At 39.0% G+C, this 72089-nt stretch overlaps 1 protein-coding gene across 1 annotated transcript; it reads right to left on the reverse strand.

Annotated features, from left to right (window-relative positions):
- Nucleotides 1-10327: 10327 nt before the first annotated feature.
- Nucleotides 10328-37601, reverse strand: TSPAN8 (tetraspanin 8; the record flags this gene model as incomplete). Its single annotated transcript, XM_079714962.1, has 8 exons — nt 10328-10381; nt 16095-16178; nt 18306-18404; nt 22192-22299; nt 22398-22472; nt 23913-24050; nt 29870-29932; nt 37542-37601. The coding sequence occupies 8 exons, from the start codon at nt 37599-37601 to the stop codon at nt 10328-10330; spliced, it is 681 nt and encodes a 226-aa protein (XP_079571088.1).
- Between the last annotated feature and the right edge of the window lie 34488 nt (nt 37602-72089).

Consider the following 72089-nt stretch of genomic DNA (forward strand, 5'->3'; position numbering starts at 1 on the left):
ATGGAGACCTCTGGGAGAGCTCTTGCTGACTGATATTATGAGGGCCTGGGAGGTCTCTGGTGGTCCAATGTCTTGAACTCAGCTCTCCCATGTCAGAGGCTCAGGCCTAACACCAAGCCGGAGCACCAAGACCCTGTCAGCCACATGGCTCAGAAGAAAAGGGAGAAAGAAAGAAAGAGAAAGAAAGATAAAAAAAAAATTTTAATAAATAAATAAAATTAAAAAAATTTTTAAATAATAATAATAAAGAAGAGAGTAACCAAACCAATGAACAAATCCACCAATGATAACAAGCACTAAAACCTAAACTAAGATAAACATAAAAATCAGAGGGACTTCCCTGGCGGTCCAGCGGTTGAGAGTTCGCCTTCCAATGCAGGGGGTGCGGGTTAGATCCCTGGTAGGGGAGCTAAGATCCCACATGCCTCATGGCCAAAAGAACAAAACATAAAACAGAAGCAATATTGTAACAAGTTCAGTGAAGACTTAAAACAAAAAAATTCAGAAACTAATCAGTCACAGGCAGCAAACCCTAAGTCTACAGTTTCTCCCAAAGTCCACCTCCTCAATTTGGAATGACTCGTTGTCTATTCAGGTATTCCACAGATGCAGGTACATCAAGTTGATTGTGGGGATTTAATCCGCTGCTCCTGTGGCTGCACAGAGAAATTTCCCTTTCTTTTCTTTGTTCACACAGTTCCTGGGGTTCAGCTTTGGTTTTGGCCTCACCTCTGAGTATAGGTCGCCTTCAGGCATCTGTTCCTGTCCAGACAGGATGGGGTTAAAGCTACGGCTGATTAGGGTGCTCTTGCTTGCTCAGGCGTGGTGGTGTGGGGGGAGGGTATGATAGTCATAACTGGAATGCGGGGCGAGCCTGCGGTGGCAGAGGCCCACGTGACATTGCAACAGCCTGAGGCGTGCCGTGTGTTCTCCCAGGGAAGTTGTCCCTGGATTACGGGGCCCTGGCAGTGGCAGGCTGCACAGGCTCCTGGGAGGGGAGGTGTGGATAGTGACTTGTGCTCGCACACAGGCTTCTTGGTGGCGGAAGCAGCAGCCTTAGCGTCTCATGCCCGCCTGTGGGGTCCGCGCTGATAGCCGCGGCTCGCTCCCATCTCTGGAGCTCCTTTAAGCGGCGCTTTTAATCCCCTCTCCTCGCACACCAGGAAACAAAGAGGTAAGAAAAAGTCTCTTGCCTCTTCGGCAGCTCCAGACATTTTCCCGGACTCCCTCCCGGCCAGCCGTGGTGCACTAACCCCTTCAGGCTGTGTTCACGCCACCAACCCCAGTCCTCTCCCTGGGATCCGACCTCCGAGGCCCGAGCCTCAGCTCCCAGCCCCTGCCCACCCCGGCGGGTGAGCAGACAAGCCTCTGGGGCTGGTGAGTGCCGGTCGGCACCGATCCTCTGTGCGGGAATCTCCCTACTTTGCCCTCCACACCCCTGTTGCTGTGCTCTCCTCCACGGCTCTGAAGCTTTCCCCCTCCGCCACCCGCAGTCTCCGCCCGCGAAGGGGCTTCCTAGTGTGTGGGAACCTTGCCTTCTTCACGGATCCCTCCCACTGGTGCAGGTCCCGTCCCTATCATTTTGTCTCTGTTTTTTGTTTTCTTCTTTTGCCCTACCCAGGTACGTGGGGAGTGTCTTACCTTTTGGGAGGTCTGAGGTCTTCTGCCAGCGTTCAGTAGGTGTTCTGTAGGAGTTGTTCCACATGTAGACGTATTTCTGATGTATTTGTGCGGAGGAAGGTGATCTCCAGGTCTTACTCTTCCGCCATCTTGAAGGTCCCCCTATCAAATAATGCAAATTTAAAATAAATATTCTTTCAACTTATACAGTGCTGTATGTCAATTATATCTTTAATAAAACTGGAAATGAATCTAAGCCTAAAAAAATAAAAATTAAAAATAAATATTCTTTCAAATGGGCATTGTTAGGGAGCTCTTCTTCCCCATATCTGATATTTCTTCCATATTCAGGGAGGTCTGTTAGTTTAACTCTGGAAGGCTCTCTTCATGCCCTTCTCAGCCCCTCTTCAACACCAAACTGTCCTAGGGGCCTCCCCTCCCCAGGGGAGGTACAGGGATTCATCTGATGGTAAATTGGAGATGAATAAACTGGGCTTAATTCCTCCTTTTCCCCTTTGGAAGCCAGCAAGTGTCTCAGCTCACTTCATGGCCGAATTTTATAGTTTGTGAAGTGTTATCTCAAGCCCAACTTTTGGTGTATGTGCTTTGACACAGAAATAAAACTGAGAGTAGAATTTATAAACCCAAATAACACGTTGAGTATTCTTGCAGGGCTTGGATTCATGGACAATGGACTTGAATGTGTGGGGAGGGAATGACCCTTTGGCAGATCATAAAGCCTGACTTACACTGTGCCAAGAGGGGGTTTACCATGGTGTGATTGGAATTTAACTGCTGCAACTTGACCTTGGCAGGTGATTCCTACTTTTGGCAATTTTGTCCACAGGCTAGTGGCTGTTTCATAGAGGCAGAACTGTGCACATGGGTGGATTCATGCAAGTCTTTGGACCATGTAGGCCACAGCAAAGGCATGGGGGTGGGAGACCTGGGGTGGGTTGAAGAGGTGCAGTTCTAATCTCAGGAAAAATGTGTGCCATTAGCCCACCCTAAGCCAAATGCTGGAGGGTTTATAACACAGGCTGTTGCATTTTACTCCACAGGCACACCTGAGGCAGAGACTGAAGTCTAAAAGACAGTCATTCCACATTAGACAGTAGAAGAAAGAATAATGTTTGCTGCTTTCAATGCAAGACTCTTGAGTCCCTCCCATGCTCCAGAACACTGGGGAGATAATAGCTATGAATTCTCAGAGCCAGTCTTTACAAAGGCAGAACTTGATCAGTTGCCCCAAATTCACTCTGAAATAAGGATGAGATGGAATCTATGGAAGGCCTAATATTGAATTTATGAAGTTTGTCCATAGGCTCAAAAGTAGAAAATATTTAAGAATTTTTGGGTGTGTTTCAAGATGATCCCGTTATTGTAGGTGGCATGCAGGTGCTCTGAGGGAACATGTTTGAGAACATTTATGAAGTTCAACACACCAAAAATAGGTACTGTGGAGCAGAAACTGGTTCTCACTGGACTCCTCTAAGCACATGGTTCTCAACTGCACAGCACATATAATCATCAATTAATTCAAAATCTCTAGGGATAGGAACCAGGCATTGGTATTGAGATATCAACTTGGAATAAAGTATGTAAAGTGCCTAGCCTTGAACCTGGCAAATAGCTGGCATCTTCTAAATAGATATTGGTGCCTGCCCCAATTTCCTCCTCTACACAATGTGGTCTTTCCTTTTCCTAGGATGACTGGGTAAATTACCCAAAGAATTTAAATGGTCTTACCAACATTTTTTTCACAACAGGTAATCCAACACTGCAGTTTAAATCCAGCCATCTCAGAAAAGCTTATTTGAACAGTTATTTTTCTTTGGAGACTTAGTAGTCTCATAATCCCAACATTGTTCCTTCTTTTTCCTCTTCCTTGAACTAAAAAATACAAGTTTCTCAGTTCTCTAACCAGGACACACATTACTACCAACCATAAAGATATAGGATAATTACATATAAGAGTAATCTGAGCAGCAGGGAAATAGAATTTCTGCTTTATATGTTTCAAATATATGCTGTTTCCAAGATATTTTTAGACTTTTTATGGCTGGATTCTTCCCAGGAAAATTGGTTCTTCCATCAGAAATTTGCTCTATCTAAGGATTTTCAGATCTTTGGAAAGTACTTTCCAAAGTCCAGAATTTTAAACCACTGAGGGATAATTAATGAGGATAAAAAAGGTATTGGGGGTTTAGCCAGCATCGCACAAAGCCAGGCCCACAGCCTGACAGCTCCAGCTGCCAGACCCATGAGACTTTGCTTTTCCCAGGTCAACAAGGATTCACCGCATCCTAATGCTCATTATACACATTTGATATTCATTTTATTTCTGAGTACTTATTGGGCTTAGTTTTCTTGACTTGACTGTCTCTAGGTTAAGATTTTTTTTTTTTTTGGTTATTAGAAAAAAGAGGTCCGATTGCCAGTTATGATGGCTTCCAGTTATGAACTTATTAATGATTTCTTGCATGTCTATAACATTCCTGACCATTTCCATTTCAAATTTTGCCATGACCCTTAACCTGTTTTCCAAAATCACAATTTCTGCAGAGAACAACATGTTTTGTTGGAATCACTTGAAATAATGTCACAAATTACTCTTGGAGATATCGTGAGCCAGGTTCAATGTCATGTTTGCCTCATTTAGTTATTGCTCTTGGCTTTGCCGCAACTGATGCTCAGATTGTATTAAATAGACATGACTTATTCGGGTCTCACCTTACCGGCAAAGCTGACGGAGCTTTCTCTCCACTTGATGTGTGCTGTTTAACATCACGATGATTCCTGGATTACATCCCTTTTCATTTACTGTCTGTCATTCCATGCGGCTCACTTCCTGGCTCATTATTCCTTCTCTTTTTGTTCCATAACTTAACATGATCGCTGGATAGCAGTCTTGGAAAGAGAGTCTGAGCAGATTTATCATTCTGTGGAGGAGCTGGTGTCAAAATCCATTTCAAAAATTCAGATCTTTGAAGATGAATTCCTTGATGGCCCCAAACTTTCTTTGAAGTATAAAGAAGCTGCATAATCAAAACCAAAACTCGATAAGTGAGTATTGAAATGCTAATGCTAGGTCTACTTATTCTTATAATGATGGTGATATTACAGCTACTAACATTTATTATGTACTAATTGTAGTATATGTTCTAAATATTTTGCATGCATTGATTGCCTCATTTAATCTCACAACAGCCCTATAGAGATTTCTTTTCATCCTTGGTTTTCAGATGAGGTACAGAGAAAGTAAGTAATAGGTCCAAGATCACTCAATGACTAGATAGTGAAGCCATGATTGGAACTTGAACAAATCTGATTCCAGATTCTATAGCTCTTAACCACCACCTAGTGTAATAGAAAGAGGAGATCAAAGTGGTACTAAACAAACTCTTCTCAGGAAAAAGGACAGGATATTTTCATCTTCAGGTATCTTTTGGAGTCAAGTTAATTGGTTGTAAGTCATAGGACCTGTCAACTTTCATTTATGGATATGGCAATTTTAATGTCTTTAAAAATGCAAGCACTATTTCTTATTCTTTCATTTAATAAACATTGGTTGGATAAGCATCTGTCAGAAGTTACCATACTATGTGTGGGTAGTACATAAAGTTAAAAAAGACACATTTCTTGCCTCAATTGTTCCCAAAAAGACAAAAGCAGCAGGCATGAAAACAAAGGCTTGAAATACAGAGTGACACATGTTATGATGGGGGTTTGCATAAAGCATAAGGCTGAAGGAAAGGAGACCACTCAATTTGGGTTTATGGCAATATGTCAACATACTCTGATGTTCAGGTATTACCCTCAGCTATTTAGCTACTCTGGAAAGAATCTAAAACTGTTTCTTTAACAAATCAGTTTTTTCCAAGAGATATACTACAGTGTTGTGTTTTAAGAATGTAAGCTGTGGAGTCAGGGTAGTTGAATTTGAATCCTGGTTCCATGAATTTTGGGCAACTTACTAAACCTCCCTGTGGCTCAGTTTCCTTATCTATAAAATGAGGATAATAATTTTAATAATGGAATTGTTGTGAGAATTGAATGAGTTAATACATGTGAATTCCTTAGAGCATTACCTGACATATAATACATATACTACTATATGTATTAAATATTTTTACTATAAATAAAAATATTGGTAATCTATGAAAAATCTTTATAAACTAAGAATGGATAACTTTCTTCAAATGGACCAGGTATTATTATTATTTTTTTTTTTTTTGCGGTACACGGGCCTCTCACCGTTGTGGCCTCTCCCGTTGCGGAGCACAGGCTCCTGACGCGCAGGCTCAGTGGCCATGGGCCCAGGCTCACGGGCCCAGCTGCTCCATGGCATGTGGGATCTTCCTGGACCGGGGCACGAACCCGTGTCCCCTGCATCGGCAGGCGGACTCTCAACCACTGCGCCACCAGGGAAGCCCCTGGACCAGGTATTATTAATGAGCCTCTAATATATTCTAGGTACCTTGCCAGGGTCTGGGGAACAAATTCAATTTAGGGGCTCAGGAATACTCAAGAAGCTTATAATAAAATGGAGGCTACAAAAAAACTAGGCAAAATACATTAGAATAAGTGATATTTGAATATAAAGTGCTATGGGAAAATGCAGATGAATGGAAAAAATTAATTCAGTCCTGATGGATCCAGAAAAGCTTCACTGACTTTTGAGCCAGACCTTGAAGGAATCCAACCAAATGATTACCAAGGTCATTCGTGGCATAGGGAGCAGCATGGAAAAGATATGAAGAGATAACAGAAGAAAAGAAAGTTGAAGGCTCATGAGGTGCTACTGGAGCAGTGTCTGGAGTTGAGCCGGAAGAGGGGGATTAGTTCTTACTAAGAGCCTTGTAGTCAATTCCAAACTTGTGAGCGAGTAATATAAAATGATAACATCTGCATTTTAGAAATATCATTCCTCTGGCACAACGGGCAATGGATTTGAAGACAGTATAAAGTAGAAAAACTCATCAAGAGATTGTTGCAATGAGCTTAGAGAAAAGTGATGATGACCTGAACCAGGGCCATGGCTAAGGGAAGAGGAGGAAAGAAGATACAATAGAAGTATCAACAAGGCAGAGTGACAAACTAGACATGGTAGATAAAGAGATGTACTGTAGGATGTTTAGCAGCATCCCTGGCTTCCGCCCACTAGATACCAGTACCACTTCCCCTCTACCCCAGCTGTGACCACCCTTCAGACATTGTCAAATATCCCCTGAGGGGCAAATGGCCTCAGGTAAGAACAACTGCTCTAAAGTCCTCTCTATCTCTAAATTGCTTTGAATATTCATCAAAGCAGAAAGAATCCAGGAAACTTCATAGAATTTCACATGAAAATTTTAAATCTTAGTTATACTTTCCACAATTTTCATACCCTTTAATCAAAAAGTTCAACACCTGCCAATTGCTATGTCAGTCTTCCCGGTCTGCTTAGTCCAATCCTTGCCTATCTCAGCTTTGCTTCGCATCAGAGGAAACTGCCTTTCCCAGGCTCCCTTGCTTTCTGGTGTCCAGGTGAGGTCAGCCAGTGGAAGGCACTGTCAGAAGATTGGAGAGGGGAAGAAGGAAGAAACCATGGCACGTCTCCCTTTCTCTGTTCTGACAGTAGCCACTGAGTCACCTTCATGGCTTCTATTCCTGCTAGACAGTCCTTCTTTTGTGTCCCTGCCATGGTTCCATCTTCCACCAGGTGGCCTTAGATCCTGGGATCTGGTAACATTTTCTCTGTCCCTCCAGGCCTACAAGTGGTCGCAACTTCCTACTGTTGCTAATCTCTGGTTTACCTTGCCATCGCATTTGACTTCTTACTTCTTCCATCACCTACCTGTGCAAGCAGTTGCTACAAACTAAACTGTGTCCCCCCTGTACCCCAAATTCATATGTTTGGGCCCTAACCCTCAGTGTGGCTGTATTTGGACTAAGGAAGTAATTAAGGTTAAATGAGGTCAAAGGGTGAAGCCCAGATCTGACAGGATTGCTGTACTTTTAAGATGAGACACTAGAGAGCTCACTCTCTCTTCCTGTCATGTGAGAACGAAGCAAGCAGGTGGCTGTCTGCGAGCTAGGAAAAGAGCTCTCACCAGGAACTGAATCTGCCAGGGCCCCGATCTTGGACTCCCAGCCTCCAGAACTGTGAGAAGATTCATTTCTGTTGTTCAAGCCACCAGTCTGTCATATTTTATTACAGCAGCATGAGCTAACTGAAACAGCAGTTCCCTGTGTTATATTTCCATTACTTGTAATGGCTAGAGAGGTTTTGTTTCTCTGCCAACCCTGACTGACACAGTTCTTTACATCATTGATACCATAAAATATTTACCATGAACTATCTTAATATATGCCTGACTATGCAAAAGCCATGTTCATATTCATTTCCTAATCTATTTCTTCCAAAAACTCTGTAAGGTAGGGCAAAATGATACAACATAAGGAGCACAAGTTTTGAGTCACTTGACTCAGTCACAACTCCTCTACTTACCAGCCGCATGACCCAAGGAAAGGTAGTTAATCTCATTAGACCCTGGTAGCCTTCTCTATTAAATGGGTCTAATAATAGTACTAACTTAAGAGGGTTGTTCTGGATTAAATGAGTTACTCTATGCAATGTACTTACAACATTTTTAGGCATATAGTAAGCTCTCAATAAATCTAAATATTATTTTTAGCTACAATTTATTGAGTGCCTGTTATGTGCCAAGGCCTGGGATAGGTACTAGGGACATAAAGACAAATAAGAAACAACCGATGTCTTCAAGGAGTTGCAGTATACTCACAGAGGCAAACACATAAACAGGTAATCATAATAAAATATGGCACGTTTATTAACAGACATATTCTGGGAAAGCCAAATAGAGCACGATCCACAGACAGGGTTTGAGAGGCAACTGTCAATGTTTGAATCCCAGTTCTGCCAATTACTTATGGTTTGGCTCTGGGAAAATTACCTAACTCCTCTAAGCCTCTATTTTCTCACCTACAAAACGAGGTTAGTAGTAGTATCTATGGCATATGGATGTGGTGAGAAGAAACAGATAATACAAGTAGTTTCTGGTATAGTTCCTGGAAGATGGCATGCTCAGAAAAGGATAGTTATATTTGTCATGAATAGGGAGTGGAGAATTGGGTTGCCTAACCTAGCCCAGGGCTCCCCCAAGTCCTTGCTCCTCACTGGCTCCTCTGATCTATTTCATCTACTTCCTCTTCCTCCTCAGAAGAGGCGGCTGAGTCTATCACACTTTTCTACTATGAGTATAGATTAATATAGCCACTTATAAAATTTCTCTACAGACTCTATGAAATCTAATTACAGTATATGTATACAAAGCAGTTCCACTCCTGCATGTCTCTAGAAATGAGTACATATGTGTACTGAAAGACGTAAAAGAATGTTTATAGCAGCTTTGCTCACAATAGCACCAAACTGGAAGCAAACCCAATGCCCATCAACAAGAGGATGGATAAATACACTGTGATATATTCATATAGCATGGGATACTACACAGCAATGAGAATAAACTTAAGTGACACAAAACAATATAGATGAATCTCACAGACAACATGTTGAGTGAAAGAAGCTAGAGTGCAGACTTTACTTTCTATTTATAGAAAGTTCAAGAAGGAGTAAAACAAATTTATGGTCATAGATATCAGAAGAATGGTTACCTTTGGGGAGGTATTTGCTGAGAAGGGCAGTGGTGTACTGGTAAATGTTTCACAACCAGCACTCCGAAAAAAGCCCTGATTTTATAGAATTTGCCTATTTCTATGATGTAAATACTTAAATACCCCCAGTGTGGTGGATTTCAACTTACCAACTTGATGTCACTGAGCACTAAGTTGGGAAGAGATGTATATGTATATAGTCTGCTCTGGCAAGTCGGTGAGCTCCAACTCCAGCCGCCCCAGGCGGGTAACATGAAGGGGTGTTCTGGTGTGCTGGAAATGCTCTATATCTTGATCTGGACAGTGCTTGCTATCCAGGTAGTGAATACTTAAGATTTGTTCACTTTATTGTGTGTATACTATACCTTGATATAAAGTAAAATGTAAAAATGCCTGCGAGAGCTACAAAGAGAAAAGCACTTATAACTATTTCCCAGAGGAAGATTCAGAGACGTACCAGAGATTCAATGGCTGGAAAGGCAGCATTCAGATCCTCTTGTCCTCACAACAGAGAGAAAAAGAAACACCATTAGTAGACACTGGCATAAACAGACAAGAGACGGTGACTCTTTTAGCTGGGCCACTCTCAACCTTCCAACATGAGGCTTAATTAGATCTTACCACCCATGGTTGATACATCACGCAAGACAAGAGTGTTGCTTCTGAAAAGCCTAGACGCACTGCCTTAACTAACTATGGTCCTGTTACTTAGAGATTATTATTCCACTGGGTGGCTCCAGATGAATGCTTTAAGCACAGTACCACCTGAACACAAAGATCAGACAGGAAGAAGCATCAATGTAAACAATGTTACTTTTATTTTGAGGAAAAATGCACATTCATCTAATTTCCTTGTGTCCCTGAAATCTTAAATATGTTCAATATGACTGGAAGATCTCTGTGATCTAGCTAAATGACACATTTTAATAGGACAGCTGCTCTTAACACAGCACTCATATATTTAAAGTTACAAATCCGAAGCAAAATTTTAAAGGGGTTTGACCGATGATGACTTGACACATCCACAGACTTATTTCTTCCTGATCTGGCAGTACAGGACAATAGAAAATATCAGACCAAGTACCTAGAAAATAAAATAAGAGGATTAACATGGAATTTAAAGTAAAACACTAGATGTATTATAAATAAAAAGATCATTGTATATGAAAAGATTCTGGCTACTGACAATTCAAATGTTATTTATCTAAGTCATCTCTCTTCCTGGGAAATTAGAGACTCTAACATTGAGAAAGCACTCAGTATTTTTGTGTTTCAATCAGGGTTTTCAGTTAGCAGTCTGCCTCTAACTGGCCCTATTTGATTGTGCAGTAGCAGCTGTCACTGAAGCAACCCACCCTTTTGGAATACACACACCCTTCTGTAGGGCATGGCCATGGAACTCTGGGGAACTCAGGCCTCTGGGTCTAAAGATGCCTACTGCTTCTATAAAAAGCTTATAATCATCTGGTTTAGATCATCCACATAAAAATCAAGGAGTCTAGAATTTCTCTTGCCATATTTTTAGGCATCGCCAAGAGGAATGAAAGAAAAAGTAACCCTTTTCTTAAAAAGCTTCTAAATTGAAGGGGAATAGCATCATTCAGGAATTTCCTTTGAAGTGAAAATGTACAGCTGAAAATCTGGGGCATAATTTCCATCTCATTAAGTGGCTCTGCCAAGAATGAGGGACCCCAGCACTTGCCCTAATTGGCTCTGAAGTTGGTGAGTGGCATGCTGTGGCTTTGATGTAGAAATGACAGAACCTGTGTGTATTGCAGATAGAAAGTTTCCTCTCCACCAGCCTCCTCTGAGGGGAGTCAGGGAGAGGATGAGATGCCATTTATGTTGAGTCATCTCCAGTGCTCCTACTGTACGGAGATGTCCTGCTTACTAATTCTTTCCCGGAAATGCCTTTCAAATGAGAACTGCTGCCCAATATATTTTCCTTCAAAAAAAAAAAATATTGAGGGACTTCCCTGGCCATCCAGTGGTTAAGACTTCGCCTTCCAATGCAGGGGGTGCAGGCTCAATCCCTGGTCAGGAGCTAAGATCCCACATGCCTCATGGCCAAAAAACCAAAAAGAAAACAGAAGCAATATTGTAACAAATTCAATAAAGACTTTAAAAATAGTGCAAGTCCTGCTGGTGGGAATGTGAATTGGTACAGCCACTATGGAGAACAGTATGGAGGTTCCTTAAAAAACTAAAAATAGAACTACCATATGACCCAGCAATCCCACTACTAGGCATATACCCTGAGAAAACCATAATTCTAAAAGAGACATGTACCAAAATGTTCATTGCAGCTCTACTCACAATAGCCCGGAGATGGAAACAACCTAAGTGTCCATCATTGGATGAATGGATAAAGAAAATGTGGCACATATATACAATGGAATATTACTCAGCCATAAAAAGAAACGAAACTGAGCTATTTGTAATGAGGTGGATAGACCTAGAGTCTGTCATACAGAGTGAAGTAAGTCAGAAAGAGAAAGACAAATACCGTATGCTAACACATACATATGGAATTTAAGAAAAAAAATGTCATGAAGAACCTAGGGGTGGGACAGGAATAAAGACACAGACCTGCTTGAGAGTGGACTTGAGGATATGGGGAGGGCGAAGGGTAAGCTGTGACGAGGTGAGAGAGAGGCATGGACATATACACAGTACCAAACGTAAGGTAGATAGATAGTGGGAAGCGGCCGCATAGTACAGGGAGATCAGCTTGGTGCTTGGTGACCGCCTGGAGGGGTGGGATAGGGAGGGAGACGCAAGAGGGAAGGGATGTGGGAGCAGATGTATATGTATGACTGATTCACTTTGTTATAAAGCAGAAACTAATAAAAAAATAAAATAAAAATGAAGTCAGGAAAAATAAATAAATAAAAATAAAAATAGTGCAAGTCAAAAAATCTTAAAAAATATTGACACCAATTCTTTGCAAAAATAATGACTTTCATTCAGAATGTTCTAGAAGTCATTCTTTTTGAATGACCGGAGAAAATGTTACAAGTTAGTCTTTTGCTTTTGTCCCAAGCCTTAAGTCTGGGAGATGAGTATCAGGAAAGAAAAATGAAAATGGGCAAAACAGTGGGATAAGGCAGCTATCATCTTTCACTGTTACATCCGTGAAATAGAAGCCCAGCTTTCATCAGCAGACTAGACAGTTAATACCATACTTTCTTGCATTTCACTGCCTCTGAAAAGAAAATGTATCATTGTTCGTAAAAATAGGCAATAATTAAGAGATTCATCCTATAGTAATGTATGCTAAGACTCAGGATAAACTTGCTAAGTAATGTACACACGCTCCCCATATTCTGAAGCCATCTAAAAAATGTAAAATTATTTTTTCTCTCTTTTAACTGCTCCATTCCTGGGACCACTCCTGGGTCCATTCCTGGGACCTCCTGTCAGGATAACTTTTATCCTACAAAGTGGTGACTATCAGTGTCAATGGCTTTTTTTTTCTTCTTCTTCTTAATTAAAGTGAGGAGAGAAAGTGCTGATCATTTTTTGTGCTTGTAAGTTGCTGCAGTCAAATAAGGAGAGATATGATAGTCTGGTTAATGCAGAATAATGAGAATTCCAGTGTCTATAGATAACATTTTCTTACAAAATAAAGCATTTTGCATAGATTTCTAGCATCCTACCTGACAAGAATACCTCAGGTATATGTTCTTAACAGAGCCTTCACAATGACTATTGGCCATTCCATCAGAGACTATACCTAAACAGACTAAAGCCAAAGGTGTAAACGTCAGAGGGTGTTTTTTTTTCATATGATATTTTTCTATGGAGATAGTTTAAATGTATTTTCTGCAGGGAGATATTTGCTTCTTAAAAATATTTATTAGAAGTATTTTTCTGTCTATATATCTTTATGTTTTCTTGAATTTGAAGTTGGGGAAAAGAGAATGTAGACGGGCCTAAGTGTTAGGCAACTAGTATTAAGACTGTAAGACAGGGCTTTGCTGGTGGCGCAGTGGTTGAGAATCTGCCTGCCAATGCAGGGGACACGGGTTCAAGCCCTGGTCTGGGAGGATCCTACATGCCGCGGAGTAACTGGGCCCGTGAGCCACAACTACTGAGCCTGCGTGTCTGGAGCCTGTGCTCCGCAACAAGAGAGGCCGCGATAGTGAGAGGCCTGCGCACCGTGATGAAGAGTGGCCCCCGCTTGCCACAACTAGAGAAAACCCTCGCACAGAAACGAAGACCCAACACAGCCAAAATAAATAAATAAATTAATAAACTCCTACTCCCAACATCTTAAAAAAAAAAAAAAACTGACTATTGACAGACTGAGACATGGAAATTAAAAAAAAAAAGACTGTAAGACAGACTGATGGACATTTTTTGGATACGTTTTTATAGAATAGCTATCTTAGCTATAGACTATTTTCAAAACTATTTTTTTAAGTAAAAATGAGAGGGAATACAAAATGATTTTTCTTTCTCTTCAAATCCCAGAGGGAGGGCAGATTTTCTATTGAGAGAGTGAACGAAAAAAAATTTCAAACAGTTCTTTGAACCAACTATTTATCGTATCTACATAAAGTCTAGAAATCACACTTAACTGGCATAACTTGAAATGGTTATATTTTGTGATATTACCATGTAAATTCTATACCTAAAAATTCCTCTATGAAAGGTTTTCAGTAAGGTATTTTCATATATATATATATATATATATATATATATATATATATATATATATAGAACAACCAATAGAATATCTAAATATATAACAAACACATGGAGTATACCAATTTCATAAAATACTGAAATGCTATTCCTCTTGTAACCTTATTTTCCATCAGATGTCTTTATATTCTTGGCAATGTCTTTGGCTATGATATGAGAGACATCAATCTTCCCAGCTGATTATGTCCTTTTTTCCCCGGCTTTGCTTTTGAGAAGCTTCTTAAAAGCATCTGTGGGTTGTGGCCAAAGTCAATTGTCTGAATTTGAGTCTAAGATGGAATTTGACACTTACATTGAATACCTCAATTATTTTTTTTAATAAATTTATTTTATTTTTGGCTGTGTTGGGTCATCGTTGCTGCATGTGGGCTTTATCTAGTTGCAGTGAGCAGGGGCTACTCTTAGTTGCGGTGCACGGGCTTCTCATTGCAGTGGCTTCTCTTGTTGCGGAGCATGGACTCTATCTAGACACAAAGGTTTCATTAGTTGTGGCACATGGGCTCAGTAATTGTAGCTCACAGGCTCTAGAGCGCAGGTTCAGTAGTTGTGGTGCACGGGCTTAGTTGCTCCGCAGCATGTGGGATCTTCCCAGACCAGGGCTCGAACCCCTGTCCCCTGCATTGGCAGGCAGATTCTTAAACACTGTGCCACCAGGGAAGTCCTGAATACTTCATTTAAAGCTGGCTCATTTAAAGTCTACTTTACCAACACATGTGTGTGTTTTAGTTTATGGATGTGTTAGTACGTATGTGTGATTGCTCACTTACATCCACAGCCATTAACTCATATTTCTAAATTAGCATAAACCCAAAATACAAAGCAGAGAAACAAAGGACATTTTACAGTGGGTAGAATTGAGAGAAACAGACCTAACGCACAGCACCAATTGACTTTGGTCATATATCGGACATAAAGGAAGACAGCCGCATCTACCAACAGAAAATGCTTCATATTTGGACCTATTCGTTTGGGCTACAAGGAGGTCATGCTTATAGCCCAATTTGCTTCTCATAGTTCCAGCCCTTTCTCTTATGGTTGGCTGAGAAATTCCACTGGTAACCTAAAAGACCACTTAGGACACTAAATTGCTTCAATCTCAGCTAAAATTACTCTCTGACAGTGATGTGGCACAAGTAAGAGGTAAAAGCTACCAAAAAACCCAAGGAGAACATTGCACAATATTTCATGAGAGTGAAGTAGAAGTCACTTAGCTGAGCAAACCAGCCCGCAGAGGCGTTAACTAGGGAGACACCTCACATCGTTAGGATTCTTGCCAATGCCCTGACGTGGACTGGTGAGTGAATTTGACTCACTTGATATCTAAATTAGCAAGATCTGGGATGATTACAAAAACACTTCCCTGAAATAGTTTTATTTCATCTTTTTGCAAAGAATTTCAGGCCACGTTAAAAAAAAAATCCTTCAGGTTCTGAAAACACCATGCCAGCAGAGTCTAGCAAGATAAAAATCCTACACAGGATTTTTTTTTTTCAAAGTCAATAATCAAATTGATGAGAGTAAATGCAGAAACCTCAAGCAGAGCGTCGTTAAAAACTTCTCCAAGTGAGTCCATAGTCCTTACAGTGAGAAAAATCAAAGTCAACAAGCTTTTAGAACTTGTTAGATTTCTCTAGACTAGAATAGCAGGAAAACAGTTCTCCACACTCTTGAGCTCAGTTTCTATTTTCTGTTTCAAAATCAGAAAGAGGGATTAAAAACTTGTAAAGCTTGTGTTTTCATTTTGTTTGGTGCTTCTTCTAACTTCAGGAAACATTAACACGTGTGCTAGTTTTCAATGGGAAAAGGATATCTGGGACTAAGAGCTGTGTGGAAATTAATTCAACTTCTTCCCCCAGGAGACAGATCATTCAGAAATAATAGCTTCTGTCCTGCCAATTTCCTAAGACTATAATCCCCTCCCCAGACCCAAGGCCAGTAGAGGCAGATGCTGGGCCTTGGGCACTTGGTACCCAGTGCTTTTCTGAAGAACCTGGTTTTTATTTGGCTCTTCATAAATATTTGTTAGAAAAATTAATGAGCAAACAAGGGAATAAACAAAGAATTAATAATACAAGATAATACTATACCTCAACAGCTGCCAGTCCAAACGCTAGTCCAATAACTATGGAAAGACGTCTTGAAAATAAGCCTCTTATCAAAGAAAAGCATGACTGTTAAAAACATTAAAAAATTACTTTTAGTCAAATTTTGACCTTATTTTAGTACAGTACAAATTTTTATTTATTGGTTTAACTTTTTACATTGCTATCAAGGAACATACTCAACAGAAAGGAATTGGATTATTCCCGCCACTCCAAGCTCCTTCCCCCCTCCGAAAGGTTATAACTGTTGTGGTTTGTTCATACATTAGGAAGCATTTGAGGAACAAAGTTTTGCTTCAACTACCTAATTACTGAATCTAGGGCTATTTAGTTATAAATACTCATTTTATCCTAACTTCTGATTGTTCATTTTAGAGCTGTTATCACCTTGACCGTGTATTTTTTAGGTTTGTAACTTGCAGCAGAGTGTTCCCTTGTTGAGGTTTCAGCTAATTATAGTGCAGATTTTCATTTTTTTAAATGATTTAAAAATTTTTTTAAATTTATTTTTTGGCATGTTGGGTCTTCGTTGCTGTTTGCGGGTTTTCTCTAGTTGCAACGAGCAGGGGCTACTGTTCGTTGTGGTGCACAGGCTTCTCATTGCAGTGGCTTCTCTTGTTGCAGAGCACAGGCTCTAGGCACGCGGGCTTCAGTAGTTGTGGCACACGGGCTCAGTAGTTGTGGCTCATGGACTCTAGAGTGCAGGCTCAGTAGTTGTGGCACACGGGCTCAGCAGTTGTGGCTCACGGACTCTAGAGTGCAGGCTCAGTAGTTGTGGTGCACAGGCTTAGTTGCTCCGTGGCATGTGGCATCTTCCTGGACCAGGGATCGAACCCATGTTCCCTACATTGGCAGGTGGATTCTTAACCACTGAGCCACGAGGGAAGTCCCTACATTTTCATTTTTAAAACAAGTTTTTTTTCAAAAATCCCTTAATATGTGTCAGGGTTATTTTTACCTTAAAGAGGAAAAAAAATCATTATGTCCACTGTTATGCTCTTACTTTAGACAAAAAAGAGAATTTAGAAATTTGCCTCTCTGCCACATTTTTAAACATTTATTCAAACCAGCATGAAATTTCAAGCTTAACATGTTTTAGACAAGACCTAAAAATTTCAACAATTGTAAATTATATGAATAATTTTAAAAATGGAAAAATAATATACAATCTAATAGTGTTATTGTCTGTATTGCCAGAAAATATATCATCCCTATGATGGTCTTATATGTGCAAAGGACTAAAAAAATATTGCTATTTGTTAAATAAAATAAAAGTTCTCTGTGAGGTTAAGACTGTCTCTTCCCCTTCATTCCTGAATGTAATGGGTTTCTCCATTCTCATCTGATCCAAAGTGGTAAACATTAGAGGAAATTATTACCTCATCTAAGATTAACTATGAGATTAATGGTATCTACTGAGTCACATTCATTATATTTTAGGGGTTTTCTCCCCCCTCCCCCTCTAGATAACCAGGTTATCTTGGCAAAAGGGAGGGGAAAAGAGAATGTGAATTATAGCCATTCCAGATTTCTTATTTTTCCAGACTTCTTGCAAGTGACACAAGGCAGATGGAAGTCTTTCATGAATTTATGATCTTCCTTTTGGGAAACGGGTGCAGCCATAAGTCTATCTTCAGCTGAATTATGTGTGAATTTGGAGGGAATATCTATTATTTTTCAGGATAATGCTAGGGCATTTCAAAATCTATCCTGAGGAAACACATCTTTGAGTTGAATTTTTAACAGGACACAGATAGCAATCTACAATTAAATTTACTAATTTCCTCATTATCCTAAGTGGAAACTACATTTTCTTACACCATAGTTATTTCCCCTCCTTCTTGTGGATATTGTGTCACTAAAATTACATAGAGAGGAGGAGAGAAGGGAGGAATATAAAAATTAATAATGAAAAATTTTAGTGATATTACTTTGATGATGAAAAGATATGGTAGCTCTGTAATCTGATAGATAACTTCTCCCCCATGTGTTACTTTAAATACTAGTAACAGCAATTTCCCTTCAGAACAGTCTCCTTTATTTTGATAAAATTAGTAAAAGGGATGTGATACTCAACAGGTGAGACGTTTCCCCTGAGATACTTTCTATTTCCTAATATATAATTAACCTCAGTAGCCATTACTAAACCAATGCTAGATTGAAAATATTCTTTAGGGATTACAGAAATTAACTCACTGAACTATAATAGCTTTCATGTATCTCTCTCTCATCTAGACTATAATCTCCTAGAGGGTCCACAAGCATGTCTGATTCCAGCAAAGGTCTGTCTGACACCTAGTAAGCAGTGAAGAATAACAGCAAATAAATGAAACATTAATATCAACTGTCATTTCTGTACACTTTCCTTCCAGGCAGAAGGAACAAATTATGTAAAGCCCTATGGTAAGAGACATATCATGTCCTGCAGGAAGCTGTATCTTGAACCCCAAAGACTGAGTTAAATGGGTCCCATCATATCTTGTGCCTGGTCCTATCCAAGAAATACCAATAGTTCACTAGATTGAAGTTGCCTAATTATCTTTCTCTCTTCCCTATTAAAGCATTCACTCTGTGAGTGCAGACATTGCGCCCTATTTAGGTTTATTTACCAGCAACTGGTAAAAGGCCAGTACATAGGAAGTGGTCAATAAATGTTTGATGAATTAAGCAATAATAAGAAATGTAACATCCACATATTAACATTCGCAAGTGACATAAATATGTCATCTGCAACATATGAAAGACAAACCTAAGTTTTTCTTTTTTTTTTTTGGCTGTGCGAAGTGGCAAGCGGGATCTTAGTTTCCAGACCAGGGATGTGCCCCCTGCAGTGGAAGCACAGAGTTGTAACCACTGGACCACCAGGGAAGTCCCCCAAGTTTTTCAATTGACTTTAAAGGCATGTGGCAAATTCTCAATTGGAGCAATAATTAGGCAAATTGGTAGGTACACTTAACAACCAGAGCGGAAACCTCTAAAGCCCAAGTTATTTCTTTACACCCAATACAATTACTTGAGAAAGAGAAACTTTGATTAGAAAAAGAAAGCTTTACTTTGAAAATTAAAGTGAAAATATAGATTTCTAAGACCTATGTTAAAATAGAAAAATAGAGGAGAATAATGATTAAAGTCGCCAAAGAGAGGACAAAATAAACTTTTATCTGTTAGCTTGTACTTTGCCTCCCCTTGCAGTAGAATGTTTCTTTGATCTACTAAAGTTGAATTTAAATGATGCCAGACTCATAGAAGAAATAAAATACTTTCATTTTTTATATCCACTTTTATCTTTAAATAAAGATTTCTTTTTTATTTGGGAAATTCCTGGGACTTTTATATCATGATTCCCATTGTAATTGCTGCAATTTAATATTTTGTAGAGACTTTCATTGTGGAAAAAAAAAACAACAGAAGCACTTACTGTGCCAAATTTGATTTGTTCTCACCTGTTTGTAAATAGTTTTTCCATCATACTTTATACAAGAAGAATCTGATGCACTTGGACATTCACATGACTTGTAATAGTATTGAAAATTATTTCCCCAGCCAGAAGCTCCACTGATCAAACCACAACATTTTAACTGTTTGATGAAAAGTAGATATGAAAAACAGTCACGAGAGAAGACAAAAACGTTGTCAATACATTGAATCACATTCTTCTGAAACCACTATTAAGATGTTTCTTATACTAGAATATCGTATAAGTCACCTCACCTAACTCCCTGAATGAAGAAACAAACATGAAGGAATCTTCCATTTTGGCCTTCATGTTAATGAAAGAAAAAATAGAGTTTCAAATGAAAAAGTCTGAAGAACTTGGAGAGAATATAAAAAATTCACCTTCTAGTTTTTAATGAAAAAAGAGAGGGGCAGAATCAGATTTATGCTTCTTAGGTCTTAGAAAAGAAGCTTCCAGAGAGTTCATGAGAGAGTCAAGGTCTCTTTAAAGAACTTTTACTCAAAAAAGATGAGAGGTTTAAAAAGTGAAATTTCTGGGCTTCCCTGGTGGCACAGTGGTTGAGAGTCCACCTGCCGATGCAGGGGACGTGGGTTCGCGCCCCGGTCCGGGAAGATCCCACATGCCGTGGAGCGGCTGGGCCCGTGAGCCATGGCCACTGAGCCTGCGCGTCCGGAGCCTGTGCTCTGCAACGGGAGAGGCCACAACAGTGAGAGGCCCGCGTACCGAAAAAAAAAAAAAAAAAAAAAAAGACAGAATAGACAATAAAAGAGAACCATAGTCCTGGGAACCCAAGGAGCTTCAGGCACAGAATTTGTGTACAAGAGCAGAAGTAATTCAGAATTGTGCTACATCAAACAGAACATTTAAAACCCTATGGTTGGCACTAAGACCTTGGATACCAGGGACAACGTGCAACAAGTATGATGCAGGACCCAACCTAGAGACCCAGTGGTTACCTGTAGTACATTTTGTCCTAGATCAGCAAGCAGGGAAGATCAAGGATGCTTGGTCCCACCCAGTGGAGAAACTGAGTTGCCTAAATTCTTCCTGCTTTTAAACCTGGATTAATCTGGACTCTAAAGTGGGAATAATCCTGGAGGAGAGAGAATCAAGGAATACAGCTCTGGGGGAGCTAGGAAAAACACAACACAGAGGAAGTTAAACAGAGGCTAAATCATATCAGGTTTCAGCTCCTGGAAATGATGCTTTAAGCAGAATTTTTACAAGCTGGGGTCTATCCAAATAGGAACCGGGGAATGCTCTGGGGAAAATGTCATCTGATAAATAGTTCAAGAAACAAGTTCAAAATCAAAGCTTTTAAAGTCATACAAGAAGCCATTTTCAAAGAAAAAATTGCAATATGTAGGAGTAGATTTTTTTTCCTCTGAAATTCCAGAAGGAAGAACTAAGACTAAATGATATAAATTCTAGGGAGGGAGATTTTGTTTCAAATTAAGAAAGAACACATTAATCATCAGACTTAGATGTAAAGGGAATGGGATGGAATGGGCAAAAATGGGCAAACTTTCAGCTCTTCAATATTTAATCAGAGGGTGTATGAACATAAACATAAAATGCTTCAATTAATGAGAAGTCAGGTTAAATGTCCTGTAAAATCTAGCTCCCCTCTAAGATTAGGAGGATTTCTATGACATATGTGAAATAAATGCTACATGTAGTTAATATGATGGAAATTCTGAGTAAAGAAGATGTGGTTGGGAGGAGTTTCACAGAGCAATACTTTAGTCAAACCTCAAAGTACATGTAGTATTTGTAAAGAAAGAAAAGTAGTAAGTACATTCCAAGGATGAGGAATGATGCAAAGTCAGGAAGGCAGATTTGTTTAAGAGATCCTGAGAAAACAAACCTGGTTGGACTAGAGTGCTTTCTTCATGGAGTAGTATTTAGTAAAGTTAAAATATTAGGTAGGATCCAGATAGTAGAATACCTTCAATACCTGCCCAAATTTTGACTTCACCCTGAAGACAGTGAAGTAGCCAAAGTAAATACATACATACATATATACTGGAAGGGCTACTGTACTGATTAAAAAGAATTAGTGAGTCAGACAGATCTGTATTCAAATTCCAACTCCATCACTTGTTAGCTGTCAGACCTCTCGAAGTCATAATCCCCTCATCTGTATAATAAAGATAATGAGGATAACGATATTATCCATCTCATAGAGTTGTTGTGAGAATTAAATGAGCTACTGAATGTAAATCTGGTACATACTAAGTAGCAATAAATGATAGCTATAATTAATTTTATGAGAGAAGCGTGGGCATGGAGGCAGAGGAGAGAGAGAAACTCCAAGCATCCCAAACACACTATCCTTCTAAATGGTAAACATTAAAACCCTTATTGATCTGGCTTAATCAAGGCTTAATCTTTCATAAACATATCTTCTTAATCTCTGTCCTAAGCTGCCTCAGAACTTCATAAGAAGGTGGGAAAAAAATTAGAAATATTCCTGGATTTTTCTTATGGCATAGTGACAGAATAATCAGTCAAAATCTGCAGAAGGGAGAGACATTTTTCAATCTTTAAAGAATACACCTGTTAAAAATTAAGTAAACAGAGAACTATGTCCAACTCTCCAGATAACTTACAAATTCTAATTACCTTTTCTTGAATTTCAGAAAAGGCTTTCTGGAATAGTTTTCCATTTTCATTTGTTGCACTCAAAAGATGTACATTAGTCTGGAGAGTCTCATTCAGAGCACGTTCAGTCTGAAAATTGAAAAGTATTGTTAAATTATTCATGCCAGAGGTAGCATGTCAATTTTTCAGACTTTTCCAAGATTATTAAGTATCATACATGTACACACCTTAGATTTGTTAGTAGCTCCTAGGATACCTGCCACCACTTGCAGAAGTTGGATCAGAATCAATCCTACGAAAAACTGAAAGAAAAGAAAAGGAATATATATTACACCCAGTACATTCAGTAACATCTAGGGACATTTTGGCACCATGCTTCTTTCTGCAGTTGGGATCATATTACAGTTGGAGTATTAACTCTTCATTTATTCCATCCTTTTCCTCAAGAATCAAAATTGGGGTCATTACTACTCAGAAACATTTTCTCCAAAGACTGACTAAGGAAAATGGTTAAAACTAAAATCGATTGATAGGACTGTATGCATTGGTATGATGTTGAATGGAGGGAAGTTTGAAAACTTAGATGAAGTTATTTGAATATGATCTTTCTCGTCCTTCATCAAACACAAACTCAAACTTCAAGACAAACTTCAGAACTGAATACAAAACATCTCTACCACTATTAGAATCACCTGGGGTCTTGTTATAAATATAGAGTCCTGAAATCTGCCTCAGATCTACTGAATCCTACTTTTGGAGGATCCCACAAATTAGTTTTTTTGTTAAAACAAGCTCCTCAAGTAATTAAATTCCCCAAATTGCAAATGAGGCCTTATTAATCAAAAAGCAACCACCAGGGATGCTATTAGAGTCCCATTAAAACTCTATCTTTACCTTCCCTCATAATAAACCATCAGTTAAAAATTATTTGTTCAGGGACTAACACAATACTACTTTTATCAGAGAAACAAGTTTAGATGAGCTCTGATAAACTCATGTGAGATTTCTATCTAGTAAATACTTGATGAATTTTTCTAACAGTTTTTTCTACACCCATTTATTATTTTCTACTGTATATGTGTTAAAAGTGAATATCTGTGGGTTATCCCAACCCAATCTATCCCTGAAGCTTTCTAAGGGACAAATTTGATTATCTCACACCCTTACAATTTTCTTAGCATGGACTATGATTTGACTGTAGCCCACACCCAGACCCATCTTCCATTATTTACTGAAAATAGCCCTTGCACTCTCTAGCCATACCCAAGGCTTTGCAGTTCCCCAAACATGCTAGCATTGTACTGCCAGGTCCTTTCCCTGGAAAGCTCATCACACACTCACCCATACAAACACCATATTCACTTCTGCTTCTGGCTTGAAAGTTCCCTTCTCTATCCTTGCCCTTCTCTTCTTGGGCCACCTTCAGTGTTGCTAATTGTTTACTTGTCAATCTTCCCTAATGGGTTCTAATTGTTTTCATACCTATGTATCTTTTAGCACAGTATCTGGCACATAGCAGGTACTTAGTAATTGAATGAATGACTGAATGAGTAACTAAAATTTGTCTTCTCTCACAGTATCCTCTAATCTAAGATAAATATATTAGCTTCCACAACCAAACCCTCTAAACAAAAGTGAGAGAGTTTCATCAATCTTGGCAAGTCCTTTTGACAGACAATGGGGATGGGAGATAATCCTTAAAGTCTGAAGGTTGGGTATTGGGATTTGTCGGGAAAACTCACCAAAACAAGCATGAACTGGTTTTCTTTCATGGCACCAAAACATCCCAGGAAACCCAGAATCATGATGATAGCACCCACAACAATCAAGATATTCACAGCAATATAGGGGTTAATGGTAGCATCCCCAGGACTGAGAATCTGAAAATGAAAAAGATCAATGACAGAAAATCCCTTTTCTTGATGTTTTTTATTCAACAAATATCCACTGGGTAACTACTGTTGTGCCAGGCCCTGTTCTAGGACCTTGAGATACCTCAAGGACGTAAACAAGCAAAAATTCCTGCCTTCAAGGCACTTACATTCTATTCTATTGAGGTATTACTTGTCCAGATAATGTTTCCAATTTTATATTTTTGAAGATGATATATTGGACGTTGGATGGAAGAAATGAAATAGGCTTTTAAAACATCAATTATTCTAAAAAGCTTAGAAAGACCGGTAGTTTCACCCATGATGTGATCTTTGATTTGCATATTTTGTGTTTTATACCTGACAGTAGCATCATAAAGTATGTTTTTATGGCAGTTTAATTATTTAAATTATAAAGCCTAAGTTCCTCAAACAGATAGACTCAACAATATGAGTGACTCTCAAAAACATTACATTGAACTAAATAAACCATATTCAAAAGAGTGATTGCTGTATGATTCCATTCATATGGCATTCAAGAATAGGTAAATCTATGCAAAAATAAACAAATTGGTCCTAATCAAGCTTACAAGCTTTTGCATAACAAAGGAAACCATAAACAAAAAGAAAAGACAACCTATGGAATGGAAGAAAATATTGCAGACAATGCGACTCACAAGGGATGAATTTCCAAAATATACAAACAGCTCATGCAACTCAACAACAAAAAAACAAACAACCCAATCAAAAAATGGGCAGAAGAGCTAAATAGACATTTCTTCAAAGAAGACATACAGATGCCTAACAGGCACATGAAAGGATGTTCAACATTGCTAATTATTAGAGAAATGTGAATCAAAACTACAATGAGGTACCATCTCACGCAGGTCAGAATGGTCATCATTAGAAAGTTTACCAAAAAACAAATTCCGGAGAGGGTATGGAGAAAAGGGAACCCTCCTACACTGTTGGTGGGAATGTAAGTTGGTGCAGTTACTATGGTAAACAGTATGGAGGTTCCTCAAAAAACTAAAAATAGAGTTGTCATATGATCCAGCAATCCCACTCCTGGGCATATATCCGGACAAAACTACAATTCAAAAAGATATATGCACCCCTATGTTCATAGCAGCACTATTTACAATAGACAAACATGGAAACAACCTAAATGTCCATAGACAGATGAATGGATAAAGACGATGTAGTGTATGTGTATATATATATATATGTGTGTGTGTATGTATATATATATATATATATATATATATATATATATATATATATATAACACACACACAATGGAATATTACTCATCCATCAAAAAGAATGAAATAATGCTATGTGCAGCAACATGCATGGACCTAGAGATTATCATATTAAGTGAAGTAAGTCAGAAAGAGAAAGACAAATACCATATGACATAACATATGTGGAATCTAAAATATGACACAAGTGAACTTTTATGAAACAGAAACAGACTCATAGAGAACAGACTTGTGGTTGCCAAGGGGGAGGGGAGTGGAGAACGGAAGGACTGGGAATGTGGTATTAGCAGATGTAAACTATTATCTATAGAATGGATAAACAACTAGGTCCTACTGTATAGCACAGGGAACTATATTCAATATTCTGTGATAAACCAGAATGGAAAAGAATATGAAAAAGAATATATATGCATGACTGAGTCACTTTGCTGTACAGCAGAAATTAACACAACATTGTAAATCAACTATATTTCAATGTTAAAAAGTATCCATTTGGGGAATAAATAAAAAAGAATAGGTAAATCTAAGCTATGATGATAGAAATCAGAACAGTGTGGCCTTTGAGCAGAGTATAAAGGAAAGAAGGAACTGACTGCAACGGGATATGAAGGAACTTTTGTGAGTTAATACAAATGCTTTGCATTTTGATTGTAATAGTGATTACATAGGTCTATACATTTGCCAAAACAAACAAAATTTTAAACTAAGAAAATAAAATAAGTCTAGTTTCTAATATTCCATATCAAGTCTATCTCCTTCTTCCCAGGAAGTATAGTCTATAGAGTCTTCCAGAAACTCTTTATTTTGACTATTTAGTAATGGGATATTGAGGAAAATATCCTAGGGCCCATTATGATGGTTGGGCTACCCATTCTGCATAATTTGGTTCTTCTCTCCCCCACATGTATACTCTTTATCACTTTCATAACACCTAGCCTCAATCTATCTCTTGCTCTACAGATATGTCCAGAAGTAAATCACAATTAAAAAGTGAAACCTTGTGCCTCTGGTATATTTGAGTGCTATGTGTAGTCCATCTACCTCTTATGACCTCTATCTACTGGGCTATTTCTAGGTAGACCACTAGGTCTTACACTAGCTCAGAGACTGCCTCTTGGAATCTGCTGCACAGCATGTAGACCAGCTCCTTTAACAGGAAATACCAAAATAAAAAACAAAACAAGCAAACAAACACACACTACTATTCATGGTCTTTACATTTTAAAAGACTTTTTATATCAACTCATAGCCTAGACAAAACCTTTATTTGATAATCTGGAGGAAGGAATATGCTAAAGTTGTAAGAGCACTAAAAACCAAAATCTATATTCCAGAGTCTTTATAAATAACTAAGTTTCTAAACATAGAACAGTCAACTAACCCTACTGGGCTCCAGTTTCTCACTTATAAAGGTATCAGCCTCTGTGATACCTAAGGCTTCCTTTGTCTCTAAGAGTCTATGCTTACAGACAATGTTTCGATTTACATATTTAGAAAGCTGGGTTATGTCCTAAAGATTTTCTTTTTGTCTCTTTTTCAGGTTTTCTGTTTCTTTTGTTGTTGTTGTTGTTGGTTTGCTTGTTAAGACTGGAGCTATGAAATCAGTTTTGTTAATAAACAGGCATGGTAACTGAGTCAAAATAGGTAATGACAAAAAACCCCCCAAAAAAGCAGCATTAGTAACCCCGTTCTATCTACTCACCATCAAAGACTGCTTCACTAGTACATTGTGGCCAATGCAGGAAAACCCTAAGGTATCTAAGACAGTTCAAGCCTTAATGGCTGAGTTATGAAGACTTGGTTAGTCAGTCCAGATATAGAAACAGTAGGTCAAATACCTACCAGTGAGACCTGGATAGTGCAGCCAGCACTTATTTGGCAGCTAATGAGGCACTTCTCTGAGACTGATCTGGGCAGAGTGATCCACTGCCAGAGTGGCCAGAAAGCTATGTGTTGGCTACCTGAGGATCACTGCTTCAAGTCCAGCCCAACAAGTGGCTATTCTTATTCAGAAAAGAAACAGAAATCTGAGTTCAGGTATTTGTTCCAGGGGAGAGACAGCAGAGTTTTAAAAGCTGCCTTGAATGAACACTGTCTGTGTGTGTCTTAGAACAAGGGGAGAATTTCTACAGGAAGGGACATGGCTGAACTTTGAAGAAGAGGGCTGAGGGTCTTCTTTGGATTATAAAGGATCTCCTGGGACAAGGATGGCTGTGCATACATTTTGCCTCATGCAGGGCTGAGTTCATCCTGATGGAGAACAAGGCATCCCTAAGGGACACTTTAGCACCAAAAGCTTTGCTAAAAGATGTTCATAAAGACATCCTGACATCCTTGTTTTCTGTGTTTGCACTCAGGTTTCTCCTTCTAAAACTTCTTCCTCTGTTTTTCCACTAGTAAAATTCAGTTTTCTGCACAGTCTTGATCCTTTGTCACTGACTTTGAATAAAAATAAATCAAGCCAATTTCACGTAAGTCAAGCTGGTTAAAATCGTCCTGGAAGATACTGACTTTTGTTTAGGGTTAGAGGCTGACAGAGCACAAGAGTCAAAATGTAACTAAAGATGCTGCCTAGCTCTATTAAGTCATTCTTATCCCCAGATTCATAGTAACACCCTCTCAAGGACAACAGTTCTTTAATACATTCAATGTGTGTGATTTCTTAAACTAAACACCAAGTTTGTTTACCAGAAGCACTGGGGGGAAGTAAAATGTTCCCATATCAAACAGAAATAAAATAAAATTTAAAAATAAAATACAGGTTGCATACACATCTTAAAAAGCCCAAAGCACCCTCTAAATCAATAGCTTTTAATCTCTGTGCTCTGAGTCCCAAAGTCAAACATCAGCTTCTAAATGATTCTAAGAATCTTCAAATACTCTTCTAGGACTCAAATCCCAGAGTCCAAGGGCATCAAGAAGTCACAGATATATTTATATCACTATAAAACAACAAATGAAATCCTGATGGACTAGAATGTTACCAACTATTGCCACACCTATCCCCCATTCAATTTCTTCACCATGGTGAGGCACAGAATGAAGAGGCAGCGAATTGCCACTGTGATTCTCTGGGTTCTCTAATGGTAGAAAGCAAATTTTAAGGAAAAGGAAAGAAAAGGAAAGAGAGAAGAGGAAATAAAAGAAAGAAGAGAAAATAAAAGAAAGGGAAAGGGAAAAAGGAAAGGAAAGGGAAAAGAGAGAGGGAAGGAGAGAAGGAAGGGGAAAAAGGCAGGAAGGAAGGAAAGAAAGAAGGAAAAGGAGAGAAACAGAGTGAGAGAGCAAGGAAAAAAGTCCAAAAAAAATACTTTTAAAAAGGGAATCAGAACAGATGTCAATTTGCTTTTGCTTTTAATATTTCTTTCAACTAGGCTATGTCCAATGGCATGTAACTGCACCGTGGTTTAAGTTTTAATAGGAAATGCATTACCTTAATTTCTGTTTTAATAATATCTTAATAATTATTAAATAGGAATCAACATTCCTCTTAGAGAGGGAAACTTTATTTAGGCAAATACTTCGAAAAGGCCCTAGGAGCGTGAGCCTGAATAGTGGCAAGAGCCCAGATAACAAAGAACAAGGTAACTGCCTTGCGTGAGATAAGAATCGTAACTTGCGGGGCGGAACGCCCCTGGGAAGAAGCGAGCTGGGAGAATGGAAGCAGGGGAGCCAGGAAATGGTGCCAGGCACCGTGTTAAGTGAAACTGACAGACCAACCCTCCCACATGCTCACCCTTCTCCCACCCCCCCAAACACACTCTTTCCACACTTGTGACACTGTGGTACAGAACAGAGACAGTGTGTGTGGAATCCGAAGACCAGAGCTAGAATTAATTGTAGGAACTAAACTTCCTCCAGACCCGCAGAAATCTTGGTAAGACCTTTGACACCCATGGAACGCTGTGTGGTGGGGCACAGGGGATCATGCTAATCTTATCTTGATGTCAGGAGGCTTGATCGCCAGTCAACTGCTGAGTTACACCGGTGACCAGCCTCTTGCTGTTACAAGGGGTTACCCTCAATACCAAGTGCCCCAAGTAATTACCAACTATCTTTGTACTTTGCTGCCTTTAAAACACAGATTCAAATTCTTCTTCTCCAAGAGAACTTCTCACCTTCTTTTCTTTTGGATCACTACCCCACCTTGGGAATCAGCCAAATTATTGTCAATACCTTGTACAAAAATTGCTCTTGGTGGGGAGGCAAGGTAGTCTATATCCTCTAGATAACTTCAGGCTGCACTTCAGCAAATAACAAAGGAGGCTAATTTCTGCTTTGGCCCCTTCCCACCTCCTCTTTCATTGCCATCTTCCTATTAGGGGAATAACATCTTCTCCATTCTCTAGAAGGATTGATCAATGCCTAGCACAGTGCCAGACACATAGTGGGTAATTTTGATTAATTAAATTTAATTAAATTATAAAATCACAGATCAGCACAGATGATTACATGAGGCAGTTAAGGAAATGCTATAGAAATATTTTGTTATTATTACTGTCATTACTTTCATCATTATAAGAGAAATAAACTACTTTGGCAGCGGAGAAACTTGTATTTATTTACCTCTGGACCATCTTTGCCAACTCGTAGCCAAATTGCTACTGCCAGGATTGAGGCACCACATAGCTGCAGAAAAAAGAAAAAAACGTTAGAGTACGCCTAAGATAAACTACAACTCTAATTCCGCACACCTCTAGCCATGTGGTAACGATGGTTTATCATTAATTCTACCATTACAACCTAAAAGACATAAATGAGGCATATTTATGTGTAGATAATTGCTAAAATGTTCTGTTGTAATGGGAAAGTTTGATAAGAATAATCTGTTTTCCATCCACTACAGGGGAGGGGAAAGATGGTTTTCCATGTTTCAACTCTTAACTGCGTTTCTGCTAGATTTTAACATATAAAAGATAAGTAATAACAGTTTAAAGACAAAATATCCTTATTGGGCCTCTAGGTTTGTCTTTGAGAAGCTGTCTTAGACGATAAAGGAAGGGAATAACTGATTAATCACCAAACGTTCCTTCAAGATTCAAGAAGTCGGGATGTACAGGGAACAGCAGAACATTTGACAAAATTTGCAGTTAAGCAACAAGGGTTTACGACACTTTTTGTACCCAAATAAGCTCTTTTAAAAATAGGCTCTTTTTTTTTTTTTTTTTTTTTGCGGTACGTGGGCCTCTCACTGTTGTGGCCCCTCCCGCTGCGGCGCACAGGCTCTGGACGCGCAGGCTCAGCGGCCACGGTTCACGGGCCCAGCTGCTCTGCGGCATGTGGGATCTTCCCGGATCCGGGCACAAACCCATGTCCCCTCCATCGGCAAGTGGACTCTCAACCACTGCGCCACCAGGGAAGCCCAAAATAAGCTCTTTTAGGTAGAAAAGCTTACCCAGAGAAGAGGAACAATGAGGAACAGTATTTAAAGTCTTAAATTCCTTTAATGACTTTACCAGATTATTTAATTTGGACCAAGACCAACACATAAAATGTGAAACACATTTTACTTTAATGTAAGAAAAAAACCTTGTCTTTCAGCTTTTTGTTTTGTTTTGTTTTTTAAGGTATAGATGTTGTGGCCTCAAAAAAAAAAAAATCAAAGATCTATTATTAGATAGAGATGTTGAGAACAAGCTCGGTAACATACCAGACACAGCAGTAGACTTTGGAGGAGTTTCTAGACTATTCTGGCCTTAGGGTCCTCTGACAGAGATATGCCTGAGTCCTCCAAACCCCATGGCTTTGTAGTATCATTGCTTTCATGCATGGTTGGGCCACATGCCCAAAACCCCCAAACAGCAGTTTCACTTACCGGCTTCTCATTACGTTTGCTTTGGGAGTAGAGTTGGGGCTTTGTGAAAGCAATAGGGAGTGCAAAGAGCAGCTGAACCTGTGCTCCCTAAAAGATCTCAAAATTCATCTAGGTTCAAGCCCTTCATTTCAGATCAAAGAAACTGGGATCCCAAGAGATAACAACGGTCACATGGTGAAAATCCAGCAGCACTCCTAATCTAGCCCCACCCTTACTACATGCTTCAACTCCTGCAAAACAACAAATGCAATGGAAAAGCAAAGCTTTTTACCAAAGAGCTCTTTGCCAAATCACCAAATCACCTATACAACTTAATTATCTTATAGGTGTGCACACGCACACACTATAAACTGCAAATCTTTCTTTTTAACTGCAAATCTTTGAATAAACAGCTTTAGAGCCTGAAAACTCTCCTTATTTCTTTTCCTCTTTTCCACTAAATCCTAATTTCATTTGCAGATGGAGATAAATGCTCATTTTAGTGGTTCTTTGTTAATAAATAAACCTGCAAGAATTTATATCAAATGATAATGAGACCCTCTGTGATTTTCAGTAATTTTATAACAGTTGGATTTTTTGTTTTTCCAATTTGTTCACTGATATTTTTCTTTCTCTTTTTTCTCCTTTCACAGGTAGATTTACATTGTTTGTCTTAATAGTCACTCTGGCTTTCAGCTTTAAATGAAAATAACATTATCTGAATAGCTATTATGATTATCATCTTAATCTGATGTTTTTATAAAACTATCAATGAGAATATTTTAAGAAATGTATCATAATTTGCTAATTAAATTAATTAAAAGTAATTGGTTTTCTATCAAGAACAATCAGTCTAGAGCCATGATTGATACTAACCTGTTTTATCCCAATTGTTATAAGATTGATCATCATAATTGTTCTTTGAGTCCCTTCTCCAGTTTGGCTTTAAGGGTTTGCCCCTGATCTTTTTATAATGTTTTAAATAATTTGGAGTATGAATTAAGAAATAAGCATCTAAGTATGTCCTTCTTTCTGTTGATAAGGTTGTAAAAGGAAATTAGCTGATATGTTACGCCACCAGGTTAGCCATCAGTGGACACTGCAGAACTTACTAGGCCTACTCCCCACTACCCCTTTCTGGTTTCTTTTTGAAGAAAGTCACTGTTGTTGCCACTCAGCTCTCATGGGACATCCTTCTTTTTATGAAATTAAGATGCAGTTGGTCTGAGCCAGCATTCTAAGAAATTACATAATTGATGTTTGCTTATGAATATGCTATGGACTGAATTATGTGCCCCTAAATTCATATGTTGAAACCCTAATCCCCAATGTGACTGTATTTTGAGATAAGTACCCAAAGTGGGGGCCAGACTCAGGGTGAGCATCTCCCTCCAGCCCCACAGATTCCTTGCCCCACGAGGCCAGAGGAGGATAAGAGTAGGACTAAAATACTATCACACCGGATTCCAATATTTTTAAATTAGAAATCAATATGATTGTTGGAATTGGGAAAACAGCATTAATTGAATTATTATTGTGTGTCAGTCCTTGGACATAGGCTTTCATAAAGTATCTTAGTTAATCTTCACCATTGATCCTGCTGCGTAAAATTACCATCCTCGTTTAACAAGTGCAGAGACTGAGGCAAAGAAAAATCAAGGAACATGTTCCAGGCCACAGAGCAATGTAGATTCAGGATTTGAATCTCAGTCTGCCTGTTTCTTCAAAATCAACTTTCCATTCTTCTAATTTATGATAGAAGAAATTCTGTCTTATCATAATTCTTGCCATTTTATTTCTTCCTCTGTTTCAAAATCCAAATTGGAATTTATTCATCACTGCAGAGTGGTTTCATGCTCCTGACTCATACAAAAGCCTGTACAATGATGGCTGAAATGTCTGTTTCTTAAACATTTATTTAGCATTATTCTGAGTTCTTTATATGTATTAACCCATCTAAACTTCACAACAACCCATGAATTAGATATTACTACTATCCCGATTTTACAGATAAGGAACTATAAAGCACAGAGAGGTTAACCAATTTCCCCAGGGCCACACAGCTGGTGGTGAAGGAGCTGAGGTTCAGCTCTTAGCCTCTGGGCTCCAGTGTCTTTGTCACTGTTTAAGTTCCAAGCTGACTGCACAGTGGCAGGCAACCACTGTATTTAGAAAGTTCACACATTTCAGCCACAGTCAAGTCTATCTTGGGGGATTTCATCAATCAGAATGAAATATAATTGCACCCTATTTTTCAGTTATCCTGTCTCATAGTTATGTCTGCTCTGCTTCAACTCTGTTCATTGCGCTCGGCACAACCAATCTAGTGTCCCAGGTACCATATAAAGTACAACGATGACATTGAAATGCTGGTTCCTGAACTCTCTCAATTCCTGACTTCCTTCTGCTCTCTTCAAAACTCTTCATGGTTGGCTTCCTTCAGTTGCTAACACCTTTGGCTTTACAGCTTGGCTCCTTCTACGTTCCCCTATTTGGGTTTGGTAATGTTACGTCACTCTGCTTTCCTTCATAAAGAGCCAGCCTTTCCACAGCTCTCTACCTCTGGCAATGGTTCCACTGAATCTGTGGGCTAAAGGCCCTGTGTTCCATGCTTACCCAGACCCCTAAGACGCTCCAAGCATCCACACATTCCCATGCCTGACTTATCTAAGAGGAGCATAAGAAAATGTGGGCAGTTTATCTGTTTTGACACAAGACTCAGAGAAATAGGTTTTGCACCTATGACTTACCTATTATCTACCGCACCTCTAATTCACTCTAATTTGCATCAAACTCTAGCATGAGTGATTAGGAATGATTTTTACTTTCTCACATTTTTCTTCAATTACTAATTCTAACAAATAGAAATCACTGCGTATTTATGTGGCATATCTCAAGTTCTCTCACAAAAGAAACTGGTATGTTTAGCTTAAATGAACATATGCATATTTTAGAGATATTCCAACATCTGGCCCTACTTTGCAAAGGCTTAGTTTCTCTAAAGTTACACCAGAAAGAATTCATTTGAAAACATAAGGCCATGGATGTCTACAAGAAAACCACATCAGTGGGACCGTAAAATATTTGCTTAAGTAAACATTAGAAATGTGACAAATTGCTAATTTCCTATGAAGGATTATAAAATTCCAGCTGAGAACTCTGGGCTGGGAGTAGAGGGAAGAGTAGAAATAGGAATGGTTCCCTAACCTCACAGACTCCTGCTCTAACTTTTGAATGAAAATATTGATGTCACCTGTTGGCTGAGAAATTATCATTGGTCGTTACAACTGTTGCTCTTACTCAAGATGTCTCATATAAAGATTATAGGTCCCATCACTATGCTGATGGGAAGAACAAGGCCTTTTAAGGGAAGTCAGAAATATCTAACTGAAATCCATAGCATCAGAAAGACTTCATTATCAGAAAAACAGAGATAACGGTAATCATAAAATAATCAGAGCTCTCCAGGAAAGCAGTAACAATGTCTGGGTACAGTATTGTACAGATGTCCACAACTCACCTTGTACTCTTATATCAAATTTATAATCCTGAACCTATAACATACCCCTTTCCTAGACTGTCTTTTTCATTTCAGTTTAAAATTCAGATCTGTTTCAAATTCTTATTAGCTACTGAATAGCTATTCATTAGCTATTTAATGAAATACTGACCTCTGATGTATTTAAAACAGCCATCAACACTTTGTATGCTGTTTTTATACAACATGGATATATTTTGACTATTTCATAATTTGAGGACTGCTACTAGTTTGAAGACTTTGAGACGTTATTAAAGTAGAAGCCATGCATTTATTAGCATATTTATATTTCAGTTTGTTTAAATGGCCCATATATATTCTGCATCATAAAGAGACAATGGTTGCAGCTTTTTAGAAACAGATATCTTGGAGAAATCCTGATTCCAGGTCTGGGGCAGGAAATAGGGAAGTGAGCCTGGAACATCTTATCATCCCAAATAGTGAAGAAGTTATCAAAGTTATTAGGGTCACATCAAAAGGACTCAGGAGCCAACTTGAAGACTCTCCCATTGGCCAAAAATGGAATAAATTGCACATCAATGAGGATAAGAACTGTGATGGTATTTAAATCTATTATTTCATAAGGATATTTAAAGAAATACTTGCTTATCACTGTTGTATGGTACCAGAAAATAAACTCATCATTTTGAAATCTGTTGAGTAAAGAGTAAGAAACATTTATGCTGCCTTTCTTAAAAAATAAAAACTGGGCACTAATGGTAACCAATTAGTAAATGCTAAATCTCTCCTTATTGAAAGTATTCCAGCTAGTAAATGAAGAAAATGATAGAAATAGTATGTCACCAGTTTGAAACTCAGTGAACTGATGGGTTGAGGTTCTTAAGCATCAATAGCTACTAACATCACAAAAAGTGAGATGGTCAGACAGTATACACCTCCTGATGAAAGAACAAAATATCACTTATAAGCATGTACCCAATCCCCTGAAATAATATCCTGAATCTTATCAAACTGCCAAGTGCAACTACTAAGTTAGAGATAACACAGAAGACAAGGGAACATGTTAAACTATACCATGGGTATGCAAATAGCAAAATCCAGATCACAGAAAATGCAATAGGACAAACCAAACACACAAGTACATAAAACTTCCAGGGTGGGGGAAAGATGAAGATGGATGGAGAACCTAAAGATGAGAGTTGACATAAAAGATATATCAACCAATCAATCACAATCATGGACCTTGTTTGTATTCAGATTCAAAGAGGAACACTTGTGAGGCAATTGGAAATTTGAACCCTGGATAGACACTTGATAATCAATTTTAAAATTCTTATTAAGTTTTTAGTGTGATGACATTGTGGGTACATTTTTTCAAAAAAAGAATTATTTGTCTTTTAGAAATATACACTAAAGTATTTACAGATGAAATAGTATATCCAGGATTTGCTTCAAAATAATATGGGGTAGGGAAAGTGGATGAGAATATGAACCAGGAAAGATTGGCCATGGTTTCATGGCTTTTGGGGCTGGATGATGGGGTTGATTATCCTTTTCTATTTTGTGAATGTTTGAGGTTCTCCACAATAAAAAGTTAAAAGCAAAACCAGCCAAAGTACATAGGAATTTCTTTGTTTATATTCTAATCTCAATGTTTAACCAATTTAAAATATTTCAAGGGAAGAAATTTATCAGAACAAACTTTTAAAATCTGGCATATATTCATGAGCTTCATTTAGTATTTGCAAAAGCAGCCCATTTTTCTAAGGAAAAGAGGAAGTACAAAGAACAAACCTTTCTTATTTTATCTTATTTATTTATAGTCTCACTTACTTACTTTACCAATATATATCACTTGTACTCATTAGGCTACTGACATTGAATGGAAAGTCATTCTAGACAATAAGACTATATTCATCTATTTAAGTTTAGCTAAGTACATCATTATTTTAACAGGACAGATATTTACCAACATGTAGATACCAGCTGCCTATTTACTAAAGATAACCAGGTAAAAAACAAAACCAGAACTTTCTCCTGCTTATACTGCATAAGCCATTTTAAAATCCAGTACACAAAATAATTTTTTCATTTAAGTATTTTGGGCTATTTCTATTGACTTACTTTTGAACAATCTTTAATGGCATCATTTATATTACAAATGATAACATCAATTTTCCAACATCCCAACATCCAACATCCCTTAACCATTTTGCCTTTCCATATTTCATTTTTCAACTTTCCAATGTTAGATTTTGCTTATCAATTTATTTGTTATTTCTTATGTCTGCAGACTTTCAAGAGAAACATAAGAGCTGGCTAAAACACAAACCCTGTTGATTAAAAGATGGGGCAATGACACATCAAAATACTAACTTTAAATTTCTGATACAAAACTAGTGCCTTAGTTTAATCTTTCCATGATTAAGTAATTTTACTGTTTCTCTTTAAAGTTTAGCATGACCATTGTTTCTTCTTTGGATCTCTGAAAATGATCCTCTTCTCATGTCTTTCTCATCACACCCCACCATTCACCTGTTTCAAACCCAGATGTAAAGGTTAGAATTTAGGAGTTAGGCTCCAAATGGAATCAAATCAGATTTTTCCCACAGGGTCCTTAAACTAGGGAGGCCTGAATGATATACAACTAAGAATTGTCTTTTAGTTAGGGGTATTTTTTTCCCTCTGTGATTGTTTTGTAACAATATCAAAACATTTATGAAATGTTTACCCCCACAGAACCCAAAGTGCACTTTTTTGAGTCATTGGCTCATTTTCAATTACTGAAATAACCAAAGAAAGAACAAACATATCCAAACAAGTAAATGGAAAATACACTCTCCTCCTCTTCTGTTTCTCTAGGGCAGAGTCTGTTCTCATTTATGATATTTATATCAAGATCCCCTTTCTTGCATAAAATTGATAATTACAAGAAAAACACTCACCCAGGACACGAAGTTGAAGATAAACATAGAATATTTTATACAGACACTCACACCTGCCATGTCGGAAAAGGATCAGGAATCCAGATGCTGTGAGTTTAACCGTTCCTTCTAGGATTGTTCTGCAATGGCTCTGGAGTAATTTGCCTGCAGAGATTTCTCTGTTCACGGCCTCACAGCAGAAATAGATAGCAAAGAAGTTGGGGCTGGGGGGGTGGAGGGTGGATAATCCAGTTATTAAAGTAGATTAAAAAAAGTAACACACACAGTTAAATATCACAAGTTCTATCTCTAGGCAGGTGTGTTCTTTTGCTTGTCGTGGCCCCTAGGGTACTGGGCCAGAATATTTATGATCCTTTCTCCAAAACTGCCTTCTGTAAAGTAAACAGATACCAAGTTAAGGGAGTGGTGCTAAAGCAGGGAGAGAATGGCACAGCAATACAGGTTGTTGATTTCAGATACCACAACCCGACTTCCCCTGCCTCTATTTCAACTACAGGGAAATAAGATTGTTTTGCCCTGAGATAAAGGGACATTGTGTCTCAACTCATTTTTGCACTGTCTTTTCTCAAGAGTGCAAAATTTCTTCTAGATACAACAAAAATGCATTTAGAAATCTGCAAAGTCTGAAGGCTTAAGACACAGCAACCTTTCATCCTTAACCCCAGAATGGTGGGAACAACCATTACATGGACCTGCCTTCCAAAGCTTCTAAATGTATTTCAAAACAATTCCATGGAGCTGCCTTCAGTGCAGCTGGGGGAAATGGGGAGGGAGAGGTTGCCCTCTCTATCACAAGACCATTTAGTTTTTATCTTTATTTCTTTATGATGTAAAAGGAAAAAAAATTCTCAGGAGTTACTCTCTGACTGTCCCTATTGTGTTCATTTTCTAACATGTAGCCATTCTGAGAGCTGTTTATTTTTAAGGTGGGCCCTCTACTCTTCCTCTGACAAATTGTATCTAACAACACTCCTCTCCACTAACTCAGTTTCTGGATTCCCTGGTCCTCTTGGACAAAAAATTCAGAATGAGAAGGTGGTCATAGTTCAGTGACCATAGATTGTACAATTTGTTTTTCGTGCTAATAGAAGGCAGCTGGCACAGGTAAAGGCAAAATTCCCTGACCTAATCAGGGAGGTGTAGACTGCTTTTCTGTAAACAGTTTGGGTCATGCTAGTTTTCACATCCTGCCTCTAAAAGGGAGCTCTTTTCCCCAAAAAATAAAAGAAGCGTATACTTCAAAAATTGTTGGGAAAAAAAATTCTTTAAAATCTTTGTGAAGTTCTATACAATAAGCAAGCATGGACTTCTTAAAAATTTGATTAGTTAAAAGAATATTTTTCTAATTTTCACTGACAAAGGTGTCTTTGAAACCATCCCATTACCTGACTATTAAACATAATATATTTTTAATGTAATAGTGACAATAATATCTAGTGTTAAGACCAAATTTAGGACTAGTTCAAAAATAATGGCTTAATATTTAAATAATCACTAAAATTGTTGGTGCTCTATGCTGTCTCCTCCTAGAAAATGGAAATAATTTCATGAACTTCTACTGAGACATTAATGTATATAGGATTATCCATGGCTGAAAGAAGAGAGTTTTTGCTTAAATGAAAAAAACAAATGGATTTATAGACCTAGAAATGATTATTTATAGTTTAGAGATAAAATCAAAAGAAATATATAGATTACAATGCTGTTTTGTTGACAGAATATATTGAGTACCTACCAAATTCCAGTTTGGAATAGATTTTTTGTAGATGCTGAATCTCCTTAAGAAGAATATAGTCTTTAGCTAAATCATTATTGAACCCTAAAACGTAAAAATCGATGGTTGTGCTTTTACAGCAAAATTACTCTGTGTAATAGAACACCCAGTCCAATTCAAATCTATATGAAACAGTTCACTCCTCTAAGTTCCTATCTTAGTAAATTTTATAATCACACAACATTTGCCCAAGCTAAATGCTGCAGAGTCATTTTGTATTCCTCTTTCTTTGTTATTATTAAAAAATAAATTAGCATATTCAGATAACTTGCTATTTAGTCATTCTTTCAACAAATATTTATTGATTACCTATTACATTCTGAGCCCTGGGGATATGGCAGTAAACAGCAACACAGAAATACTCCTGATCTCTTGAAGTTTACATTCCAGAAAGGAAGATAACTTCCTCTTGTATTTTTGCTAAGAAAATCTAGTTACCCGATATATTTGTCAGTGGAGTGTGTACTGGAAAACCAAACAGTGTGTTTTAGAGAAAAGATTACATTCTCTTTCATCTTATATAATCTCCTATTATCACCATCACTCTATACTAAAGGGGCTTTTTTATGGCATTGTGAATATTCAATTCATTTTCTCAAAGGCTGGTAGCAGGAGCAAGAAAAATGATGTTGAAGTTTCTCTTCCCTATGACTGTGCTTAGGTGTGGGTGTGTGGGTGCATGAGGTCATGACATCATGCATTCTAAGCAGAGTGAAGAGAAAGTTACGGTACTCTTTAGCATTTCTCATTTTCAAAAATCTTTTTTCTTATTTTAGGAAAATTGAGGTTGCTCATTTATGGATTTTATGATCCCTTTTACAGGAGCAGAAGCTTGGCGTTTGTCCTCCAGTCTGATTCCAGCATTCCTGAGACCAACATTCCTCTTATGCTTTCATTTGAACACAATGCTCTATGCTTCCTATCTTGTGTGCTTATGGAGCCTGGCTCATAAAAACCTTCTGCATATTCCCACTGGGGATGGGAAGCATCTGGTATGAGAATGATCCATCTCCTGCTTTGCAGGACATTTTGAAACCACCATATCTACTTGCAGTATTAATTCCAGCTCAGAAAAGAATGTGCTTGGAATTGTCATTGTGAAGTAGCAATATGGTGTTTATAAAGAATGGGTACCAGGCTTCCCTGGTGGCGCAGTGATTGAGAGTCCGCCTGCCGATGCAGGGGACACGGGTTCGTGCCCCAGTCCGGGAAGATCCCACATGCCGCGGAGCGGCTGGGCCCGTGAGCCATGGCTGCTGAGCCTGCGTGTCCGGAGCCTGTGCTCCACAACGGGAGAGGCCACAACAGTGAGAGGCCCGCATACCGCAAAAAAAAAAAAAAAAGAATGGTACCGATATTCTTCCTCTTTTTATAGATATTTTTATTCTAAAATATTCACGATTTTTACCTGGACACAAAGTTAATAACCAATAAAGGTCATATAAAGGAAAACATGAAAGTATGTATAAGAAAATAGACTCTGGATCACCAAAATCTATTAAGTGTTCATAAGTAAAGATTGAGGCAAAATGGTGCAGTAATTAAAAATGTGTATTCTGGGGCTTCCCTGGTGGCGCAGTGGTTGAGAGTCCGCCTGCCGATGCAGGGGATACGGGTTCGTGCCCCGGTCCGGGAAGATCCCACATGCCGCGGAGCGGCTGGGCCCGTGAGCCATGGCCGCTGAGCCTGCGCGTCCGGAGCCTGTGCTCCGCAACGGGAGAGGCCACAACAGTGAGAGGCCCGCGTACCAAAAAAAAAAAAAAAAAAAAAAAAATGTGCATTCTGACCATGATGGATTAGAGATGCTCATGAATTCTTATTAGCCTCACTGCCATGTTTATACTCTTTTTATATTTGCAACAATTACAGCAAAATGAAAAAGTGGCCAGCTTCTGGGTGGGGTCCAGGGTCTGGTCCTTGGCTTGGCAGCCCTCTAAGCTCAGCTTTGCCAGCCTTTCGTCAAGTATCTCACAGGAGCCAGAATGTCAATTTCTTCGTTTATCATGAGAAATGCACACATCAAGCCACCCAGCATAATATAAAAGCAGATCAGAAAATTCTCTACCATAAAGGAACAGACTCATAGATATAGTGAACAAACTAGTGCTTATCAGTGGGTAGAGGGAAGGGGGAGAGGCAGTAGAGGGGTAAGGGATGAAGAAGTACAAACTACTGTACATAAAATAAATAAGCTACAAGGATATATTGTACAGCACAGGGAATATAGCCAATAGTTTATAATAACTATAAATGGAATATGGCTTTTAAAAATTGTGAATCACCTGAAAACATATTATATTGTACATCAACTATACCTCAATTTAAAAAGTTTAAAAAATAATACTAAAAAGAAAGAAAATCCTCTTCCTATAAGAAAACAGCACAGAAGCAGAGCATACAGAGATAGTTTCTTGGTGGAGGGAGTGGATGGTAAATTCAGTAAAGGACGTAGTAGATACATTGCCAAGAGTTGATTGGCTGTTGGTGAGTCTAGAACCATCCCAGGAATCCAAAAGCTAAACCCTCCAAAAGATGTTCTTCTCTCTCAATATGGCTGTGACACACCACCTTATTCTTTCTCCCCCAGGTTGCTTTCCCTGTACTCTCTTCAGTCCATGCCCCCTCTTGTGATCACAATCTAACCCTAGATAAGAGGACATCAAAATTCACTAGGTATTCATTTACCAAACTGTAATTACAGTTCAGTCCTGCTTCCAAGATTGCCTTTTCATTGCATTTTAAATATTTCCAAAATACTTCACTTAAACATGACTGCTTTCTTGATCCATTCCTATAGATTTTACTAGTTGATTTCTCTGAGGTCAATCTTATTGTCCTTCTCTCCAAATTGGGATGCGTGCCCTTGTACAGACAATGATATTCAACAAGAGAATGAAGGATACAAAACAGAGCTTTGTAATCACCAGCCCAGAATCACTGGATTCTCCATTTTTGTGCTGAATATTTGCCTGGTTGTTTGCTTTTAAATGTAAAGTTTAAATGCCAACCTGCTTTCCCGTGAGTTCTTTCTGAATCAGACTTTGTTTGGTCAGCTCACAAGGTACACATTGGCTGCCAGCATGATTAGGCTCTGGGGTAACAGTGATTAAGAGGTAGGGAAGTAAGTGGAGGCCACCAACACAGAATTTAAAAAGAAAAAAAAAATAGAATACGGTGGGGATATTTAATGCTTGTATCAGACACCAGATTCTCATACTAAAGGAGCCAAGAAAATGTGACACAGAATTTAACACAGGCTTCTCCCATGACTGGTCAGGAAAAACATAGACGTTTTACTCATAATGCTAATTAGGATCTCACACGTGATTAATTCCAAATTATAAAGGTTTATTCAACCTCACAGAGTGGGAATGAATTGCATGGCTATTCTGGTTCCCAGGAGAAAATAAAATAACAGGAAGTCACTATAAAAGGTCATTTATCAGGAAATCCCAAACTTCCATTTTATACCTTTATAAGAAGCAACAAAATGTATCCCAAATAAGCTCAGGTAGAAAAGAACTCAGACTCTGGTTTGAATTTTTTTTAAGTAGAGAGAGTCCTATTTAGATTTTCTTTAAGCACTTGGAAGGCCTCTCTTAATGCGAGAAGGCAAAAGAAACAGATATCCCAGGAAGCCTGTGATCAACACTTAGACCATCATTCCTGCAACAAGAGGGTCTGGCTGCATTTTCCTCACTGTCAACCCATATGAATGGATCACCCTAATTTCAATCCATATGAAATGAAAGTACACTCTCCAAATGCAATCTTTAAAGATACAATATCCAAATGAAATTTTTCTAGAAACCGGCCATGGACTATACCATTTCTCCTAGAAATCTCCTCTAGCTCCTTTCTTCATTTATACTCAGGCATTAATGTATCCTTCCCTGAACTTCCAAGTCATTCCTTTGTTTATTAACAATGTGATTGATTCAGAAAATGCTTCAGCCATAGACCAACCATGTGAGGAGGTCAGAACATTTTTAAATAAGCTACTCTTGGGGTCATCAAGTGCCTATGGGTAAAACAAAACCACGGGATTGTTTTTCTTTACATGGAGTCATATTGACCTCTAATTTTGCCTACACTAATCATTAAACCTTCAGGAAATATTCCAAGGGAAAACATACTGATTTTTTTTAATTGTGGAAAGAACCCAAACCTTTTCTGCATTCTAATATATATATATATATATTTTTTTTTTTTAACAATTTTTTTTTAATTTTATTTATTTATTTATGGCTGTGTTGGGTCTTCGTTTCTGTGCGAGGGCTTCCTCTAGTTGCGGCAAGTGGGGGCCACTCCTCATCACGGTGCGCGGGCCTCTCATTATCGCAGCCTCTCTTGCTGCGGAGCACAGGCTCGAGACGCGCAGGCTCAGTAATTGTGGCTCATGGGGCTAGCTGCTCCGCGGCATGTGGGATCTTCCCAGACCAGGGCTCGAACCCATGTCCCCTGCATTGGCAGGCAGATTCTCAACCACTGCGCCACTATGGAAGCCCCATGCTAATATAGTTATACAAGTTCATACTTGAAGCTTCATTGAGCCAGAGAATTCCTGTAAGTGCTCTGCTCTGTTTCCTCTTCACTCTTCATGCTCTCTTGAATACATGAGTGTGAAGAGGTATTGTTAAGCCAAAAATATTGGCCTAGCCAAGTCCCCCAAAAAGGAATGTGCAAATCTGGGAACACATTCCAGGATTTCTAGCTACCAGTACAGGGCCTGAAGTATAAGAAGTACCAGCCAGAAATATCGAGTTTCTTGAGAATCAGTGAGTCTCAGCCAATCCCCTGAAGAGCTTTCTGAGAAGGAAATAGTTCATAAAGCAATTCTCCATGCAGTTAGAGATTTACTTTAAATTTAAATAATAGTAATAGATATCACTTTAATCTCTCTTTAATAGATATCTCTTTAATAGATATCTCTTTAATAGATATTTAAGAGATTTCCCAGGCTTTGAACCCTCTAATGGATTCCCATCACAATTAAAATGAAATCCAAAGCCACACAAGATGGGCCCTTGGCTGCCTCACTGACCTCATTTCCAACTACTTTCTCCCTCACTCATGCTGCTCCAGCCACAGTGGACTCCATGCTGGCCCTTGGACTTGTCAAGTGTACTCCCAGCTCAGGGGCCTTTCCATCTCCTCTCTCCCCTGTGGAATTCTCTTCATCTGCAGATGGCTTCATCCACAGAGGAGATGGCTCATCCTCTCCGCTCACTGTATTACATGTTCATTTGTCTGTTTGTCTTACTGTCAGTTTCCTTTTGGAGTGTAAACTTCAGGAGATCAGGAAAAATTTCTGTATTGTTCATTGCTTATCCCTGGGGCTCAGAATATAGTAGGTGTTCAGTAAACATTTATTGAATGAATGACTAAACAGCAAGTTATCTGAATACACTAATTTATTTTTTAATAATAACAACGAGCATCTGTTGTGTTCACCATTACATTCTCACTGCCTAGCACAGTGACTGGCCAATTATAATCTCCATATGTGCTGCGATACAGCACTGCAAAAGAAAAATGAGGCTGCTTGTATGGACCTTATATTCCACCAAACAAACAAATACACAAATAAACATGCAAGAAAACACCAGGGAGAGAAAAATGGCAGGATCCTGTGCTACAGAGTGACCGAGGGAACTACTTATGTCATATGAGATGGAATGCTTAAGGAGGTGACACTTAAACTGGGTCTGCACCTGGGTCAAATCGTGAAGAAACACTGAAAAAGCCCAAATCAAGGGCATTCTACAAAATAACTGGCCTAAATCAATTAAAATGTTAAGATCATGAAAGTTAGGGAAAGACTAAGGAATTAACCCCTATTCAAGAGAGGCTAGGGCTTCCCTGGTGGCGGCGCAGTGGTTGAGAGTCCACCTGCCGATGCAGGGGACGCGGGTTCATGCCCCGGTCCAGGAAGATCCCACATGCCGCAGAGCAGCTAGGCCCGTGAGCCATGGCCGCTGAGCCTGCACGTCCGGAGCATATGATCCGCAACGAGAGAGGCCACAACAGTGAGAGGCCCGCATACCGCAAAAAAAAAAAAAAGAGAGAGAGAGAGGCTAGAGAGAGACATGGCAACTTGGTGAAATGCATGACCCTGAATCAGATCCTTTGCTATATAAAAGATGGTACTTACCAAATTAGTGAATGTGAATGGGGTCTCTGAGCAAGGATATAGAGAGATTCTTGATATTGTTCTTGTAACTTCTCTGCAGGTTTGAAATTATTTAGAATAAAAACAAACGGCCTCTGTGGGGGGAAAAATTGAGGCACAGAAAAGTTAAATAACTTTCCCAAGGTCCCATAATATGTGGTAAAGCCTGGATGTGAACCCAGGCAGTCTAGCTCCCAACTAGGTGTCTTCAACCATGTTGCTTCTATAAAATAGAGTATATTAGCATAATGTCTCATGCAAAGTAAGCTCTCAAGCAATATCTATTACTATTAAAAATTAATATACTGTAAACAAACAAATAATCTGAGTCCTGCATGATAAGAAGACACAAGCCATGCTAGGAGCTAGGGTAAGAGAATTCCAGACAAAGGTAACAGAGCGTACAAAGGTCCTAAGGTGAGCACAAACTTGGCATGTTGGAGAAAAAAGTCTGGTGTGTAGGTAGCATCAAAAGTTATGGGGAGCAGGGTTTGAGATGAGATCAGAGGCAGTTCTTCAGGTCAGACGCTGCAGAGAGTTGTAAGCCAGGAGAAAAAGAATGTCACGTATTTGCATGTTATTGGAAGTGTAGGCAAGTTTTATGGGCTGAATTGTACCCCCCCCCCAAATGCATATGGTAAAACCCTTACCCTCATTGCCTCAGAATGTGACTATGTTAGTGACATCAACAAGATGTCAGATTAGGGGTCCCTGGACCATCCTTCTGCCCACAAACACACCAAATAAGCAATAGTTCACAAATTCCCTTTATGAGGCATCTAGAAACTAAGTGAAAGGCTCCTAAACACTGAGTGACCATGAAAACAGATTTATTGAAACCAGTAAAGGGATTCAGGATATCCTCTTCCTGGAGTCCCTTCCCCTGGTGCAGTGTCATATGGTCAGAAAGAGAGCTCCTGGCTCCTGACTTCTCCCCTTCTACCAGGGGAGGGAGGGGTTGGTCTGCCTATCCAGTGCTCCTCCCCAGAAGCTTGACCTCAGTCCTGTCAGTCTTGGAGGCTAGATGGGTCCACCATAGCCTAACAGCCTGAAGGAAAATGGAAACAGCAGCATGGGATCACAGACACATCATAGCCCTACCTCCTGCTCAGCACAGAGTGTGTGGATGAAAGAGCCCAGCCCTCAGCTTCCACCAGGGAGGGAAAGAGTAGAGCCATGTGTACAGCACCCCTACTTTTCTGAGGGGGCTCCCCCGGGGACTGACCTCTGCTCTGCCTGACTTGGAGTTATACAACTTAATAACAAAAAAACTAATAACCTAATTTAAAGATGGGCTAAGGTATGAATAGACATTTTTCCAAAGAAGACATACAAATTGCCAACAAGCATACAAAAAAATGCTTATGGTCACTAAGATAGGGAAATGCAAGTCAAAACCACAATGAGATATCATCTTACACTTGTACGGATGGCTATTATCAAAAAAACAAAAACAACAGGTGTTGGTGAGGATGTGGAGAAATTGGAACCCTTGCACACTGTAAATAGGTATGGAGAATGGTATAGTCACTATGGAAAATGGTATTGGGTTCCTCAAAAAATTAAAGATAGAACTACCATATAACCAGCAACCCCACTTCTGGGTGCATATCCAAATGAACTGAAATCAGGATTTCACTGAGATATCTTCACTCCTATGCTCACTGGAGCACTATTCACAGTAGCTAGGATGTACAAACAACCTAAATTTTGATCACCAGATGAATAAATAAAATGTGGTATAAACATAAAATGAAATACTAGTTAGTCTTAAAAAAAGAGAGAAATTGTGCAATATGGGACAACATGGATGAACTTTGAGGACATTTTGCTAAGTGAAGTAAGCTAGACAAGGGAAGACAAGTACTGCATGATTCCACTTATATGAGGTATCTAAAATAGTCACATTCATAAAATCAAAACCAGGAACTGGGGGCGGGGGGGAGGAGGAGAGGGGGAGTTATATATTAACAGGCATAAAGTTTCAGTAAAGATAAATAAGCTATAGAGGTCTGCTTTACAATATTGTACATTCATTCAATAATAAGGTATTGTACACTTAAATTTCATTAAGAGAATAGATCTCAGGTTAAGTGTCCTTACCACAATAAAACTGAAAGAAGGAAAAAGAAAGAAAGAAAGAGAGAGAGAGAGAGAGGGAGGGAGGGAGGAAGGAAGGAAGGGAAAGAAAGAAGGGAAAAAAAGAAGAATGTGGCTATATTTGGTCATACCTCTTTAAAGAGGTAGTTAAGGTAAAATGAGGTCATTAAGGTGGCCCTAGTCCAATATGATTAATGTCCTAACAGGAAGAGAAAATTAGGATACAGACACACAGAGGAAAGACCATGTGAAGACAAAGAGAATACCACCTACAAGCCAAGAAGAGAGGGCTCAGAAGAAACCAACCCCACCGACACCTTGAGCTTAGACTTCTAACCTCCAGAATTGTAAGAAGATTAATTTCTGTTAAGTCACGCAGTTGTGGTACTTTGGTATGGTAACCCTAGCAAATTAATATAGCAGGCTTTAAGCAGTTAAAGTGACACGATGCAGTGATCCAGGCAGAAGATGATGGTGGCTGGTCTAGGATGAGAGTATAGAGGAAGAGAAGCAACTGGATTCAAGGTACGCTCTAGAGGTGAAATCAATGTTGAGAGTGAGAGAAAGAGAGGATCATGGATGCCACTCAGATCTTAATGTGAACAACTTGGTGGATAGTGATGTCACCAAGATGGAGAAAACGGAGAAAACCCCTGACCCCGTGACAGTTTCCCCTATTAACAGCATCTTGCTTTAGTGTGGTACATTTATTACAATTGATGTGTTACTATTAATACATTATTAATAACTAAAGTCCATAGTTCACATTAAGGTCCACTCTTTGTGTTGTACATTTGATGGGTATTGGCCAATGTATATGACATATATCTACCATTAAAGTATCATGCAGAATAGTTTCATTGCCCTAAAATCCCCTGTGCTCCACTGACCCATCCCTTTCCTTCACCTCCTTCAACTGCTGACAACCACTGATTTTTTTTTTTTTTACAGTATCTTCAGTTTTGCCTTTTTTAAAGCGCTGCAGAGTTGGAACTATACAGTTTGTATCTGTGGCATAAGAAATATATATTTAGTCTTTGTCCCCAGTTCCCAGCAGACTTCTAAAACCCTTAGAACTTCCAGAGGATAACAGTGTCTTTTGTATGCTAATGAAAAGACTGGCGGCTGGGGAGCCCTAAGTAACTTCAGGATGGTAGCTGGTTGCCAGGAAGACCAACGCATGATTGCAACTTTCAGCCGCACCCCTCTACCTCTGGGAGGGAAGAGAGGCTGGATGTTGAATTAATCATCAATAGCTAAGGGTTTAATCGATCATGCCTATCTTATCCTCCATAAAAACCCCTAAATGATGGTATTTAGAGAGCTTCTGAGTTGGTGAACACAGCGAGGTGCTGGGAGGGTGGCACGGCCAGAGCGGGCATGGAAGCTCTGTGCACAGCAACCCCCCGTACCTTCTCCTATGTATCGCTTCCATTTGGCTGTTCTTGAGTTGTATCCTTTATAACAAAGCAGTAATTTTAAGTTAAGTTCTTTCCTAGGTTCTGTGAGTCACTCTAACAAATTACAGAACCTGAAGGGGGAGTGTGGGAACCCCCGAGTTTAGAGCCAGTCCCTCAGAAGTGACCAGCATTTGAAGTGGGGAGGGGGAAACATTGTGGGACTGAGCCCTTAACCCCTGGGGTGTGTGCTAACTGCGAGTAGTTAGGGTCAGGACTGAACTGAATTGTAGGACATCTAGTTGGTGTCTGGAAAGTGGGAGAACTGGTGGATATGGGGGGGAAAAACACATATTTGGGATCAGAAGTGTTGTGAGTAAAAGCAGTTCAAAGCACCCTTTTCAGAATGGCCTCTTTCACTTATGAATGTGCATTTAAATTTCCTCCATGACTTTTCATGGCTCAATAACTCATTTCTTTTTAATGCTAAATAATATTCCATTTATGGATGTACCAGTTTATTTACCCATTCACCTACTGAAGGACATTTTGATTGCTTCCAAATTTTGGCAGCATGAATAGAGCTGCTATAAACGTGCATGTACAAGTTTTTATATCAACAGAAGTTTTCAACTCAATTAGTTAAATACCAGGGAGCACGATTGCTGGATCATATGGTAAGAGTATGTTCAGTTTTGTAAGAAACTGCCAACTGTCCTCCAAAGTGGCTCTACCATTTTATGTTCTCACCAGCAATGACTGAGAGTTGCTGATTCTCCACATCCTTGGCAGCATTTGATGTTGTCAGTATTCTGGATTTTGGCCATTCTAATAAGTGTGTAGTGGTACCTCACTGTTTTAACGTGCTTTTTTTTTTTTTTTTTGCAGTACGTTGGCCTCTCACTGTTGTGGCCTCTCCCGTTGCGGAACACAGGCTCCGGACGCACAGGCTCAGCGGCCATGGCTCACGGGCCCAGCCGCTCCGCGGCATGTGGGATCTTCCCGGACCGGGGCACAAACCCGTGTCCCCTGCATTGGCAGGCGGACTCCCAACCACTGTGCCACCAGGGAAGCCCTAACGTGCAATTCTTTAATAACATATGATTTGAGTCTTTTTTCATACTCTTATTTACCATCTGTATATCTTCTTCTGTGAGGTGTTTTTCAGATCTTTTGCCCAATTCTTAATTGGGTTGTTTGTTTTCTTATTGCTAAGTTTTTGGAAACAGTCTTTTATCAGATAATGTGTTTTGCAAATATTTTCTCCCATTCTGTGGCTTGTCTTTTCATTCTCTTAATCCCGTTTGTTTTCTAATGAGACAAGCATCATTCCATAGGAAACTGAGACCCGAAATCCATTATTCTTGACTAATTCTTTTTCCAGTTTACAGACACATTTTGTTAATTCCATCTCTGAAAATTTCCAGCCTCATGTCCACTGTCAATACCTTATCATACGTTATTACATTACTACATTAACAGTCTCCTAGGACTTCAAGATTTCAGCCTGTCAAGAGCTGGGAAAGCTCTGAGATTTTACCCTACTTCCAAACTAACAAGTTAGCCTGCTGCAGTTCAATGGCTGTTGTTGGAAGACGTGAAACTCCTGGGTCAGAGATGAGCGTCTTTATAACCCACAGCACAGCAAGCTCTATGAACCTCATTTGTATTGTTTCTTCTTGTTCCCCAAGTGCCAAAGGAGAGATGCCCAGCAGCCCAGGTAGATGGTGAACACACAGTAAGTTTGTATCACACTGAGAAACTCTGAGGTTAGGAAGCTCTGATTTGTTACAGGGCTTCCTTCCCCTTTAAAAATCTTCCCTCTGCCACAAGGGAAATACAGTAGCTTCCAAGGATATTCTTGAAAAGTTATCTGAAATGAAAGCTTTCAATGTCTGCTCAGAAGATATGCAGAAGTGTGAGTGACCCATGGAGAATTTTCTCCCGGATAGTCTTCCATCTCTCCAGTTCACGGTGGACAGTCAGAATAAGGATTCAATTAAAAACTCCTTATGTGTAACAAAAATACCTTTAATAGTTCTCCATTTCCTAAACAAAATATAAATTCCTTAGCAGAGCATTCAAGGCCCTTCAACACCAGTCTCCCAATCTCCCCTTTTAATATTAGTTCCTAAAACTTGGCAACGTGTACCATCCATGCCAAGCAATATTGACTTTTTTGCTTTTACCAGCTCTATCTACCCTTTTATTCCTTCCATTCTTTCTGTCTCAAATGTTCTCCCCCTAACAACAATCACTGATACAATCAGATCTGTTCAACTCTTAACTCAAAAGATACCTATCACGACATGTTTTTTAAATAGATCTCTTCCTTCTCATCTCTTATAGCATTTCCCCATAACTCTATTAAAGTTAGTCATCTATTTGGGCTTCCCTGGTGGTGCAGTGGTTGAGAGTCCGCCTGCCGATGCAGGGGACACGGGTTCGTGCCCCAGTCCAGGAAGATCCCACACGCCGCGGAGCGGCTGGGCCCATGAGCCATGGCCGCTGAGCCTGCGCGTCCGGAGCCTGTGCTCCACAACGGGAGAGGCCACAACAGTGAGAGGCCCACGTACCGCAAAAAAAAAAAAAAAAAAAAAAGTTAGTCATCTATTTGTATTTTCTTTCTACTAGAGTGCAAGCAACAGGGTTTATATTCTTCAACTTTGTGTCTCTCATACTATGACCCATATCTAGTGAATATTGAATGTATGAATGAATAAATAAATATTGTGATTATTGTTTCTCCCTAAGTACTTTCTGTAAGAGGATATGATTTTGAAAAATTATCACCTTTTGTCAATGAAACAACTGTTTCCCAAGTCACCAACTTTTTCTCACCATCACCATAATTAGAGATACTTTTTAGACTTCCTGGTGGTTTTGTCACAAAACCCACTGCTTCTTTTTATTCAATCTGCTGTAATATTTGGGTTGGCCAAAAATTTTGTTCGGGTTTTCTGGCCAACCCAATACTTTAACCTAATGTGAGAGTAACAAAGCAAAATCAAAAACTGCATTGTGACTTTTATTCTCTTTTTATTCCTTTTAGTCTCAACTAAAATCCCCTCCAACTTTCCTAGCTTCCTGACACACCTTGAGTGCTTTCATGCTAGCACTGCTCATCATGAAGTCAACTTGCACAGCCCAGCCTTCCCAAGAGGAAGGCAGGTTCCAATTAGGCTAACAGAGAGCAGGTTGAAAACAGTGTCCATTGACACCAGAATAACACGATGTTTTCAAGAATGAAAAGTTCACAACTTTTTTTCCCAGAAACAGGAATGTTCAAGGCAGCCCAGCTTGCAGGGAAGATAAGAAGGCTCCATCAGAGAGACTGTGAGGTAAAGGGGCAAAAAAAGGGAGAACACAGCAATCCAAAGAGAAGGAGGTGCAAACCACTTGCTGTTGGCAAAAGCATGGGCTTTGCCTTCACGGAGTCCTGAGTGTGTAAAGTAAGAATCTGCTTCTTACCAACTCAGAGAACTTTGTTCTTTTGTCTATTCAACAAATATTCTAAGTGCCTATAAAGTGCTAGATTCTGGGTATATGATAGTCAGTAGAGCAAATATAGTCTCAGCCCTGGTAGAGTTTACAATCTAGCAGGGCATAGTTACAATGCAAATAAACAAATCAATTTTAACTTAAAAATTATGATGAGTGCCATGAAGGAAAAGGACAAGGTGTCGAGAATGTCAATGATAGTAAGAACCTATTGATACTTTGAAGGTACCTCTTGAGAGGTAATATTTTAGTTGATGTGAAAAATAAGGAGCCAGTCATACTAAGAGTGCAGGGGAAAAATTATTCAGGAAGAGGAAAGGTGTTTTACTTCTTCCACAAGATGGTTACATACAAAGTGTTTGGCACAAGACTACTATTTGTAAATTCTCAGCAAGTGTTCATTCTTGTAATTGCTATGACTGTTGACCTTATATTCTTGGTAGCCAGTCTATAAAAGCCTACAGAACACTGAGTGATCTTCTAAACCCTAATGGACACTCAAATAATAAGCATCAGCAGTTACATATTTAGATAAGAGGGAAATATACAGAAAATTTTACAAAACAGAGAAAATCTCATGAGAAATTCAGTATCCTTTCTCTCTTCTTTCCTTGATTAGTCATTCTCTGGATTTCTGTATTATGACAAAACCTCACTAATTCACATGCTGATAATTAGGGATTTTACATTTGTTCTGTGAAGCAAATGAATAATGTAATCAAAATGGAAGGAGGCAGAATGTTTCATTTAATTAAGGAAACCTGTTGTTTCCAAACATTTTTAACCACATACATTTGCGTACAATTAATGTGTTGATTACAAATGATGGATTTTCTCATGAAAGCAAAACATGTTAAGTTCTTACTCTGTAACACTTGACCTTCATAAACTTATATTTCTTGTCAAAGTTTGCCATAAATAAGGTATACTGCTAACTGAGACAGATTCTTTTCTTCAGTTAGTCCAAATTAGAGTTCTCTGTGTGACCAGTCCTAAATTGACCTGCTTTCCTTTAGTAGATTTTTATAATTCATACTTTGTCATTTTCCATAAGTTAGTGGAGCCAATTAAGGTGTACTCTTTTATGGTTAAATGATTTTTATAATAATTATAATTTGATAAAGATTGAAAGGGTGTTCAAGATGTAATTTTCCTTCCTTTATTATTCTGCCAAATATTCCTTTCTATAATCCTCAAGACTATTCCCACATCTCTAATTCCATATGTCCAGAGCCTCATAAGGGCCGCATATGATACTCTACAAACTTTTTAAAAAAATTGTCTTTGTTCTCAGTCTCATGGGAGGAGATGATTTGTTAGAAAAGTTTTGCAAGTTTTAGCACCAAGATCCTGAAGTCAGGTCTCTCATTAGACAAAAAGTTTTAAACTTGGCCCTAAATGACTAATGTGTTGAATGATAATCTTGATGTCCTATAGGAAGGATGGTTTCAGATCACCTCTAGAGTGTGTTTTATTCAAACCATCTCATAAAATATTTTAAAATATCCAAGATAATCATTAGAGAAGACAATCATCCAAGACAACTTTTGGGTACTGTTAAAGGATTTTTTTTAAAAAAAGATAAAGTCATGATGCTCATGCAGATATCAAATAAGCATGTGTTGAAGATTGTATTTAATTAGTCATTAATGAAGGAGTTGATAAGAGGTTACAGTCAGCTTAAAGAAGACTCCAAAGACAATATGTAGGTCAAGAGTATTGAAATGAATGTGCAAATGGAGGAAAAGTTAGCTGCTTTCATAGTGAGGGACAGGAATCAACTGAGTCCCTACTGTGCTGAATTTATTTGCATGCCTAAAACAAGAACTATTATTCATTGCTATCAATTATCTATAATTTACAGAATTGTAAAATAACTCAAAGGCAATAAAAGGCCCAGGGCTTTCATAAAATCAGAATTGGATAACCCAGAAAGAAATGTTCTAAACAAAGCAGAGTTTCCACTGAAGCACAAATTTTTCCCTACAGTGTAAATGGTACATATGCTTTCCACTGTCTGTCATTCCTATACTCATTCAACCCCAAATGTATATGGAAATATTCCTATATGCCAGACAGAGTGCTAATCTCTGTGGACCCAGAGGTGAATTATACATAGTCCTTGTCCTCAAATACCTTCAAATATCACAGGGAGAGACATATGTGTAAACAATTGAGGGCAAAAAAGTGCCACAGGGTTTATAATAAAGGTTTATACAGAACACTATGGGGACAGAAATAATGAGTAAACTTCAGTAAGTGCCTGGAATTGTTCTAAGTGCTTTTACATTAGTGTTTCCTTTCAAGTGTCATGTGGTAGATACAATTACTATCCCCATTTTACAGATGAAGAAACTGAGGCACAGAGGAATAAAAGACATGTATCCAAAATGTGACAGATCACAAGTGGTAGAATCAGAATATAGACCTAAGCAGGGTTCCAGAGCCCATACTCCAATCTCTATTCTACACAATCCACAAAGATCAGAGCACTTAATTCTACCTTGGGTAAGGGATACAGGTAGAACACTGGAGAGACAGCTGAGCTGAATTTTGAAAGACGACGGGGGTGCACCTATAGATTTGGACAGGGCCTTTCCAGAAAGAAAAAGCCACATGAACCAACATACCGAGATATGTATTGCTAGGAAGAGATCAGATCATGAAGAGCCTCTTAGGCCAAACTAAACCTGTTTAACTTTACCTATGGTGAATGGAGAACTGACAAAGAGTTTAAAGCTGGGGAAGTCATGATCCGTTATGCTTTTTAGAAAGAACTATGCTCTTTATTCTTTTGATGGCAATATGGAAAATGGATTTGAGACTGGGATAATCATTAAGAAACTATGGGAATAGAGCAAGCAAAAGATGATAAAGACCTAAACTAAGGCAGTAATACTGGAGAAGTAAAGGAGGAATGTGCACACACACACACACACACACAATGTAAAGGAAATAGAGTTGATATAACTTAGATATAGGGCTATTAGAGACCAATGATTTTAAGGTAACTTATAACAAAGTTTCTATTTTAAGTTACTGGGGAGACGTTAAATCATCCATTGAGGTAGAAGGAAGGTAAGAAAAGACAGATTTGGAGGAAAGATGAGCTTAGCTATGAATATTTTGAAGTTGAGGTTAAAAACATCCAGAAGAAAGTTGTATACCAAGGACTAGAGCTCAGGAGAAAAGTCTAAGCAGTGATAGAGATTCATGAATCTCTCATCGTAAGGAGGTAGGTGAAACCATGAGAGGGAATTAAATGACCCCAGGTAGGCAGAAAAGTCAAAAAAGAAGAGACAGAGATAAGAATGTTGGGACACTCTAACATTAAAAGTGTGGACTAAGAAGGAGGACCCCGTGAAGGGACTAGTAATGAGGAGAAGTAGGGGATTCAAGAGTGAGACAGTTGCAAATCCTAGGGAAAGGAATGGTTTCAAAGATGATAAAATGCTACTTATAAGACAAGTCCTGCTGAGGCCTGGGTCATCAGTTTCCTTGCCAGAGAGGTTTCAGTAGTGAAAAGTGTGGTTGGAAAAGTTACTTGAAAGGTGTGTAGGAATACCTGGTTAAAGGTAGCAGATTGAAAATATTCATGTACTCTTGTTCTTTTTTGAATCCACCAAGATAAGAGTAAAGAGCTTTTGAAATCCATTAACCTGTGAAGACAAAGCCAACAAGCAAGGAGGCAACAAAAAAATTTTGGAATCTGGAAAACTGACAGATGAGTGGTAGATGATTTCATGACATCAAGAAAGCAGAATCCTAAATCAATAGTGAGGAAAGTTAAGAAGCTAACCAATTCGTACCACAAATCCCTTATCCAAATATTCTGGAAGTAGTGGCACCAGATTGTGATGCTGCTGGAAGTTTGAATGAAAGTGGGGTTAAAAAGAGAAGAATCATTTGAGAATTTGTACAGAACAGACTCCAAGATGGCAGCCCTCTCTGGCAGGTAGACTTCACCTCTTATGGAAGACTAGAAATTAATAGTCTGCAGAGAGTGAAAAAGTTCTTGCACGAGAAGACACCAAGTCATTGAAGTGTGCCACATTGAATTCCGGGACAGTGGAGGTTGCAATTTAAAGGACACTTTAATACAAAATATTGAAATCTTCAGCCCTCCTCCCTAACTCTGCCCCCATAAAACTGGCAGCTAACCAGCATAAGGGAAAAGACCTAAAATACTGACATCAGGGGTTCTCTGAGGAAACAACGAACTTCTTCTCCACCATCAAGCTCACAGTCCACAATGCAGGATGCACACTACCCCGTCAGAAATTTCCATCAGCTTTTTACTTCTTCAACCTTAAACATGAACATACAGTCAAGGATCCCCAAACAACTAAAGAAAACCTCTAAAATGAAAGACAGAAAACAAAACAAGCAGCAAATAATCACCTGTGCAGGGAGGTGAAAACCTCAAAACACTGATATTTACATAGTCAGAGAAATAGGAGTGTTACCCTTGAAACATGAACAGAATGTTATTGATAAGGGAAAAATCAAAGAATAAGAAAGAATGCTTGGAAAAATAAAAATATGTTTGCAGAAATGAAAAACTAAAAAGGGGGTTATAAGATAGTGAGGAAGTCTAAAAAGTGGAGCAAAATATATAACAAGAAAATAGAGAAAATAAATTGGAAAATCAACCAAAGATGTCCAACATTCAAATAGTAGAAGTTTCAGAAAGAATGATTAGAGAAAATGGAGGAAAGGAAATCATAAAGTAACAAATTCAAGAACACTTCCTACATTGAAAGCATCCACAGAGCGTTCTCCCAAAATACAACAGATAAAATATATCCATATCAAGGCAGAACCTAAGAAATTTCAGGACACTATGCACAAATAGGTGGTCCTAAAAAGTAACCGTGGAGAAAAAATAAAATGAAAATATAGGCAGGGAAGATGAAGATGGCAGAGTAGGACACTGAGCTCATCTCTCCCTGTGAACACATCAAAAATATGACCACATGTGGAGCAACTCTCCTGAAAACAACCTGGAGACTGGCAGAAAGACTCTTCTACAACCAAGGCTATAAGGAAAGATCCACACAGAGTCTGGTGGGAAGCATGGAGAAGCAATCTGGTCAGGACTCACACTCCTAACAGGGGACACAGAAAAAGAAAGAAATATAATGGGCTCAGGTATCCTCCCTGGGGAGTGAGAAGTTCAAGCCACATATTAGGCACCCCAGCCCTGGAGTCCAGCACTTGAGTCCTGTCACACTCAAAAAACTAGAAATAGAACCATGATCCAGCAATTCCACTCCTTAGTATATCTGAAGAAAACAAAAACACTAATTTGAAAAGATATATGCACCCCAAAGTTCATAGCAGCATTATTTGCAACATCCAAGATATGGTAGCAACCTAAGTGTCCATCAACAGATGAACAGATAAAGAAGATGTGAGATATACATATATATATATATATACTAAAAATACATATGTATATAAAATGTATATAATGAAATATTACTCAGCCATAAAAAAGAACAAAATTTTGCCATTTACAACAACATGGATGGACCTGGAGGGTATTATGCTTAGTAAAATAACAGACAGAGAAAGACAAATACTATATGTTTTCACTTATATGTAGAATCTAAAAAATAAAACAAACGAATATAACAAAACAGAAACAGACTCAGATACAGAGAAAAACTAGTGGTTACCCGTGGGGAGAGGGGAGTGGAGAGGGGCAATATAGGGTTAGAGGATTAAGAGGTACAAACTACTATATATAAAATAAATAAGATACAGGATATAATGTACAGCACAGGGACTATAGCCAATATTTTATAATAACTTTAAATGGAGTATAATCTATAAAAATATTGAAAAGCTGTGCTGTATACCTGAAACTAGTATTGTAAATCAACTATTCTTTAGTAAAACTAAATAAATAAGCAAAACTAAGTCACATACAAGAGATCAGGATTTAGAATGGCTTTGGATTTCTTAGCAACACAGGAACAATGGCAGAATGTTTTCAAAATTCTGATGGAAAGTGATTTCTGGCTCTGAATTCTACATAGAAACACACTACTAATTAAGTGTGATAAGACTACACACATTTTTAGACATGCAGGAAACCAAAATATTTACACACTTCCCCTATGTACCCTTTCTGCAGAAGTTATCGCAAATACCCTACCAAAATGAGGGTATGGGGCTTCCCTGGTGGCGCAGTGGTTGGGAGTCCGCCTGCCGGTGCAGGGGATGTGGGTTCATGCCCCGGTCCGGGAGGATCCCACATGCCGCGGAGCGGCTGGGCCCGTGGGCCATGGCCGCTGGGCCTGCGCGTCTGGAGCCTGTGCTCCGCAATGGGAGAGGCCACAGCAGTGAGAGGCCTGCGTACCGCAAAAAAAAAAAAAAAAAAAAAAATGAGGGTATGGAAAGGGAATCCACCTCAAGGGTTAGGCAGAGGAAATCCTGAGTGATGAAGAAAGATTACAAAAGGACAGGCATTGGTAACAACCAGCCCAAACTGAAGCAGATCAGAAGGTCCAGCAAAGAAGTCTGTAATGAGGGATCCTTCTGGTGGTGGAACAATTCTGTATCTTGACTGTATCAATGTCAATATCCTGGTTGTGATATTGTACTATACTTCTGTAATATGTTACCATTGGAGAAACTGTGTGAAGTGTATATGGGATCTCTGTATTATTTCTAACAACTACATGTGAATCTATAATTATCTCAAAAGAAAAAGTTTAATTAAAAAACCTAATAAAGGAATAAGCCCACACACAAAAAAAAAGTCTGCAAAAGGTGAATTTGATAGAATCCCTGGTGTGTTTGGACATGAGAGCAAATTTAGACAATCGAGGGATTAAATCAGTTCATAGAAAAACTAAGCAAATGAGGGAAAGAAGAATTGTTAACTCTAGGAAATACAAAGAGGTGTGCAGGAAAGGAAACATAATCATGTGATTCACCTATGAATGACATTTAAAAGTCATAGTCACGTGACAACAAAATTAGTATTTAACTATATAGGAAAGGGAGTTCTGGGAAACGTATGTGTGAAGGATGGTGTTGGCAATAGAAGAATCCTCATCTTTCATAGAATACAAGTGGTCAATAGATATTGCCTACAATGGAAAAATCAAGGAGTAGTAAGTTACATAAAGATATAAAGGGTAAAACATAAAGGAAATAAAAGTGTATTGCCTATGGGCTGCCAGAGAGGCAAAGCTAGCAGTTTTGTTACAAGTTTTGGAAAACTATCTGACCTCTTAAGCTGAAATTTTAATCAAATTTTACATTTTGGTAAAAATGTAAACTAAATTTTTAAAAAAGTGAATGGGAGTTGAGGATGTTGAGATAAGCACACATGAGTTTTGGATGAATTTGGTGGGAAAGAAAAGGTAAGAGACAGGTAGGTAGGTAGGTAGGTAAAGAAAGACACGAGAAGTTTTTTAAAAATATGAGATGCTTGAGCATTATACGAGTTGCAATGTCAGAGTCAGAACATCTAAAGAAGTTACAAATATAGATGACAGAGGAAACTGTTCAGGACCAGGGTCCTCCCCTTGATGGGGGTGGGGAGAACTGACTTGGAATGCACAACTTTGCAAAGAGGAGAAACCTCTTCCGAAATTTGACGTGGGGGGAAGTGTATGTGATTACAGACAAAAATGAAGTGATCTTGGCAGGGAGGAGCAATAAAAACACAACATTCTAACGCCAAATTCTCAAAACTCAATGAACTATGGAATTTGAATCTTCACTAGACATTTGAGATACTCTTCCTCCTTTCCAAAATCAGTCTCCACTATTTTTATGTTGTGAAGTCAATGCACTCAGTGATCCCTGGTCTTTTCAAGCCACTCCTGCAACAGTAAATGTGGGCTTGTGTTCATGTACACGTACACACACACACACACACACACACACACACGCACACACACACCTCTTTTTATTTTTTGTGGCCTCGTCCGTTGCGGAGCACACAGGGTCCGGACGCGCAGGCTCAGCGGCCATGGCTTACGGGCCTAGCCGCTCCGCAGCAGACGAGATCTTCCCGGACCAGGGCACGAACCCGTGTCCCCTACATCGACAGGCAGACTCTCAACCACTGCGCCACCAGGGAAGCCCAACACAGACACCTCTTTTACTTACTGATAGGCACCTGCTTCCTGAGAAACTATGCTGAAAGCATAGCAAAGAAGGCTTTGGTATTTTCTTATAATTAAAAGAAATCTTTTCCTTTTTGCAACTCTCAAGGAGAAAGGCAGTAGCGGTACCTTGTGGTGGCTACCAGCTTAAGTCTACACTTAACATAGGGACGGCAGTTCAACAACAGGTTCACCAAATTACATTTTCTTTGCACTTCTAGAGCCACGTAAATCTGTCATGCCACCAAGGGTTGTCCTGTAAGATCACACCTTCCAAATGATAAATCATAGCCCTGGAGCAATATGTAATCAATTACCTCCATCCTCTTAGACGGTGTTAAAGTTTCATTTCCGTTTTCCCGCATTAATGCACTTTGTCAAATGTCATTCCTAGTTGCATTTCAAACACAAATGACTATCATTAGTAGAGAATTTACAGTGTGTCAGACACTGTCTATGTTTGGTATATTCGTGTCAGCATTTTACATTTCATTAACTTCTTTTATTCTCCTAACAGCCACCCTAGAGCAGAAGTATGATACATATTAGCCTCACTTTAAGGAATTAGAAGTGACTGAGCTATGATTCCAACCCAGGCGTGTCACCCTCCAGAGTCCTAGAATAGCGAGTGCTACTGCCTTTCTCGCTCCCAAGGTGTAAGGGCAAAAGAATGAGGGCTTAACCCTAAACAACGGTCCATGGAAAAGACCATTTCTCCTTTTTGCTCCACAGCACATTTGATGCAAGTCTCTAATAGAGCTGACATCCACTACAAAGCTTATATAAACCCCCCTCCTATTACAAACATTCTTCCTGAATTCTTTAGGGTTTGGAGATGACTACGTATGTGTGTACATGTGCTTATATGCCAGAGCTCTATGTTACTTTACCAAATTTAGCAATAACACGAGTTATACATGATTATCCATGTTTTATGGAAAAAATTGGGATTCAGATTGGCTAAGTGACATGCCCTGCTTTAAACAGCTCAGAACTGACTAAGAGTTTAGGAGAAAGTGCAGCAATAAAACCAGCTCTGAATACTATAGCTGGGAATATAACAGTGTGTAGAGCTGAATTCCCCTTATCTGTTGCTGTTATGTATGTGGTCCAAAGGTGATAGGTAAATATTTCTCATTAATTTTTTTAAAGACACTTGATGGCTTCAATTTAGGAAATTATATGTGCATACTATTATATGGAGACACACAAAGTGCATCCTAATTCCCACATAATTTATTTTTATTTATTTATTTATTTATTTATTTATTTATTTATTTTTTGCGGTACGCGGGCCTCTCACTGCTGTGGCCTCTCCCATTGCGGAGCACAGGCTCCAGACGCGCAGGCCCAGCGGCCATGGCTCACGGGCCCAGCCGCTCCACGGCACGTGGGATCTTCCCGGACCGGGGCACGAACCCGTGTCCCCTGCATTGGTAGGCGGACTCTCAACCACTGCGCCACCAGGGAAGCCCCCCACATAATTTAAATGCAAGAGTTGATAGGTTAAACTCAGCTCATTATTTTTTATGATAAAGGAACAGAACAAGGATGCTCATTGTGCATAAATATAAGATCATATAACAATTACTCCTTCATAAGTCTCACACTGTACAACACAAGGTTCAACAATCCCAAGTGGTTGCTGCCAACAGATATGCCTGGTCCTTTTAAAAGACAAAGGCAGGGCTTCCCTGGTGGCGCAGTCGTTGAGAGTCCTCCTGCCGATGCAGGGGACACCGGTTCGTGCCCCGGTCCGGGAAGATCCCACATGCCGCTGAGCGGCTGGGCCCGTGAGCCATGGCCGCTGAGCCTGAGCATCCGGAGCCTGTGCTCCGGGAGAGGCCACAACAGTGAGAGGCCCGCGTACCATACATAAATAAATAAATAAATAAATAAATAAATAAGAAAGACAAAGGCATTTCCCTGAACAACTTCATTTCTTTCCTGCTAAAGCAGTAGTGTTAATCATGAGTTTCTCTGCCTTGCAATATTCAAAGGACAACCTTTTCTCCCAAAGAACCCGGAAACAATACTCTGCTTTCTATGGAAAAGTTGCCTTACAAAATTATCCTGACCTTGAGATTTTTTGAAGTAGAATCAATATGAAAACTGTCCTTGGGACCTCCTTTCCCCCCCAAAAAAAGTTTTGTGAGAAATTTCCACTACCTGAACTGTTTAATCATGGTTTTTACTTTCCTCACATCTTATTCTTTGGCTGTTGAAAGAGCCCTTGTTTGTTTATTTCAGTTGGAGCAGACAGAGGCCTGGCATAGTACAGAGCCATTTTAATAAGTCACACTCTCAGGAGTTAGAAAAGGATAATTCAATTCTTTTTAAAATCATATAAAATTATATTTTCCTTCTAAGGTTATCTTGCTGTATACTCCAAACCCAGATACACTAAGGACATCAAAAAATAGAGTATGTTTGTGCATGCTATGCACACCACCTTCAGAAAGCTCTGCCTACTTTAACAGACATTTTTTTTCCACAAGGAAGATTCTAGAAACTATCCAAGCTTACCTTGTTAGAAAATAAAGAATAAATTTGCACACCGATGCCAGCTAAACCCAGAATCGACTTTAAAATACAAAACAGTTCCACATTCATAATTACGCAAAACATCCCAAATATGAGGCTGTCACACCCAAGGAAAACACTCAAAATTTAAAATCTCATCACTTGTGTGGCTTTCAGAGATTTGTACTCTTCTCTCTTTTCAAACTACATCATATGTTACAGTTTCATCAAAGCAAACAGTTTGTTTCATTTAAAATATCTTCAATGAGCTTAGTGAGAACAGCTGCAATGCAGGTCTCTTCTCTCACATTAATACTACTGAGTATTCCTTTTTGTTTTGTTTCCAGACTAGACTTGATTAACCAGATTTGTGCTAAGTCTGCCCAGCCACCTGTCTCCATGTTCAAAGTTAATTGTTGTTTCTCCCAGGTGAGTATGAGTAGATGGGCAACATGAGTGTATTTTTTATAGGGAGAACAAAAAAGCTTTAACAATTAAAAAGGGAGGAAGGGAGGAAGGAAGGGAAGGAAGGAAGGAAAGAAGGAGGGAGGGAGAATTTTTATTTCTTGAATTTTTGAATTTTATTTATTTTTTTATACAGCAGGTTCTTATTAGTCATCAATTGAGAATTTTTTATAACGGTTTGCCATGGTCCTTTTTTTTTTTTACTTTTTGGCATAACTAATCAACATGATAGCTGTATTATCATTAGCATAAATCAGTTACCCTGGGACAGGAGTCGGTGCTGAGACAGGAAGTATTCATTTGCTCTGCTGGCTTCAGTATATGAAATATAGTGACGTATCTTACGTTATCTATTGTGACATCATTTGGCCAATGAGCCCACACTCTTCAGGCTGGAACCCGTAAAGCGCCACCACGCGCCCTCCTCCTGCGCAGCCCCACCCCGCCCGCTCGGGCCCGCTCCGCCCCGCTCCACCATTATTTGAATAATCTTACTTCACTACACTATGTTTCAAATTGGTTAGGATTCAATAAACTATTTAATGCAAAAAAACAAAGACATATGGACAAAAGTCAAAGAACAAATTAAAGAAAACATTTTAGCTGTTAAGATGAACATAAATACACTCTGCTTTAATAAACTAATCAGATGTTCCTCCATACATTACACATAGAATCACCATCAATAAAGCAGAACTGCCAAGACTGAATCCTGAAAATCAATGAGAGGAAATGCTGACACTAAATTTACACACATTTTGAATGTATAGCATTAAACTTTTAATTCTTTTTAATTTCATGCATATGGTCCTCTTTTTTTCCTTGTGAATTTCCATATATAAAGAAATACTAGCTAAGTTCAGAAGCTCGGCATTGTTCCTTTGAAATCCCTAGGATGCAACTTTGCAAACATGCTTCTTTATTGGGGCAAAATATTCAAAAGAGTACAGACTCAGCATCTCCAGGAGGTTATGTTTATAGTTATAAAAACCTAGCAGTGCAAGAAGTACAGTGTCAAAAGCCATTAACTCTTAACTCACACTGCTACAACCACTGGTAGCAAAGTATATGTACATAGCACCCTGGATCACCACATAAGCACATCCTATATTATATCACCACATAAACACATCCTATATTTTAAGAGGGTCTTGTCTCTAGAAAAAAATTTAAAAATCTGTGTAGAACAGAAGTGTATGCATCTGTGATACACTGATTGGGGATGAGAATCTAGAGGCCATAGATGCATTCAGTATTAGTTCCAAGCTTCATCTAATAACAGTCTCATCCTCTCAAGTGAAAGAGTTGGAAAAAAATTCCCCCAAGAATCTTTTAATTACCTACTAATGAAGAAAGTGAATAGATTAGGCCTAATTTAATTAGTTAAATGCCCGTACATTGCTTTTCCAGGGAAATGAGTAAAAAGAAGAACCTCAGTCTGAAATCTATAAGTGTATTCTACACAGTGTCATACATATGGCAGTTCCATTAATGAGAAGCAGCATAATGCAGTGAGGTGTCAGATACCTGGTTTCTAGACCTGGTTTTCCCATTCAGTAGCTATACGATATTAGAAAGGTTGTCTAAATTCTCTGGGCCTTCGTTTGTTCATGTTTTCCAAATGAATAGGAACTATCTTTGTCTTGCTTTGTTCTGTAACCATAATGGTTTTTAAACTCAGTTACTGAAATATATACAGAACAGAAAAATTACATTGTAAAACTAATAATGTTAACTTGCAGTTATAGCTCCTTCTATTTCTATTTCATTATTCCCAGGCAACTGGTAACACACAGCCATTACTAGGCAACCTAGACAGCTCAGCAGCACAGGCAAATATGAGCTTCCTTGTCCAGTGTTAATATCCACTGATGCAATTAATCAAGCTGGCAGAACTTCCAGGGCAAACAAATGCCTACAAGGGGAAAATGGCATGGATCTGCTTCACAATGATTTCCAGGCAGCTCTCCTGGTAGATGCCAGATGACTGACTAAATCAGGATTCAGCAAACTTTCCCTGTAAAGGCCAGATAATAAATATTTTAAGCTTTGCAGGCCTTTGTCAAAGCTACTCAACTTTACCACTATTGTACAAAAGCAGCCACAGACTATATATACATGAAGAGTGTGGCTCTGTTCCAGTGAAACTTTATGGTCACTGACATTTAAATTTCATATAATTTTCACATATCACAAAATATTATTCTTCTTTTCTTTTCTTTTCCAGCTGTTTAAAAATGTAAAAACCATTCTTAGCTCTTCAGTGTACAAAAGCAAGAGTTCTCCAGAATTTGTCTCAAGGGCCTTAGTTTGCCAATCTCTAGATAAATGTTAGGAAATTATAGAGGTTTTTCATCTGGACTCTGTTGAGATGTCTCTTTGGGTTACATTGTGTGATTATTAAATGTTCTCAGCACCGATAACCCTTGGCAAGGTATGGTAGTTGTGTCCGTGGATCAGGGACACTGCACAAAGTGAATACACTGAGGGAGGGAAAAAAACCAAAACCAAACATCTCACGTGTGGCACTGAGACAAAGGCAAGCAGTAGTCTGAAGCCAGCTGGCAGGATCTCTGATCGCTGTGACAAGTCCGAAGCCAGGTGGCAGGATGTCTGACCGCTGATGCTGCCCTTGCCACAGAATCACCGTGAGATGAAAGGAAAGATAAAGGCGGGAGCCCGCACACTATAGAGGCAATGCCACGTTGGTGTCTGCACATGAAACGCAGCATTCTCCCAGCTAACAGAGCTTATCTAGTACCTCAGTAGTCACCCGCTCCCAAACTGGTTTGACAGGTCTTAGAGGTCCCCTGCCCCTCGTGGATAGAAAAATTCTACATGTACACTCAGTCTAACTCCCTTTGGAAATTGCAAATACTTCTCAAAAAAATAACTCATTAAGTCACCAATGTTCGTGTTGATCAGATTATTTCACTCAGAGCTTGGAGCAAACGGGGGGGATCAGGCATTCAAGGAGAAGAAAGAAGAAGGTCAACAAGGAGGAAGCACCCAAACTGTCAGTTTCATAACTCAGGCTAAGTGGATTCTTGCCATTCATTCCGTAGCATTTATTGCGCTCCCCCTCAATTCAAAGTTGGAAACCAGAACCTTTACCTTTGCAATGCTTATAAACACAGAAATATGATTGAGCATTCTTCCTGTGTTAATAATAGCTAACATTAAACTAAAAGGTCAACTGTAGTCTAGTAACAAAGCCAAAGTTAATTGGGAATTTCAGAAGTATCCATTTTCATTCAAAATACCCCATAATGAAATCTGCAGTGTAATGCTACACTGAGCTGACTGCCTACCAGATCCTTTTGCTTATATATTTTTTCTCACATTTGTAACCAGAATACATTTGTTATTCAATACTAATGTAATGGTTAATCAACCATGCGCAAGAAAAATACATAAAAGGAATAATCCCAATTTGAGTTTGACAAGATTTCCTACCATTTGCTTCACTAATACTTTGCAGTAGGAACAAAGCTCAAGAAATTCTCTGTGGAACATTCAGCTCATTAAAATATACATTAATTACCATATTGTCACTAACAGTGTTGGAAAGGCAGATTGATTGGAAATGCCTAAAAAATAGGGGGTAACAACAGAGATGAAATAAACTCTAGAGTTGGATGGTTCCAGATTTGAGTTCCAGCTCAGCCATCTAACAGCAGTGTGACCTCAGGAAAGTGATGTCTACTTCCCAAGACTCAAAGTCCTCGTGTGTGAAACATGGGTAGGAATTCTTACCCGTGTAGGTTTGTTGTGGGAATACCATGACATGCTGTCTAGAAGAGAGCTCAGGACAGCACCAGGCACAGAGCAGGCTTCCAATCAGTGTCAACTTTTCTGAAGAGACCAGATTATGCTAGTCTCAATTTAAAAACCCTGAAAAGCCAGAATCCAGGGCATAATCATTAGGTTCCTGGTAAACTGAGGTTATATAACAATCTCCTGTCCCCAGTCACTGAGAGACCTGGATTCACTTTCTTACTTCAAGTAAGCAGGCCTGGAGGAACAGATTTAGGGGATTTTTTGGTAACTGAGGACCTAGCAGTGACTCAGTTTAGATTTGAATCTTGTCACTTATTGTGACTTTGCAAGTTTTTTTAACCCTTTCTATGCCTCAGTCCCATGTCTTTAAGGTTAGAAGAATAATAATACCTAATTCTTAGGCTATTAGGGTTATTGCATGGAGATATACACACACATACACACACATATACACACATATGTATATATATACGGAGAGAGAGAGCTTAATAACAGTAATTCTATGTAAGTTTTTAAGTATTAGCCATTATGATTAACATTAACATTCTGGACATTAAAGATAAGTACATATGGAAAAAAATAGTGAGGGTAAAAGACTGAGAAGGTACAGGAAGTCAGCTAAATGTATAAAGAGAGCAAGCTTTATTCATTTACAAAATCATTATCGAGTACCGTAATGTGCCAGGCACTGTTTTTTTCTTGTTACCTTCCTTCTAGGTGATGAGAAACACATATAAGATATAGCTTCAAAATTATTTGCTTGTTTTAAATTTTTTAAACAAATCTCTTTGTAAAGTTATGCTATGGCTATTTGCCTCTTTCTCCTAAAATCTGAAGGGAGAGAAACGCAATTCAATCCATTAGGAATTTTTCTGTAGTTCTGGTCCCATTATAGATGTGTGTCTTTGGTTAGGTCTGCAGGAGCTCTATCACCTTTCAACTTGGGTCTTAGTGGCGGTTGCACCATCTTTGCTACGTCACATGAGATGCAGACCATTAAAGGAATCCCTGAACTTGGAAGATGCACGTAAAGCTTCACTTTAAGCTGCACTTAAATGTACTTTCTATGAATACTGTATTTAAGGCAAGAGGTAGCTATGGGCCAAGAAGAAACTGAAATAGTTCTTACAACCCAATCCTAACTTATGATGATAGACATATGCTGGGAGTATAAACTCCAGCTGATATGAAATAACAGCAACAGGTTAAGTCTTTAAAGAAGCTGTCACTTTGGTTTTTCAGGGATGGGGAGAGGTGGAGATGAGAGGCTTTATAGTATGTGCGACTCAAATCAGTACTCAAGCCTTAAAATATCTCTTTTTGCCAGATGACTAATAAAAAGTAAAATATGAAAACAAATGTTCTGGGGTCAAGAGGTTTATTGGTTTCCTAATTATAGAACCCTCTGGAGTTAGGCTTCTTTGGATGTAAGGCTCTGGGACTGCAAGAGCCGCACTCTAAGGTCCCACTGATAAAGGACCCTTCACCCTCCTCTGCCCTGTGGTCGCAGCTGGAGCCGAGGTCCCAGCTGTCCTACATCAGATGCTTGCTTTCTGGTGACCTGTACAGCCACTTCCCAGAGCACTGGGCCTTCCTTCATCGCATACGTAGACAGCACCGTGCCCAACACCACTTCCTCCCCCAGGATGAAGGACGCTTTCCTGGATTTTGGTTTAAATAGGTCGAAATATAAAAGAGCTAGTTATACCTTTCCATCAGGAAAATGATTCATACTTTCTCACACTTATATAACTGAGGTAAACCAATTAAATGTTTTGCACAGAATGAGGAAGATTTGCTTCATTTTCTCTCCTGCAAATAACGATCAAAGTCTCTGAGGAAAAAAAAAGTCACCTCTGCAGATCTCTGGTTAGGCATTCACTCACAACAAGTAAAAGAGGCCTCCAGCTGACCTGAAAGAATTCAATTTTGGAAAATTACTAACCAAGTACTAGCTACTGAGGTCTCACCATGCATTTTAATATACTTGTTTGAAAACAAAACCAAGAAAAGCCTGTTTTGTTTGTTTGTTTATTGTTTCTCCTTGAAAATGTTACATTAAATTGGTAGGGTAACTTGATACCCATGACATCCTAACACTGAAAAAATATGGTATAGAGTCTTTCCATAAAATCCCAACAGAAACCAGGTTGTGAATATCCGCTTACGTGCAAGGGTCTCCACTTGGAAAGTAACAGAGAAGCAGTACATGTAGTTTAAACAAGTGACTGAGTAGATTGGATTGGTTTTACTATAGTAACTAGTCAAAACTAATAGAGAGGAAGGACTAGAGAGGGCAGCAGGAGCAGTGAACAAGGTCAGCAATTTAGAGGCTATTTCTCTGGGACCGAAAAGAAATCGGAGCAAATCCAAGAGACATTTAAGCAACAGCACCTAAAATATGCAGTTGTCATTCTAATATATAGGTCATGATTAAGAGGAAAGGAATAGGCACGTGAAGAAAACCACACTGATCCTGTTATTCAGACCTAGAACAGGGGGAAGAGAAAAATGATTGGCCTTCCTGACTATATTCTTCAAAAGTGGCTCATATGATAATATTAAAAATCAACTGTGCTTCAGTTTTTTAAAAAGGAGCCCATATGCAAGGGCAGGTAAACTGTGATGAAAAGAGAAAAAACAAAGCAATGTCACTGAAACATTCTGCGATCACACCTTGAGTCAGGTACAGAAGGTAATCAAAGCATGGACCCTTTTTTATGCACCTGACTCCTTACCAACAAAGGCTCAGGCCCTGTCCCAGATGAAAACTGTTTCCAAACTGATTTTCTCTAATATCTGAACCTGTCTTGGCCCCTTTCAAGGTCATATTAATTCACCATGGTAACAAACAATTGTCCAACTATGGTCACAGCCCTGGTTTTGGGGGGGAAAATTCATGAGGTTCCCTGAAATGAATAGGAACAACCCAATTCAGTATGAGCGAGACAAACAGAGAGAGATGATGCTTCAGAAGGGAGACACCAGTAAGAAGGAGCTCAATTGCTATGGTTTGCCAATAGCAAAGCAAATGCCATCGGCATTGGATCATTTTGGATCACCACAATGATCCTATTTCCCTGACTCCATGGATTGGAGGATGTACCACTTTAATATTGTTTTCCAAGATGGTGAAGGGCAAAGAGGCACCCTATTAAATATATATATATATATCATTTGTAAGATATTTTCTAATTTCAGAAAGTTTTAAAAACATGTATCTTAGAAGGAGGAAATAAAGTAATTGCATGCATCAAAAGGGGAATTTATTCATTGGTTCATTCTCTCATTTACTGACTCTTTTGATGTGCTACACACACGCTGTGACCTAGAATTACAAAGTTGAACAAAGCAAAATCCTTGCCCTCAACAGAATCTCAGCCTGGAGGTGGAGATAAGCATGTGAACACATTTAAAAAGACCATAATAGGGCTTCCCTGGTGGCACAGTGGTTGAGAGTCCGCCTGCCGATGCAGCCTGGGACACGGGTTCGTGCCCTGGTCCAGGAAGATCCCACATGCCACGGAGCGGCTGGGCCCGTGAGCCATGGCCGCTGAGCCTGCGCGTCCGGAGCCTGTGCTCCGCAACGGGAGAGGCCACAACAGTGAGAGGCCCGTGTACTGCAAAAAATAATAATAATAATAAATAATAAAATAATAAAAAGACCATCATAAAGAATCTCTGAGAGGCAGTAGAACACAGTGGTTCACAGTCTGACTGGCTAGGTTAAGATCCTAGCTGTGCCGCTTACTAGCTGGGCTTTAGGGTGTTACTTAACCTTTCTGCCTCTGTTTCATCATGCATAATATGGAATGTTAATAACATACTTACCTTTATTAGACAGTAGGAAGAAGTAAATTAGTTAATGAATTAAAAATACATGGTTTTGGACAGGTAATAAAAGTTGACTCCTTATTTTGCTATGTACACACAGGATGCACAAGGATCAGGGAAGGAAGAGCCTATAACTGTGTGTGGAAAGGCGCCAGGGAAGCCTTACCAAAGGGGTGCCTGATCCCAGCATTGAGGGAATAGGAATTCATTCAGCAGATCAGAAAGACTTTTCTGAGTCTTTTATGTTTTATGAGAAAACATGAACCGTTTTAGGAACCTAAGTCAGAAGATGGCATCTGGCAAACTACCTCTGGGTCAGATTACCAAAGAATTTTGTGTCAGTTCTGTTTGGTTAGCAGTTTCATCTAGTCAGGACAAACAAAGTTTTGTCAACTTAAGCCAAAGAAAACAGGGAAAAGGAGAAGACAATTTATTGAAAAGTTGCAGATAACATACAGAAGCAAAGAAAACATTGAATAAGCAGGTCTTTGAAAGAATCCAGGACGACTAAGGGAACCCAGGTAACAGGAGCAAATGGTCAATTTTCTTAGCGTGCCTTACTCTAGAATACGTGTCAGCAACAGAATCTACAATATGTACCTGAAACAAATCGCTTCCAACTACTTTCAATCCTTCCTTCTCTGTATTCAAAATTGAAAATGTTCAGGAGAGAATTGGTCTAACTTGGCCAGGGGAGCAGAGGGCTTCTTGAATAACAGCCCTGCAAGCCTGCAGGCATTGGATCTGGGTATTTCCTGGAGTTGTACGGCTCCCAGGAAAGCTGAGGACGGACATTTCACAGGCAAAAAGAGACACACAAGACTCTCACATGCTCTGCCAAAGGGTTTGGACTTTGTCCATAGGCAGAGGGAA

Source organism: Hyperoodon ampullatus, assembly GCF_949752795.1.
Source record: "Hyperoodon ampullatus genome assembly, chromosome: 11".
NCBI classification, from domain to species: Eukaryota; Metazoa; Chordata; class Mammalia; order Artiodactyla; family Ziphiidae; genus Hyperoodon; species Hyperoodon ampullatus.